The sequence below is a fragment of the Daphnia pulex genome, chromosome 8, assembly GCF_021134715.1.
Source record: "Daphnia pulex isolate KAP4 chromosome 8, ASM2113471v1".
In the NCBI taxonomy this organism is placed as follows: domain Eukaryota; kingdom Metazoa; phylum Arthropoda; class Branchiopoda; order Diplostraca; family Daphniidae; genus Daphnia; species Daphnia pulex.
The window spans coordinates 8,187,546-8,256,269 of NC_060024.1; the positions used below are offsets into that span (position 1 = coordinate 8,187,546).

The 68,724-nt window shown below is 41.0% G+C and overlaps 10 protein-coding genes and 1 non-coding gene across 15 annotated transcripts; 3 read left to right on the forward strand and 8 right to left on the reverse strand.

Annotated features, from left to right (window-relative positions):
* The first annotated feature begins 1,740 nt into the window (after positions 1-1,740).
* On the forward strand, positions 1,741-7,148 carry LOC124199597. Of its 4 annotated transcripts, none has more exons than XM_046595433.1 (5): positions 1,752-2,047; positions 2,809-3,361; positions 4,345-5,017; positions 5,950-6,343; positions 6,474-7,148. In XM_046595433.1, the coding sequence occupies exons 3-5, from the start codon at positions 4,408-4,410 to the stop codon at positions 6,667-6,669; spliced, it is 1,200 nt and encodes a 399-aa protein (XP_046451389.1). In that variant the 5' UTR covers positions 1,752-2,047; positions 2,809-3,361; positions 4,345-4,407; the 3' UTR covers positions 6,670-7,148. The 4 variants fall into 4 exon arrangements, with proteins under 4 accessions (XP_046451391.1, XP_046451389.1, XP_046451392.1 ...); XM_046595436.1 differs by having other exon boundaries at positions 2,809-3,350; positions 4,343-5,017; XM_046595434.1 differs by having other exon boundaries at positions 3,174-3,361.
* A 740-nt stretch (positions 7,149-7,888) lies between these two features.
* Positions 7,889-9,154, reverse strand: LOC124200027. The gene is made up of 4 exons (XM_046596109.1): positions 8,922-9,154; positions 8,718-8,852; positions 8,398-8,641; positions 7,889-8,310 (listed from the first exon to the last, which is right to left on the reverse strand). The coding sequence occupies exons 1-4, from the start codon at positions 9,108-9,110 to the stop codon at positions 8,213-8,215; spliced, it is 666 nt and encodes a 221-aa protein (XP_046452065.1). The 5' UTR covers positions 9,111-9,154; the 3' UTR covers positions 7,889-8,212.
* A 4,161-nt stretch (positions 9,155-13,315) lies between these two features.
* On the reverse strand, positions 13,316-17,126 carry LOC124200304. Of its 2 annotated transcripts, none has more exons than XM_046596498.1 (5): positions 16,914-17,126; positions 15,609-15,764; positions 14,990-15,133; positions 14,154-14,344; positions 13,316-14,060 (listed from the first exon to the last, which is right to left on the reverse strand). In XM_046596498.1, the coding sequence occupies exons 2-5, from the start codon at positions 15,759-15,761 to the stop codon at positions 13,889-13,891; spliced, it is 660 nt and encodes a 219-aa protein (XP_046452454.1). In that variant the 5' UTR covers positions 15,762-15,764; positions 16,914-17,126; the 3' UTR covers positions 13,316-13,888. The 2 variants fall into 2 exon arrangements, with proteins under 2 accessions (XP_046452454.1, XP_046452455.1); XM_046596499.1 differs by lacking the exon at positions 14,990-15,133 and adding an exon at positions 14,518-14,646 and having other exon boundaries at positions 16,914-17,124.
* A 2,539-nt stretch (positions 17,127-19,665) lies between these two features.
* On the forward strand, positions 19,666-19,738 carry Trnaf-gaa. Its single transcript has one exon. It is a non-coding gene; the product is annotated as a tRNA-Phe (tRNA).
* Positions 19,739-22,211: 2,473 nt separating this feature from the next.
* Positions 22,212-25,313, reverse strand: LOC124199543. Its single transcript, XM_046595375.1, has 3 exons — positions 25,038-25,313; positions 23,184-23,646; positions 22,212-23,052 (listed from the first exon to the last, which is right to left on the reverse strand). Exons 2-3 carry the CDS (start codon positions 23,603-23,605, stop codon positions 22,947-22,949), a joined length of 528 nt encoding a protein of 175 aa, XP_046451331.1. The 5' UTR covers positions 23,606-23,646; positions 25,038-25,313; the 3' UTR covers positions 22,212-22,946.
* A 2,568-nt stretch (positions 25,314-27,881) lies between these two features.
* Positions 27,882-29,455, reverse strand: LOC124199655. The gene is made up of 3 exons (XM_046595572.1): positions 29,016-29,455; positions 28,768-28,923; positions 27,882-28,649 (listed from the first exon to the last, which is right to left on the reverse strand). Exons 1-3 carry the CDS (start codon positions 29,285-29,287, stop codon positions 28,448-28,450), a joined length of 630 nt encoding a protein of 209 aa, XP_046451528.1. The 5' UTR covers positions 29,288-29,455; the 3' UTR covers positions 27,882-28,447.
* A 1,028-nt stretch (positions 29,456-30,483) lies between these two features.
* Positions 30,484-31,619, reverse strand: LOC124199483. Its single transcript, XM_046595308.1, has 4 exons — positions 31,343-31,619; positions 31,047-31,266; positions 30,840-30,962; positions 30,484-30,767 (listed from the first exon to the last, which is right to left on the reverse strand). Exons 1-4 carry the CDS (start codon positions 31,497-31,499, stop codon positions 30,662-30,664), a joined length of 606 nt encoding a protein of 201 aa, XP_046451264.1. The 5' UTR covers positions 31,500-31,619; the 3' UTR covers positions 30,484-30,661.
* Positions 31,620-32,746: 1,127 nt separating this feature from the next.
* LOC124199482 (nodal modulator 3-like) lies at positions 32,747-34,876 on the reverse strand. The gene is made up of 4 exons (XM_046595307.1): positions 34,661-34,876; positions 34,407-34,590; positions 33,707-33,881; positions 32,747-33,622 (listed from the first exon to the last, which is right to left on the reverse strand). The coding sequence occupies exons 2-4, from the start codon at positions 34,421-34,423 to the stop codon at positions 32,897-32,899; spliced, it is 918 nt and encodes a 305-aa protein (XP_046451263.1). The 5' UTR covers positions 34,424-34,590; positions 34,661-34,876; the 3' UTR covers positions 32,747-32,896.
* Positions 34,877-38,571: 3,695 nt separating this feature from the next.
* Positions 38,572-40,686, forward strand: LOC124199481 (UDP-glycosyltransferase UGT5-like). Its single transcript, XM_046595306.1, has 2 exons — positions 38,572-39,998; positions 40,055-40,686. The coding sequence occupies exons 1-2, from the start codon at positions 38,686-38,688 to the stop codon at positions 40,341-40,343; spliced, it is 1,602 nt and encodes a 533-aa protein (XP_046451262.1). The 5' UTR covers positions 38,572-38,685; the 3' UTR covers positions 40,344-40,686.
* A 3,627-nt stretch (positions 40,687-44,313) lies between these two features.
* Positions 44,314-46,391, reverse strand: LOC124200615. The gene is made up of 2 exons (XM_046596884.1): positions 45,462-46,391; positions 44,314-45,390 (listed from the first exon to the last, which is right to left on the reverse strand). Exons 1-2 carry the CDS (start codon positions 46,389-46,391, stop codon positions 44,314-44,316), a joined length of 2,007 nt encoding a protein of 668 aa, XP_046452840.1.
* Positions 46,392-46,411: 20 nt separating this feature from the next.
* LOC124199484 lies at positions 46,412-47,482 on the reverse strand. Its single transcript, XM_046595309.1, has 2 exons — positions 46,804-47,482; positions 46,412-46,737 (listed from the first exon to the last, which is right to left on the reverse strand). Exons 1-2 carry the CDS (start codon positions 46,998-47,000, stop codon positions 46,500-46,502), a joined length of 435 nt encoding a protein of 144 aa, XP_046451265.1. The 5' UTR covers positions 47,001-47,482; the 3' UTR covers positions 46,412-46,499.
* Between the last annotated feature and the right edge of the window lie 21,242 nt (positions 47,483-68,724).

Here is a 68,724-nt window from a genome sequence, read left to right on the forward strand (position 1 = left end):
CGATTCAACTGATGTTTCCAATTATTTGTCAAGATCGTCAAGTGTCGCGGTGTCTGTCCAAAAAATATTTTCCACTGTATATAAAATTGATAGTACCGGTACGTTCCAGACTGAAATGTTGAAGCTAAGCGCGTGTGTCCGTTTTAATAAGGAACACAGCATTCGGAGTGTGACAAAGCGCTATTTGGTTGGTTTTGTTTTCGGTTTTGTACTTTTGAAATCCCGACACACCGACCCATATTTGACGTGACCGTGTCTCTGTTTCCATCCGGGTGTGCGATCGTAAAAAAACAAAACAATGACGAGAGCGAAGGATTTTTCTTTTTTCAACGCCCTTCCGAAACTGTGTTCTCTCTATCTCTCGACTGCATCAGTTAAAATATTTACTAGCACATACACATTCAGTTGACTAGAAGCAAACAAACAACAGGAGGTGATGATGACGGAACAAAAGAGAACGGACGGAAGGCAAAGAAATAAAAAAAAAGGATTCAAAAGTATCCGGGAGAGCGCGATATCAGAGAAGGAAGACGCGCGCGGAGGATATGGGTGAGTTGTGCCGTTTTCTAGCATTCGTGGGCGGATTTTTATGCATTCAAATAATAATAATAATCAAATAGCGAATTAAATGTGTACCAAGAAACCCGGACGTCTTTTCCACCGAAATTTTTTGTTTGTTACACTTGTTCGCTTTGCTTTATTCTCTTGATTTCATTTAGGATTTCATTTTTTTTATGTCAAAGTAAAATGTTACAAAACAGGACCAAAAAGATTATAGGTTGAGGATTAGAAGAAGAAAAAAAAAACCAACCAAGTGAAAATTAAATTTAAATACTGTATTCGACAGTAGTCTAAATATATGGTTGGGCCTTGTGGTGATTGACTATTGGGCGGCGTTATAGACCTTTATGCTGCATACAACACACATGTGTATAGACATTACGGTGTCCGTATTGAAACTCTCGCTGAGTATATATATGTACAGCTATTGTCCAGATATGCAGACAGGAAGAAGTTCGTTCAACTTATTCGATATAGAAAAAGAAACTGGTTAGAATATACACAAACGGAGAGAGAGTATAATATATTATGATGAGAGGGAGAGAATGAGAAGAAGGAAACCACACACAGCACACGAATACCGAGAGTCCATCTAAAAATCTAAGAAAAACGCCAGCTGCTTTCCGGTGGTGGTATGGGTATATACGGTATTGCATGTATTATTATTTCAACCGGTTCGGATGAATCACGTCGTCGATGACAATTTTTTTTTGGCCTTGTGTCTTTAGGTTTTGTTATAGTCATAAATTTCGATCGGGAGGTATAAATTACGAGTATTTAGAGAGACATTGTGTAGTCAAGTTGAATAAAATATGGTGACAGATCCCCATTAGGATCGTTTAGAGAAGCTATTCAGTTTCCAAGTTATATTCAGCCATATAGAAGTTGACGACAGACGTGTAATAGGATCTTTGTGAGTCTCGCATACAGACGAAGAGAATCAAGAGATTCCAGCACCTGCTGTCGGATGACTTTACGAGAGTCTTTGAGGAAGGAATGATAAGAAAAAGATTTGCATGATTGCACATTATTATCGTTGTTTGATTATTTTCCCCATTCTCCCTTTTCAAATTCTTTCCCTTTGTTTTTTTGTTTTTAATTTCCAGTTTTTCTTTTATTTTCTGTTTTTTTTTTTCTTTCCTGGTTACACATGATGGAACGCTATTTTTGCATCACACAAGCGCGTCCAACCAGCTGGACTGGCAGTCTTTATCCAGCCGTCCAGCCAAACACTCGGCTCCCTTTCATATACAATCGCTTGTTGTGTTACCGTGTTGTCAACTTATCGTGATTGTATAACAAAATAAAATTCTCCTCTTACACAAGTTTTCGTACAACAATATTATTGTGGCCGGCGCAAATAGACAATTTAAACCGGAGAATAAACTCTCAACACAGGATTTGCAACATCAATCATATCGCCAACAAGTTGTATGTCATTACCCCCTCATTGGCAACCCATTCTCCGATAACAAAAAAGTGACAGGTACGTCAGTTTAAATATACAAATTCAACTTTGCTCTAAATAGAAATGATTTCTTGCTGTGTATAATACTCTATACGCGTGAGTCAAAATGTCCATTTAAGAACTTGAGATGACTGAGAAAGGAAAAAGAAAGAAAAAAAAAGAGTTCCGTTACGTCCATCAAAGTCTCTTACATACACACACACACAGTCGGCTGGTCTCCGTGCGATGCCACTTATTACATACCCACAGAGAGAGAGTGCACTTACCTTGCCGAGTATTTTTTTGTTTTTTTTTACCTTCCCTTATTGTCTTATATATTCTTCTTTTCTGTCAGCCTGTAACGATATTATGCATAGAGTCCTAACTATTTGACGAACAACAGCACCAAATTGTCGGGGCTTTATTTTTATGAAGTTTCTTTAGCGTATTCAGTTTGGCTAACAGGGCGAGACAGAGTGAGAGGTTATACAATATACATAACAATGGGGTATACGAACTCTTGCGACCCTAATATAAAACAGAACGTTCATCGATGCGTGTCAACGGTGGAGAAGGGCGTAACAGCCAAAATGTTTAACACAAGACTCGCGTATATAGTATATGGAACTCGACTGGAAAAAAGGGATTTGGCAGAGCAAAATAAAACAAAAAAAAATAACAAACAAATACGAAAAAGGAAGCGGAAAATGGCCCCAAGGGCTGGCCGTGTCGTAATAATAACACGAGAGCCTACAGCTCTGATGGGAGCCGTTTGTTTTTTTCTTTCTTTTTCTTTCAAGCTTCCAGAGCGCTCGGTGCGGAGCTATAGAAGGAGGAGGTTCCAGTTGGTTCGCCAGTGGCTCGGGCCGTGTCCTTGTGTCTTGTGCACTTGTTACCTCCAGCCCAACAGACTCTCTTGGCGGGATGGTGCGGCTGGTGTGTGCGTGGCTTAGAGGCACGAATGAAGGGGAAATAAGCAAAGGCTTCTCTCTCTCTCCAGTCGACAAGTGTCTTCCTACCGCTCAAGAGCGGACCTCACTTTTTTCGCTTACACATCCATCGCTCATTCTGAAATTCATCATACGCCGTGCTCTATCTCATTTCGGACTGTACATTTTGCTTTGTTTTTTTTTATCGTTTTTGACGTGATCATCTTCGCACACAGACATAGAAAAAAACAGAAAAAAACAGGTGCGTGAGAAGAGCCGCGCGTTCCGGACTCTCCCGTGGTGCGGTGGAAATGCTCCAGTGAACAATAACGCCACATCCGCTCAATCATCATTCGTCTATTTGAGACTGGCAATAGCGACTTGCTGTTTCACTGTCCATCCAGGGAGACGAGGGAGACGAGAGGTATGAACATAATAAGAAAAGAAAGAAGAAAAAAAAACTGAAATAAAAGCGCAAGCGTGAACACATATTCTCTGTTGTAGTACGTCTTTTCTGATTCGTAAATAATGTGACTTTTTTCTTTTTGTTTTCTTTCTTCTCTTTCGCCGGATCGGTTGCATATGTCACTAGCGGGACATAAAGTCGATACTTTGTTACGCTTGCCTCATCCCCGGTGGAGAGTGTGTATTGGTCCCTATCTTTCCCTAAGAAAGTAATTAATATTAACACTTTCGGTCGATCGTTCGAGAAAGAAATTACAAGAGAATAATTTGAAAAGGAAATTATTACAATTTTCGGGGTTGTTTTGCTTGCTTTAAGTCACATGAGGTGAGTGGGTTATTTGGCAGTCGATTTCGAAATGCTTCTTAACGGTTGGGTGAGCCTTGAAGCGTCGAAAATTCCTTGCAGCGTTTCAGACCATCAGACGATCCTCTCTCTCGTCCGTCTTGTTATTCCTTTTTCTCTGCTGGTCTATTCTTTTAGCTACAGCTCGCCAGTTGTATAATGCATAGTTTCTTCTTATTTCTTTTTCTTTTTGATATCACTGATGCATGACGCTCATATATACCGTATACATGCTGTACAGTGATGGGAGCCTCCACATGCTAAGACGCTCAGTCGCTTTTCTCGCTTGTAGAGCAACGGTACATTTTTATAGATCGGAGAAAAGACGACGCCATGTAGATTTTTTCTCTCACATGCATTGGCGACCGCGTTTAATACCGTGAGCCGATGAAATTATATACGTTGACTTATAGGACACACTGCGTGTAGTACTGTTGCTTTTTCTCATTTTTTTTTTCGCTTATACGTATTAACTCGAAACCGGTTTTACAACATTGATGACAAAAAACAAACAAACATGATAATGGTTAATGGCATTCCGACTATAATACTGTCGATCGTTTTATTCTATTAATTCTTATTTTTTTTCTATTTTTTAGAGTGCCAATCATTTATTGAACACATCACATTGATTGTTCCATGAGTGGACTCGGAATCGAGAAATGAGTCTGACATTTGATTATCGTCGACTTCCTTGGCTGTTGCTTTTGTTGCTGGTCAGCGAGGGAACGTCCGACTACCGGGACGGTTTCGAGTACCCGTTCATCACAACCCGCCATCCTGCGCCAGTTCGATCCTATTCAATGGCACCGGGGTGGCGGCAGTTTTATCCGGAGGATTACGACTTTAGCGACTACAGCCGTCACATCACTCGCTCGGATCCGGCATCTCGCAACAGCGCCGCCGAGCAAATTCCCAGTGGGCCTTATTTTGCCCAGGAGCTCAAGAGGTACTACCACAAGCCGGCCGAGGAGCCGCACAAGGTGTACCAGACGTCGTGGAACATGATCGATTCGGAAGGCAACGAATATTCCACCGTCTACAATCGACCCGCAATGACCGGCTACCATCGCCCATCGTCTTTAGCTTCTTCTTCTTCCGGCATTCTACTGCCCACCGATCAGTATCCGTTCGTTTTGGACGCCTGGCAACAGCAGCAGCAGCAGCAGCATCACGTCGAGCAGCAGCCAATAAAAGAGCGGCCGACACGCAAACCCATCAGCAAGAAACCTGTGCGCAAGAAGAACAAAGGAGTGCGGCCCATTCATCCAGGTATGACCACCACACATTATACAGCACTCGTCTATCCGCCGTGACATTTTGGCCAGACACCAAAGACTCGCGGCCGCCCAGCGTTTAATGCGGCAAATGTTGCGTGAAATTACGGTACCTCTGACAGGCCCTCGTATATACCAAGTCGAAAAAAAAAGGGTAGGCCCGGAATAGCTCTCTCTTTCTTATTTATTTTTATAGCGCTTATACTACATCCTAGTTATAAATACCTCTAGTCGGTGGCTATATAATTATTGCCCATATTGTTTCCGCTTGACCGTGAAAACCGCCATTCGTTTAGTCGAGCTGGACAATAAAGGCTACGCACATTTTGGTGGGGCCGAGTTCGATAGTTTAATTGTCGTTTCTAATTTTTTTTTAAAAGACTAGATTTCTACATGGCGTATGATATTAAGCGATATTAAGATCGCCATTTCACATCACGCTAATGACCTATCGCAAACCTAATGTGGAATTGAGGTTGGAACTCGGCAGACCACTAGACGCTCGTTTAGTCCAAGTTCAACCGCGTTCCATTTCCTTATTGCCGATTGAACCAGGATAACGACTTGGGAGTCGAGAAACCGGCAGGGTACAGCATAGCCAAACGTGTTATATACATTGAACACAATGAGATGTATAACCTTATTAGCTCAAATGAATTGGAAATAAGGAAATGTTGATTCCGATAGGAATGTTTGCTGTTCCAGTAACATTAACAGTATAGCTGTAACCATCGATAGATTGCTGGCTTCTTATACAAGGAAGATACGACGAGCCAATGGCGAAAACTGAAAACCCAGTTTCTGAGCTCACGTATTTTGTTACACAATCTCAACGTTATTTTTTTCCTGTTGACTTTGTCAGTCCAGTTATAGAATCCACTATAGCGATTAACGGATTATGTTTTTTTTCTCTCTCTCTCGATCAAGCCGGTTACCAACAGCTTGTAACCAAGATTCCGGATAAAAAACACCAGTTCGACATTGACAAAGTAGCCGACGGACTTGCACCCCAGTCGATCGCTTCTGCGTACCCGAACGGCGTCATGGGCACTTTGTCCCTTATGGCCGGTCTTGTTTGGTACCTGGTCAACAAATCGGCCACGCCCGTCATCAAAATGCGCCAGAATTCGCGGGGCTACTCCGACAGCTACAGCAACAACGAAGACGAAGAGTCGTTGACACAGACGGCCATCAACCAGCTGGCCGATTACTGGCTGGGCTCTCTCAAGCAAACCGATTGCCAGCAAAGGGCCGTTTGCGAACTCGTCTCCCAGTCCTCCTGGCTCTCTTCAGCCACACGATGGAGTCAATCCGCTTATCGGTTAGTATACAAACTTGAATTCAACTCGATTAGGTTCAATTCGTGACGGTAGAATATCTCCTGAATGACAAGAAAAATGGTTTGTTTGTTTGTTTTTTAATTGAATTTTCTCTTGGGGATGAATAAACAGGTCACCAATGGTGCAGAAGGCCATCGACTCGTTCATAGAAGAGGAAGAACTGGGCGTCCAGTTGGACGATGATGAGTCCAAGTTGGCCTTGCTCGTCCAAGCCGCTTCTCACGGCGAGCAGGGCGTCGACTGCGCCGCTTTCTACCCGCACTGCTCCCTGCCGTTTCACGAGGAATCGCGAGACCGTCGGCGCTAAATTTTTTTTTAGAGTCGTCGCGATTGTCATGATTTTTAAAATTTGATCAGTGCTGTATAGATTTGGCCACATTGTATAAGGTGTTGATTGATATGAAAAATACGAGTTCAAATAGCGTCACCGCACTCCGGAGTAAAAAAAAAAACAATTAAATCAATTGGCCGGAGTTGTCCGTCACGTTCGTCACTGCTTTTATTTGAATATAATAAATAAATAAATAAATAAATAGATTATAGTCTGTACAGAGTTTCTCTCGGTCTCTTTTTATTTAAATATAAACATGTATTGTCCCATTGATTTGTATATCCTCACCTTATGATTTGTCGCTATTGTTCACGATGCATTTTGCGATTGTTTGTTTGTCGTGTATTTTGCTGCCCGTATGTGTTAGTACTTATATAACCGAGGGCCAAAAGAATTGTTTCCTTTGTGTAGCAATTTGTAACGATCAAGTCGACAATAAAAGACATACAATTCAACATAGATGTAGGCTACAGTTACAGCTGGTGAATTCAAGCACACACAAAGACCCCGTTACCTTATCGCATCGTAAACATACAGTACGCGGCATACCACTTGCGATTTGGTGAGCTGACTCAGCACTCGGTCACCATATAGCTAGTCATTGCGATTTATTTCGAATAAAAGCTCGAGTGAACACTCAAAATTCTCGGAAACCAATTTGTTTTCCACCAACCAGGAATATTGCTCGTACATCTACCACACTTGACAACGAATCGAATTTGAATTTACGCAATAATTCACAAAGACTTAAAGCAGCATCATTATTGTACAGTCTTCTTTCTCTCTTTTCCAGATATTTTCCTTATGTTAACCGGCATAGAGATTTTATTTCTTGATGATAATATCAACTCGTATCTTTTAGGGGTTTTTCCCCGTCCCATTACACAACTTACGACATAGGCAGTATAAAAAAAAAGACATTTAGTATAGCCTTGTAGACTATAATAAAAGTTTGAAACATCTGATATGGACCGGTTTGTAGCTTTGTACACCATTCTTGTTCCGATGTTGACTTCCATTTCAAAAGGCGGTGGTCATGTGAATTTCAGGAGGATTTAAAGCTCACTTTCACAATCTCCGCAAACGTCGAGTTGACAAAAAGAAAATTTGAAAAGGTCACATCGTGTCTATCTATCTATAATATATGCGCGCGAAATTGATGTTGAGCAACAGATAACAGATAGACGAGAAACGCTTTTGGTTAAAAGTGGCACCGACATGATGTAGTATATTTTATATGTACAGGAATTTGATATGCATTGGAATATATTGAAACTAATATAAAGAAAGGTGGTCTACATAATTTGGCATCTTTATATTCCCCTTAAAGAATTGTATTTGAATTAAATCTGGAATAATTCGTAATAACTAGTTCAATTCGATCTTGAGAAAATTGAGCTCAAAATAAAATGTTCGAAATTTCACTAGCTGTTCAACGATCTAATTATTTCCAGTCAGGTAAATTCGGATAATTGTCGAGTCGGAATATCTGCAATTGATTTTCATTATTGGAGCGAAGTTAAACGATGGCGATGTCAGCACAATTGACGAACGTCTCCTGATAATCGCCACAGCCGACAGCACCACTACCATCCTCACAAATTCCCCAATTGTTGCCTAAAATTCGTTCACGGAACCAATGTCATCCTCAGTTGTAATATTAAACCACAAATATGTCAATAGGGTTATTGTGATATAACTTACCGGCTGTGTAACGCCACTGGAGAACGCAGTTGCTGCAAGTCAAACCCGCCGGCAATTGAACCTTCGGGTAGAAATACACACCTTGCGTTTGAATTGGGAATTTCGTGGATCCGTCTGAAAACGTCAGCAAATTCAGATCTAAACACTCTTGGGTCACAAGCTCTTGGGCGGACGTCTTCGGGCAGAGGCGGAATGTGAAGTAGCCGAAATGGTTGGCTGTCAACAGCACGGTCGTATTGATAACCTAGTAGTTCATCAGAAACGTGTTTAATTTTATTTAACCAACAAATTTTGAAAATGAATTGGTATTTGATTCTTACACTTCCTTGTTTGTAAGTTTTGCCGATAATTCCGGTACCGTAGAGGCCTCCTTCGTCGTTAGATCTCGGACGCGGCAAACTCCATTCGTCGCCGCATTCGCCACATCGCCCTTGATTGACTCCGTTAAATTGGACCTTCAGCAATTTTTCTTTTGTTAATTTAAAAATTGACGCCAAGAAATGTTGAACCGTTGTGTAAATTACCTCTAATCCTCCGCAGTTGAGACCCATGTCGTTGACGTTTGTCGGTGTAGAAAATCCGCCGCACTCCTTCCTCCACATGGAAGACCGGCCCGGAGGATCACAAATGTAGCCGTGGCCGCTGACGCTCGACAGTTCCGCAAGCATCACCAACACAGCGATAGAGCAGAAGTACATCATCTTCCGGAGCATATTTTGTTATTGGCACGCGTTCAGTGTTTCATTTCACATAGCCGACAATCATTTATATATACGCGGTTATACGCTCATTTTGCTTATCAAGTTGTGATTCCTGACGCGTTATCTCTCACTGTACAAAAATGACACGATAGATGCTGCTGTGTTTGAACAAGCATTCCATGTTCTGACGATAAGAAAATGTTGATTCAATAACCTATTACCCTTGACGCGGTGTCGTCTTCATTTGACTATCACTGGGGAAATTTTGAAAAAGAAAATGTGTGTTAGTATAAAGGTTGCGCTATCGGCAAGCATTGTCAACAGCGTACCCCACAGTTCAAATATCGATTACTTCAGTTCCAGACGTCATTTTTGTTGAATAAACAAATCGTAACATTCCTGGTTGTGTATACATTCCTCACATAACTGTTTTAATAATAAGGACTCATTATTCTTAATTACTTTTCTAGTTCTTTCAAATGTTACTCATACTCTATGCTGTGCTACACGAATGTATACTTAACCTACTTTCAAACGCAAGCGCGGTGTCATTATTTTTATTGGATGGCTGATTACGCGAAAGAGGCTCAATCATGCGGCAACTCTGTGTAAGTATAATTAACGTAAACAATTATTAACAAATCTCAACAACCGGATCTAAGGGTCAAATTACTGCAGTACAATCTTACACAACTTGTTTTTTTTTAATGAATGATGCAATCGTAAAAAGTAAGTGTGATGCGACATTGCGTATCAATTATTGTATAGCAGAATAATTAATAATCTAAAATGACCGTTTTAAAAAGAATATAAGTATGCTGGCTAACAGATAATGGCATATACCAACCAAATTTCGTTAAACGAAAACCTGTTTTTCTTCATTGAGTATATGTGTGTACATTGTTTGTGTAACATGACAACCAACATATAAAAAATGAGCCGTTAGATACGACTACAGGAGACTGGCGAATTATTTGTCAATGCGCTCGTGGTTTTTGCTTTGGTCGCTTTTAGTGTGGTGACAGTTGTGGCCGTAACAGTGTGTCTGCATGTCGTGATCATTAAAATCAATTAAAATGAACATACACATAGTATCTACTTTTTGGTGGCGCATTAATTCAAATCGGATCTTTTGGAAACAGGAAATTTGTATCGCTAAAATATTTATTGTGATAATATCGTTTCATGTAGCCTATACTTTTTTGTGTATTTGGCTGATGAGCCCGCTTAAAAAATGAACTATTCGATTAAACATGGGATTGGATTTCACTGGAATCAATAACAGAAACATGGAAAAAATATACTTTGCAGCAATAATCGAAAAATGTTTTTGAAAAATGTGTTACACATATACTCAGGAATGAGATCGATCCATCGGGTTAGGTTAGGTAAGTTAGGTTGGGGAGGTGCATGCATTGTTGTGATATGCTTGTATTCCCTATTTAACAGGAGAATTACGTTGAGGTTCTAGAGCAGGGAAGATAGCCAATCCTATGCTAGAGAACTCCCGGACCGGTTGTCGATCGCCCGAAGGGTTCGCCGTAGGGATTCCGCAACAGAACATATCACTGCATCATCAGTTGATGAAAGTCTCATATCCTAGAAATGTTAACATGGGGTGCTTTGGGACTAGCGCAACACACCTCCACCTGGTGGCGGAAGTTGTAAATTTGAATGCCTGCTTGGGGAGTCGAACTCATGGCTAGTGAGATGCCCGCCGCAGCTCTGCCACAGCAGGACACACTTTTGCCGACACACCCAAACGTCCTCTTTGTTAACTTCAATAAATAAATCATTTTGTTTTAAAAAATTCTAAAATTTATGACATCTAATTAAATACTCGGCGATACTTCAGAAATGAAGAAAAGTAAATTTCAGACTTGACAAGGACCGATTGTTTTCTGTACGGGGTTACATAATAGTTCCTCTCAACAACAGACGGGCGAAAAACAAATAGAAAAAAGGTGAATGTTGCGCCAAGGACGCGCTTATTTATTCTGGCCAATAATTTGTATCGCTTAATATTTATTGTGATATCGGTTTATTCTCGAGACAGGTAGTTACTTTTGTGTATTTGACCGAGGAGGTCAAATTTGAAAAAAATTTAATTTTGGCTTGGAATAAATAAACAAAAAATCCGTGATTAATGAGAATATAATTTGTAGAAAAAAAATTAACTGACACCTACTCTACGGGAATGTACGGTATGCATTGGTGAGTCACCGATATAGGTTCATTCTCGAGACGGTATACTTTTTTGTGTATTTAGCTGATGGGCCCGCAAAAAAAATGAACTATTCGATTAAATATATGACTGGAATAAATAACAAAAACATTGGAATAAGATAATAAATCAAATAATAAATAAATAATCACAAATTTTTTTTTTAAAGCTAAATTCTACTCAGGAATGGGACACATCGATTCATGTAACACATGCGTTGTTGTGATATATTTGTATTTCCTATTTAACAGGAGAATTACGTTGAGGTTCTAGAGCAGGGAAGATAGCCAATCCTATGCTAGAGAACTCCCGGACCGGTTCTCAAACGCCTTCAACGAAGGGTTCGCCGTAGGGAATTCGCAACATAACATACCACTTGCATAGTCATAGGTCGATGTAAGTCTCACTCCATGATATTTTTTTGGACTAACGTCACACCCTCTGGTGGCGGAACTTATAAATTTGAATGCTTTTTTGGGGAGTCGAACTCGTGGCTAGTGAGGTGCTCACCGCATACGCAGCAAGACACGCTTTTACCGACTCACCCAAACGTCCACATTATGTAATAATTAAACTAAGCTATAATTTTAAAAAATTCTAAAATTTATGACATCTAATTTAATACTCGGCGATATTTCAGAAGTGAAGTAAAGATAATTTCAGACTTGATAGGACTTGACGATATTTTTCTGTACGGGGTTATATAATAGTTCCTCACTTCCTCTCAACAACCGACGGACGGGAAAAAAAAAAAAAAAATAAAAAAGGTGAAGGCTGAACCAAGGATGGACTTATTTATTCAGGCTGACATGAAAATAAAGGAAAACTTATTTCTTTGTACAGAAGGGAACGAATAAATATAACGTAGATGAACATAGAGAACATAGGGAACATTTAATAACGAACAGAATTGAAATATTAACATGGTTTAAGTTTATTACTGGGGGGGAGAGGAACTTATTCCAAATTGGAATTTCGGAAACGGGAAATTTGTTTCGCTAAAATATTTATTGTGATATCGGTTCATTCTCGAGACCGTTTATTTTTTATGTATTTGGCTGACGTCGTTTAAAAAATAAAAATTGACTTTAAATTTTTCCTTGGTATAAATAGAAACAATTTTTTTGATTAATTTAAGGAATTATTTTAATACTCACGTAATTGGATCGATATCGGGAACGCCTGCATTGAAAGATATGCTGGTGTGACGGTATATAACACCGAGACACGTTACTAGGACGGGCTTCATACAGTTTGCAACATGGATGACGCCCTTCCCCCCCGCAGGGTAACGCAACAGAGCATATATTATCAATACATGACAATACGCCAATGCAAGTCTCATCCGCTGATTGGCTGACACAAATTATCCATTAATGCGAACTGCAACATGGTGCATGCACTCTGGCGGCGATGTGTGAAAGTGATTTTCCTTTTATGTGGAGTCGAACTCAGGTCTGTCCGTACACGAAGCGGCGCTTTATCCAACTCAGCCAACGCCCTTCACAGTTTATTATCAAAAAATAATAATTTCAAATCGAATTGTTTTCGCTGTGGTCAAGTGGCGTGCAGAGTTTTGTGAATAAACCGCAAGGACACTGCTGCGGCAAATATGTGCTGACAGTTTTTGTTTTCCTAGGCCATACACATAGCAAGTGAAAATAAATCTAAACAAAAACAAAAAGTTGCAACTTGCGGCTGGGATCCGTTATCGCCATCGCAATTGTATCAACCCCACACCGCATGCAGCGAGAGCTTGAATGCCGTTTTAAAAACGAACAATTTATGTCTTGCGCTAAACTGTGACTGAAAAGTAAACATAGCACTTTTCTGTCAAATGAGAAGAAGTTGAAATTGATAGTTTCCTGTCACGTTTAAGAAATTGACCCTATGGGAAATTATTGGCGGCAGTAAATAAATAACCTTCGTCTGATTTTCCTTTTAGAAATAAGGAATCTTGAAAATTTTCTTTGGATTTGTGGATCAATATTTATTAATGGTTAAGGCATAATTTTATTATTTTTATAAGTTATTAAGAGACACAACAAATAGCAATTAGCACACATAGGAGACAAGATCAAAATTCCCGTTTGCAATCAATACTGTACAGAGATCGTGGCCTTTCACAGTTTCTTATTGCTACACATACACCGGATGATAGTTTATCATATAAATTAAATAGCATAAGTTATTATTGAATTAATAATACTGACGACAAAGAGTCGATAATAAAATAAGAATGAGTCATCAGAACAAGTGTGAAAGCAAAATGAGTTAGAGAGTCGTCGAGACAAAGTGTCGAGTGACAATCACTCAAGTATCTTCCCAGTACCTGAATGAAGGGCAGTCACACTTGAACACGAATTACTTTAAAGTATAGCTGGAAATCTTTTTTTGAATATGTACAGCTGTTTTTGTTTTTTTTTATGTCGCGTCTACAATCGTTCATTTTATAAATAAAGGGGAAACACTGGAAGAAAAAGATTCAGTTATTAAATAATTAAAAACGGCGTCTATCTTGTTATCATTGGTAATTTGATTTGTTTTGTCTTGGAGCGGTTCGTTGTTATTCCGACGATTGGATGAATTTCTCTATGCTGCCCTTAGTCATGGAACATTGGTCGTAGGCAGCTTTGCAAACTTTTCCTCCCTTGCCCTCGTTCCAGGCCATCAGGTAAGTTTTCGCCCGTTTGTGGTTCTCCAAGCGTTCAGTTAGCGCTTTGTGAGCGTCAGCCGAGCTGCAATTCGATTCGGTCAGCGAAAAATTCAATCACACTCTTAGGAATCACAATCGTTATAGCTAGACACTAGAGGAATAGTCGTATAGATACCCGAAGAAAGAATCGACCGAGTGTCCGAAGCTCTTTTCCGGGAATGTGGCCGGCATCTTATGGCCAGCGCCGATCTCACAGATGATTCTCTGGCGGCAAGCTGGCTCGTAAACTTGGGCGCGCTCGAAGCTGCGATGCATGTTACTGAGCATCAACGACAACGATTCAGTCCCGTCGTCGTTCAACGATCGCTATACGTTTAACCCAAATTGTATCGCATTATTTCGGAACGGAATTGTAATAAAATTCGAATCATGATTTTGATCAGAAATGATATGAAACCAAATGCAAAATGAACTAACCGTCGTCGTTGGAGTGTTCATTCCTGTCAATTTCTAATCGATTTTAATAAAGAAAAAGGTACCTTGATTTTGTTATCAGAGAGTGTGGTAACGTGGGCCCAGAACATGGTGGCGGCCGCCACACCCAGTCCCAGAACGAGAAGACCCGACAAGTTTAGGGTGTAATTGAGCGACGACGTCGACGGTGACAGCTGATTTGACAGACATCATTCAAATTAAAGTGGATTGACATTGACAAAAAAAGGCGTTGTTTTTGCTTTCAACAATATAGAAGTCGGTCAGCGTCAGTCGTCAGTCGCGTCACACACACATACCAACCAAGAATTACGTCAGAGCAGACAGCGAGGATTGGCGCAATTTGATTGTGAGGCATATTCGTCCGGTATAGTAGATGCGTCAGAAAGTCATAAGTAGAGTAATAAACACTAACCTCAAGAATTCGGTGGTCATTGGTTAATTGGGCATGCGTGTAGTCCGAGTGAGAAAAATTATTTGCACATTTTATCTAGTCCGTTTTTGTTTTTTGTTTTTTACCTTGAGCAAGTGGCTACGGCCGCGTGATGTGCTGTCCAATAAGTTATGCGTGTAAGCCCAAATGCAGACGGCCGCCGATAAGGACATGCCCAACAAGACGATGCCGCTCAGGTTGAGCGTCGAGTTGGAAGTCGCTCCGGTCAGCTGATCACGCGTGCATTTTCGCCAAATAATGGCGACATTAATAAGGAGGTAACGTCAAATGACCCAAACCAAACAGTTAATTACCACTCGACCACCACACACAACCGGTGTACGGTATATGCCTTTTCGCTATTCGCTTGTGTTTGTTATTTCACAAATAATAACCACTGCTGTCGAGTCAACTATTATTATACCGGGACATCACACACTGGTGCTAGCTACATGCATACCTTATTAGACTCAGTTACCTGGTAATTGTTTTTTATCCTCAACCAGCAAGTAGACAAAATTAAATAAATAAAAATAAGCAAGTTAAGCTTTTGACGAATTTAAAGTCGTGTGAAAAAGGACGTCTTTCAACTGTTTCTTTTACGCCTAGATAAGTGGTGTCTTTTTGTCATCGTCGTGAAAGTATACTCACTTATTTGAAAATAAATTTTAAAACAAAAATAATGAGGGGGAATCATATTATTACCGAAATAACTCCGTAGCGAGCTTCCTCCTCCATGTTGCCATCGTCCGGGTAAGTAGGAAAAAGGTTTTCAGCATTGGCTCCGTTCACTAGGGCGGACAGGCCAAACAGCATGAGGGCTACCGTGACCATCGCAATTCTTTCACCTCGTGCCATGCTCTGCATTGTAGGAAAACCAAAGATATTCATTTCCTTTTTTATAGATTCATATTGTTTTTATAGTGTCGTGTGACAGAAATTTCCCTGGAAAAATAGTTAACACGAAGAAATAAAAAGTCGAAAAGTTCAAGAGAAACAATGGGCGCGGAATATAATCAAAGACGGAAGTGCACCTTCAATTCCTCAAATTCCGTTCTGAAGACGACGAGGATAAACCTGAATTAGCGCAGACGGACTTGTGCATGTCATTTCTTTTTCGTCGCTGTCAACCATCAGGAAACATCCTCAACAACCAAAGTAATTTCACTCGAGTACAATTATGCAATTATATGTATACGTTGACCGCAATGGCGCCAGATGTTTCTTTCGAATGCTATACCCGTCTATTTATTGTGCATATCTAATGACTTTTTTTTTTGGTACCTAGGCCTAACGGATTTTTCGTTTGTTCGTTCGCAGAAGAAATTTAGAGGTCCCCGCACTGGATAACAAAAAAAAAATAAAATGACGGACAGTTTTGATTTACACTGGCGGATTATTTGTTGCATCACGGCGCGATCTCAATCTGACCGCGTCGTTACATTGTTTTTCTTTCGTGACCGTATCACCCTGACAACAGCAGCTGCCCGCCAGTGTGCGGCTAGTTCACGCTCCGTGGAAGATACCTTCGTATTATAGCTGCATGGCAAAAACTATATGGCTCGATTGTTTATGATAATAGCCAGCTCAAACACAGTGGGGGTTTACGTCATTTCCATAGATTGTGCAAGTCGCTCTCTTTCAACAGGTCCAAAGATCAATGGCCGGGCGCACGATAATTTTTCTTTTTTTTTTTTTGAACAGTAGGCTACGTACGCAAGAAAAACTGGGGATAGGGTTTTCTCATAATACAGATTGGAATTTTGATTTTTTTTTAATTATTATTTTAATTTGATTGGCCGACGCAATAAAAAATATCTGCCGGTTTATTAACAACTAGAAACCGAATCGAATCTTTGAGAACCGAATTACAGTTATTTTCAGATATTGGCAATTTTTTAGGTTGGTTTTTCGATCCCCATCAGCCCTACCCCATCCGTAAAATTTCAGTTATTAGAGAAAGTTTCATATTTCACACATTCCGGGGAAAGAAATAACAGATTTCCATACCTTGAGTTAGAAAGGCGTATATAGAATCACCACACGGAGGTAGCTGACGATGTGTTGGACGAATGCTTCTTTGCGATGAAATTTGGGGATGGAATCGGCACAGAGACTATGATGCGGATGACTCGTACAATCGAATGACAAAGAAATGTAATGCATCCGGCTACTTTATATAGGTACGTGTGTCACATTTGTCGGATGTACTCGTCGCGCAATGTGTGATGCCATAAGGATATATAGCGAAGGACAAATCAAGTTTTTCCTCAAATAATAAAAACTCATAAATTATTGGCCAGGGAGCAGCTGTATGTGTGCTGCATCTATCTTCTTTGTGTGTGTGCTTGTGTGTGTGTGTTAACGGTAACTCATGCAAGAAGAACATAGATTAAAGTCAGTTGTTTCTGTGGTTTTAATTAAAAAGTCTAGCAGTTTCATCTACATACTGGATATGGCAAATTCATCTGAGCCAAACATGGAAACAGTAAAATTAGCTTTGCAGTCGTACCTTAATTAACCGATTCGGTCCAGCTAGTTAAAGGTTTATATGTAGGATAATAATTTGTGTTTGCCTGCTGATTATCCAATAAAATCTTAATAACGTTGTCTAATCTATCGGCCAAGACACAAAAGAAAAGCTAAAATAATTTAGGCATTTGCGCAAAGAAATCCGTCTTACTCGTCATAAAGTTTCATTTATATTTTTGTTATTAAATTTTTTTAAGCGGATACATTTGAATTTCTGTGTTAATTTGTGTGTGCTAAATTGTTATTCTCTTCCTCTTCGTGGATAAATGTGAATTCCGTTGGGGTATTATCAACTTTCCCACTTTTGTCCTTTACCCTTGTCAATAATAATCCCAATTTATCTAGGTTATCTGGTCGTCTTCCAACTCGACGTGAATCGAACAAAAGGCATTGGAATTTTTTTATTTTACTTAAAAAAACAAATTGGGAAAAACCCCTCATTTTCACAATAGAAGCGCTCTTTTTGTAGTGCTCTCTGAACGACAGTTTGTCTTTCTGTTGTCTACTCTATTTGACTTTTATCGTTCTCTTTTGTCATCGTTATAAATACCGGTGAACTATTGAAGTAGGCGCTTCTGGGTGATAATGAATTGATAATGTCAGACTCATCTTACTGTTCTGTGTCGTGAGTCGATCACTGTCATAACACCGTGGTCTATAGGTAACGGGCCCGTAAAGGAGGACGTTCATGCTTTAAAACAATGCAATTGTATTCCATTTTTGCAAGCCTGCTGGCAGCCATCGCTTCTGCATCTACTTTGTGTTTTTTTTTTTCTTTTGAACCAACTTCCTGCATTTTTTTTTACTCGGAGAAATAGAGTGCACATGTTGTTTCCTTGTTCAGAAGCTCGCGTAAATAACAAGGAAATCTATCGCAGGATCATTACGAAAGTCTAGCTGCGTTGTCATACCAATAACTGGTGGCAGGTGTACTGACACATGATTACATATCCAGCGGAAATTCTATGCTCCGTTCGATGCGGAAAGCGAGATCATTAATTACTGTCGCACTGATGAAATCTCTGCTAAGACGGGTACACATTTGTTGTATGTTGTATTGTTGCATATAATAATCACAAGGAAATCGGTCTGTGGAAAATATTCAGTTGGTTCCTCCTTAGAGATTAACACTATCTACCAAATTTTTACTCTAAGATTCGTTTATCGGGTGCTTAATAAACAGAGAATTGAACATATTGTGGATAGGAAAATCAGTTCAAAGTCTTTGGCAGTTTTCCAGAAAATAATTGTTTATACCATGTTGCACTGTTAAAAATGTATTTTTTTTTCGACATTATGTATATGTCTAAAATAGAGATATGGTAACGAAAAACGATAGCATATATCGTTTTTAAAATTTTCTGATATAAGTATTGCTAAAACTGTAATAATAAATTACGTAATAAGACATTTACGAGAAAGATATATTTAAAGGCCGAAAAATGATATAATATATTACAAAATGTGATACTTTTTTATGTCGAAATTAATCTGCGTATTAAAAACAATTTATTATAGTCAAATTTGTTATTAAAATGTACTATTTTCCGATATTTAAAAATGAAATCATATTCGTTAATATGAAATCTTTACTATTGATTTAAAAAAAACAGATATTGATACTTTTATTTAATGAAATAAAACATTTATTAAGTACCGTTTCACAACAATCAAACATTACTATAACTGGGACATAAATTCATAACCATATTATCTTATCGAGAATCGTGAGTAGTTTAATAACTTGCCCTATAGAGCTGCCCCCAAATCACCAGAACAGGTACACCAGAATCAAATTTGTTATTATAATTATCAAAGTAGCTCAGTGGTAGAGCAGTGTCCTGCCAAGCTAAGGATCAATGGTTCAAATCCAAACGTCACCTTCCTAAATTTCTGAATTAAAACAATTCGCGAAGACATTACTTTCCCATAACTGATCGCCGCTAACAATATATTCATTAGCCGGACAGTTCTTTAATACATATGCGTAATATAATTTTTTTTTGTATGGGTCACATGCATCTATATTAACGGTAACAGGGATTTTAAAATGTTAATAAGAGAGATAATTAAAATATCATTTTTCAATAATTATGTAATACATTTTTAGGCATAACTATCGTTTTTTGAAAACAGTTATTTAAAAATGTCTTTCTGGCGGAAATCGGTTTTAGAGATTAAAAATATCGAAAAACGATATTCTTTTTTAACAGTGTGGGAAATATCATGTGCCGAAATAGCTCAGTTGGGAGAGCGTTAGACTGAAGATCTAAAGGTCCCTGGTTCGATCCTGGGTTTCGGCATACGTTTTATTTTCATGTTACAACTTATTTTAATAAATTTATTCTACGTATTGTTCTACCTTTAATTTAATAAGGAGAAGTTAATCTAAGAGATATTCACTAGACTTCGTTTAATAAACTTAATTTCGTAATTTTTTACTCTATTTTTGTCTGCCGTTTAACCTTCCAAGCTCGCTAGTAGGAAGCCATAAAAATGAGCTACGACGAAAACAAAAATTGTAATCCAAAAATTACTTTAAGATAAATTTCATTCTAGTGTAAAGTATAGTTGTGTTGTAGTAGATCCAAACCAGTTAGTTGATATATATTCAACTATTCTTTGAATATGTTGGATGATATGTTTTGTTTAACAATAAATTATGAACGAACGTATGTCAACGATATTGCTGAAGTTTATGGATACTAATGCCGAAACGAATTTTTTTCTTTACATCGTAGCTAACAGTTTTGAGTAATGCAAATCTCAAACAGCTATTTTCAATGGATTGATAACATCCGCTCTTGATAACGTTACATTCACGCTAGCTGTTCACGTGGTGATGCGTTCACTTAAGAGATGGCGTCTGCTGCTCACATGTGTACCTCACTCTTTGCGCTGGCATTCGTATAACTTCTTACTTATTATCAAATAAAAACTGCATACACAGATCATGAAGCGAACATTCCGTTGCATCCTCTAAAAATAACCGCCGGCTATGAGTAGGATTTGATACGCAATCTTAAACGACGAGTTTACTTTCAATGCTGGAGGAATGATTTAGTCATTCTTCCAATTTTACGACCACCGGGCACCGGCTGCCAAGTTGCGCTAATGACGCATACCGTTCGTCTGTGGGGATTTCTTATGTTCTACTGCAGTGCGCGGTAGGGGGTATGCGATATCTTTCTCATCTGTACACATTGCATATAGGCCCATTCCATAACCAAGTGGATTTTAATGATGGAAAGGTAACAAAAAATCGCCGCTAACGAACACGATTACAATATAAAGTCGTGTAGACTGTCTGAGCTGAAGCCGTCAACCCCGTTGGCTCAACATGTTCACAATCTAACAGTCGGCATATCTGCAGCTTTCATGCAACTGTGACCTCATGAACGGATTCCGCTTCCCCAACAGTCCGTCCGTTCGGCTAATCAATTAGACACGACCAACGGGGGATGAAAATCGACGTCAAAATCTGTTGATCCTATTCCTCTTTATTCATGAGACAAATTGGCCGACGTAGCACGCTCACTTTCTACACACTCACGATCTTCTTTATTTACGTTTAATGACAAGTTTCTTTTTTTGCGAGAATTTAAAATGATATAACTGTGAATACAAATAGTTTGATGGATACACCAACTATTTGACCATTCGTCTCGGTGTTTATTAAGGGCGGCAAGGAGGGGTGTTTGAATAAATCAGCAGTCAAGCGATAGCTACAGACAATCTGTTAGACAATAGCACCCCGACGAAGGAACACAAAATAGGAAAAAAACGGTAACAACAGAGAAAAACGAATAAATTCGGGTCATGTAATTGGCGCTTGTATAAGCTCTTTTGTGTGGATGATGGTGATTATTTGGGGCCACCAGCCGCGTAACGAGAACGCGGAAACGATGAGTATACACCTTCTTTTTATTTTTTTAGAAAAATGATTTGCCACAATAGAACAACTCGAACCCGCACAAGTCTTCCGTATAAAAGCATTGTGTTGAACACCGGCGCTCGCCATCTATAGGCTCGTCTATGCCAATGCGGAAAACATGAATTGGGCACTTTTTTAACCTCGTTCTCTTGGATTTCCTTGTCTTCCTACATTTTTTTTTTTTAAATTACAATTAAGCAGAAATAAGGAAGCGACATAACGGATGTCAGATCCTCTCCGATGAATAAGAATGACGACTCCGTCCGTCAGCCGACATGGCTCTAAGTATTTTATTGACCTTTCGTAGACGCGGATGTACGGACGCGGAATTCCCAATTTGTCGAACTCGACACGGCTGAGCGACACTCCATTATTTCGTTAGCCCACATTTTTCGGATTAAAGCGGTTGTTATATATTATCAAATTCATTTCGTTATAACCGGAATGAAATAAATATAGTTGTTTTATGGGATATAATAATCTGTTGTATTGCATCAGTTTCATCTTCAAATGTACATCAAAAAGAATCATCTCATCTTGATTAAAATATACTGTATAGAATTTTCCTCGTTTCTTTCAAAATTCAATTTTAGTTCTTATTATATTAGTTCTCGTGGTAGTTGTCAATTTGTCATCTAGGAAATTAGCTGTGATTATTGGGGTCGTCCGCTAACTGTTAGATTCCATAGAAACGCAGTCAAAAAGAATGAAGAGAGAACGATCAAATAAAATCGTGTCTAGGAAGAAAGCTCGTTTTGCATATGAAATGGAATTTCGTTAGTGTATGCGTTAAGCGTCAGTTAATAAATCGTCGCGTTAAAAATTGTCCGGTCAGTCCCGTGTGTCGTCTTGTCGTTCGTGTATTAGGCGTTAGCGTTATTATCATTTCGTCGTGAAGAGAATGGCCTTTTGAGCGAGTCGACAGTGTTTGTTTGTGGAATGATGTTGTCAGGTCACAAAGTATGGTAGAGAAGAATGCAGGCAAAGAAAAACCCAAGGAAAAAAGAAAAACAGAAAGATCGGTCGATCAACAAAAATCCGTCAGAATGAGTCTGGAAAAGAACAAGAAGGTCTAACTGTTGGTCGTCTCGTCTGTCGAAAGGAACTAACAATCATGAAAGGGAAATGTATGGGAGATGTTATCATTCATTCTTCCTTGTCCTCTTTCTGGGGGGCGAAAATGCAAACAGAAAGAGAAAGAAGATGAACAAAATAACTCGGGGGGTGAAAATAAAACACATTGGAGTGATACAAGAGAGATAGGAGAATAAGAAGAGGGAAACCAAAAAGTGTGTCGCATAAATTTGTCTCGACACGCAAACAAAATATTCCTTATACTGGAAAAAAAAATAGAAACCGTCGAATAAGTTAAAACGAAGAATTCAAATAGATAAACAATCAGTCAACATTGAAATAGGATAGTGTCGAAATCTTGATTAGATTTGCACAAATTGGGGAAATAAAAAAAAAGGAAAATGAACTAAAACAAAAAGGAAATCTGTTGAAATGTATGTCAGTTGGTGTATAGTATAAGTTCATTTTTTATCCAGCAGAGAGATCGTATAACTCTGTTTCATTCATTCGTGATGCTCTTCCTCGCTTCGGCTGCTTCCGGCGCCCATCTCGTACTTTTGGTAGCTCTTGGACAGAGCTTCCATGACGGGTCCCATCCAGCTCAACGACCTGTCATTTTCCGCCCAAGTCCAGCAAAAAAAAATCAAGATGTACGTCATTTAGACATTTCAAAATGGGCACCACACCCTGCCAGTAGTCAACGACGTCACTGCACGCAAGAGAAATGATCAATTTATTACCGTTTGCTGTATGACGATCCGCCGTAAGAGGAACCATAAGACGGTGGTGGCGAACTGTCATAAGTGGTTCCCGTGTAACCTTGCTGATCCGTGTAAGCGTAGCCGTACTCCGGCTCCTGGCTACCAATGCCGATGAGACCCAGCAAGGGGAGAAGGATGGCGGCCAACACCAGGGCCGTCAAAGCGGCCAGCAAAGTGTACTGGAGGGATGTGGCGTTGAAGGTGAACGACAGCGATCCGTCCGAATTCAAATTGACGAAGGCGAAACGCGCCGTCGGCTGGACATCTTTGGTGGAAACATCTTCGAAATCTTCGTCCAGTCCGTTGTCGTCGTCCAAGCTGCTGGCCGTAGCTCTGGCGCTGACTGAGAGCAACAGCATCCAACAGCACAACATCATGGCTACGCTCCATTTGTGCATCATTTTGTTGATCCGGCTATTTGTTCTCCTGGCCCAGTGTTCAGCTTCCGTTTCCGCAGTGACAATGAAAATAAGAAAAAGAAAATAACCGAAAAAAATTCGACTCTTTAAAAAATCATTGACCCGTATTGTTGTTGTTGTTGGTGCTCGGCTGTTTTCTGGGTCACGAGTCAAAAGAATGAAAATTTGTGGCCAACAAGATCAGGGAGGATATGGATCTCTTATAGCCCCGGCTCGTTGGGAATTCCATATTCACCGGCTGTATTTATTTCTAAGACGGAAGACGAACAACAAGAGGGAGGCGACGGGGGCTGGCTTTCAAGAAACGGATACGCCCTTATGATCTATCGGCTGCTGTGCTAAGTATTTCAGCCCGCGCTCTGCTGCGACGGTGACTGTAGGTCACCTCCTCTATAGACAGGTACGCACCGTACATACACAAATCCCTTCAAAACTGTAAAAAAAAAAAACACTGACTGAACCGGAAGAATCTGCTCCGGGTTTCTTTTCATCCGCTCTGAGAAAGGAAAACAAATAACAACCCACAGCCGAATGCCCTTTTTGTTTTCTTAGTCCTTTGAATTATCCCGGAAATCTTTTTTTATTTTGTTTGTTGATTCATTTGGAAAAATTATTAAATTCCAAGACGGTGAACAACACACAAGAGCCGGAATTTTTTTTCTTTCTCTCCGTGTGTGTTTTACTCGGAGTTAAATCGTTAAGTTATGGCACGAAACTGCTGTGTTTGTGTCTATGTTTGACAATGGTCATCCGATTTAAGTAGTGGGGTCCCACGAGTCCGTGCTGTTCATGCGCAAGTCTATATCTTGTTAGTTTTAATTTTTGAAAGGGCGTAAAAGGTTCACCAGAAAACAAAAAAACAAAACAACAAATGCCGGTGAAAAAATGAAACAACAGCTGGGCGGGTGTTTCGGAAGCTTCCGCTGGCGAACATACCGAAAGAAAATTCAACAACAGATTCCATCCGGTTACGAGAGCTAAGGGTTGAACATGTGGTCATGACAGTTGGCCATATACTTAGACATTTTGCGCCCGACTCGTAAGGTAACAGTTAGATCAACGACTCGCGAGTTTGCCTTATTTAATTTATTTATTTCGGGAGAAAACAAAATTTACGGGGTAGGCCAAACACACACGCTGGTTTGGCAATAGGAAAATGAAATGAATTTGCAATGACTTTCAAAACAAAGAAGATGGGCAGAAACTGCAGAGTGTGCATATCTGGCAGTATTCTAAACTAGAAATGACGGCACCTCACCGATTACAAATGAATATTCTATTCTCAGAAGAGTCAAGTCACTCGGCAGAATTTCGAACGAACCAAAAGTCAAGTGAAAACTAATGCCTATGTGCTATGTGAAATATTATTCACGCAAGAATTTTGAACTAACAAACAAATAATAAATAGACTTACCGAATTTGGAAAGATGGCGCGTAGATTGATGAGAGACTCAAAAGGTGAACCCGAGGAAAAACAAATCAAACTAGATGATGAGTGCCCGCAGTGTTCTTCTACGACGTGTTGAAACAAGAGAAAATTGACGACGGCTCGGCGCTGAATAATGATTCAAACAAAAATACAACGACTCAAGTTTTTTGTTTTCTGTTTTCGTTATTTTTTCCTTTGCCTTTCGTCAGCGTCGATATATCAGAACTGCGATGGAGGAACCGAGACGAGAGTTTGATGCTGGGGCCGGCCCCTAGCCGAGCTTTTTAAAGGGCAAGACACGGCAGGTCGACCGACCGTGGTCACGTGACGAGTCTCAGCCAATCAGCGGTTTCCTTCTGGGAGCTGCGATTCCCGCAAAAATAAAATAAAATAAAAATACAACGAAGCTTGTGAAGCAGATGCTTCTTCTTTCAGGTATAGCATATAGTCTATATGCAGCTGATGACGATGGCTGTCAGCGGCGTGAAATCCTTGTTGTCCGGAGCTCAAAAGTTCTGGAGCGCAGCGCGACGACGCTGCACACGGCCCCGTAATGAGACGAGAATCGCTTTTCTCCTCTTTTCTTGTTCATCTTCTTCTTTTTTTTTTCTTCTTCTTCTTGTCTTCACTGTGCACATTGTGTTTCGTTCATTTGCATTACATCGCCAGCCATTCCAAAACACCGGTAAAGTCCCACCTTAACTGGGTTGAACGCTCCTTCGTCTAGCTAGTCCTTTTTTTTTTGGCTGGCCCGTAATTCTTCCTTCAATCAATGTAGGCTTGTTTCTATTATGAACGATTATTTGAAAAACAAAAACAAAAAAAGCAATGGTTCCGACAGAAGCGCTTTGAAAAGAACGTAATCATTGATATTCTTCCAACTCTTCTGAAAAGAGCCAGTATATGCATGTAATAATAATAACCTAAATTATGTTTTAAATGACAATCATTATTTCTTTTTCTTCAAAATTAATTGTTCTTCTTATTTAAATAATTACTAGCTGCATAAAAACCAATGGTTATTCAGACAAAGGGCTAAGTGTTGAACTGAACTGTTACTTTTATTTTTAGATAAGACTATAGAAAAACGGTTAGTTTGCTGTACTGGAACTTCTTGTGAGAGAGAGAGAGAGAAAATAATTTTAACAAATTCTCCGCTCATGCAAATATAGCAGCCAACAACTGTAACAGTATACGGTGACGAGAAACGTGAAACCATAACGATACGTTCGATTGCCGCCGTGCCGGGAGAGCTCGGTCACTGGGTAAAGCTCGCTGTCGTCGTCGTCCCTTTTGAAGAAACTCAGTCAGTTGTCTCATCATCATCAAGTGGCCTGTAGTGACCGAGATTCTTATTTTCACGTTTTCTTCTTCTTCTTCTTCTTCTTTTCTTGTACTATTCTCATTTACCGAATGATGAACGAAAGCACCAAGAGGCCGTTAAAAAAAAAAAGAAAAATACTGAGAAACATACCGTCACCGTCTGCCGTGCTGCTGATGGCCTGCCAGCCAAACTGGCAAACCGTCAGAAAAACAAAAAATGCCGCTACAACTAAATGAACAAGAACGAGTTCGTAAAGTTGAAAACAATTTCCTTTTTTTTCTGTCATTATATTTCTCTTAACCGGTGTAGCTTGTGCGATGATTGACGTCATCCGATGTCACGTCTTTGGTTGATTTGGTACTTCATTTACCATAGCGATTGAAATTAAACAACAAATCAATTAATGCGACTTGAATATTGTGTAATAAAACAAATTTGACAAACTGCAGTTACGTCGTCGTGGCGAAATTGAATTAAAATCACTGAAACGTTTCAGTGATTTTAATTCAATTTAAAAAAAAGAAAGAAAAAAGAGGAAAGCGGGTGAGAGTTCAGTCCCGCCCAGTAGCAGAAAATATTCTAAAGGGGCGCTGGCTAACGGTAGATTCTATATCTTCTCTGTGTTCTCTCCCGTTCACGACAACAAATCTGTGTCAATCTAATGGCGGCGTCCCGGAGGAGAAAAATTCTGACGAAATACTGAGACCAAGGAATGTTGGCTATTGTTGGTGTACATTACGTATAGGTTACATTACACACTATGGCGGGTGTCTGTTATTACCCTAACAATATGTTAATGCTTTCCCCCTTTTCTTATATGAATTCGGCTGCCTCCGAAAGGATAGGGATCATTCCCTTTGCTTTTTGTGCCTTGCGGGCCCTGCGTTGAATCACGAGACCGTGTTATGTGGCGATGGCACGCATGTGCCACCAGCAATAAGTCCCAAAGCTTCGGACCTCGTACCGAAAGAAAGGGAAGGAGGGGGCGTCTATTTTTGTTTTGTTGCTTTCGAGAATTTTTTACATACCGGTGAAGCAATAAAGTTCCCGGACTCGACAGATATTGATTGTAATAGGTTATACTATCGCACCATTCACACCTCTATCCTGCCGGAGGTCCACCACGGGTCTGTATACAGAATTCAACGTTCAATGCAGTCCTAACAAACTGGCCAGAGTTTGAAATTGATAGGACTTTGGCTTCATTTGCCACAAAACGGTAATCAATTGTGGAAAGAGTTCAAAGTCAGTTTTTATTTTTCTTCAAAGGGGTCATCACAGGGCCGGTCGTTATGTAGCTGCTTTTATACCCGACGACAGTTCCATCATATGGAAATAGAAAGGAACGCCCCATTTCCGTGTAAGCGCATATAAGAACATATAGGCGTGATTCCTAAAGAGAAAAAAATGAAGATTCACCTTTCTGATTTGATTTATGAAAATTTCTTTTCTTTCACATTCCGCTTAGTATATAGGATTCAATTGTAGGATAAAACGAGTGATTATTCTAAGCAATTTCGTTTCCTTTTTTTGTTTCTTTACTTTCATTGTTATCGACTTGCAACCGCGTTCGATTTGGAAATAGTGAAATACAGTCTGTGTGTTGTGGGGTATACGAAAGTGCATGTATCTTTTGCCAAATTTACTCTTGTACTTTTTCAGACGGACCAAAATAAGCCCGGGAGTTTTTACCGTTACGAATGACATCTTTAACGGACCAAGGAAAACTGCCGAAGTCACAGCACGCATGTAGACTAACAAATTTAGAAATAAAACGTTACCACTTTACAGATGTTTCAATCAATTATTCCATTCATCATCATTTATTACGGAATGTTTGAATATGGATTCCAATACAAGACGGTATAGTGAATAAATGGTAACCCATATTACAGTACATAGCCTTTGCGACCCGGCCAAGTTGATCGCCCTTTTTGATTGATGTAACATATGACCCACCGCTAGGCCGTCTTTTCTTTTTTGTCATTATTCTTCCACCAGTTTCCTGTCTTGAATGCACTTCCGTCTTACACCACTGACACACAGACGCCCAACAATTGATAATCAGTCGTCAAACAAAGTTAAAGTATCGGTCGTTGGTCGATTGAAAGTGTCGCCTCTGTTGCTCGAGAATCCGACGGACTGGTCTGGTCATCATTAGAAGTTGTCCAACCGATTGCGGACATTCAGTTTGATAGCGGGCTTGACAGCTCTCCCCTCCCAGTCCGTAAATGATGTCATCTTTGTAGCGCGCCACTCCGCGGATGTTTCTACTGCACAAATCAGCAAGCAGAGGGAGAAAAGAGATCGTCAACAATCAAATTTGATAACTATTATCGATTAATTTACAAAATTAATCTCAAATTTGCTCATCTTTCGGCAGAGAGTGACCTGATGACACGGACGACGGTCTGGAGCCAAGCCGGTGCATAAGGGACGAAACTGTGAACGTGACACAAAATCTTCCGGCGACAAGGATCTCCCAGGTCGTTCATGAATTCGAAAGCTTCTTCAACGTCCAGCGGATCGAGTAATCGATGCCACCAACTAAAAAACAAAAATCAAATTAAGCAATTATTTCTCAACTGAGTGACTGTGCTGTGAGGATTTGGTCTCACTCGACTGGAAAAATATGCCACCTAGAATTGTGATCGTCGTCGGAAGAGCGGGCCGACCACGCCGAAGTGAATTTGGGCACAAAGAGGCCGGCCACTAGGATGCCAGTGAAGGCGACGACCAGAACGAGGCTGAGCGGCCCTGCCACACTGTTCTGCAACGTGTTGGCCAAGTTGACTGGCGTGGAAAACTGGAAACCGACATCGACCGGCTGGTAGGACTCATGACGCTCTTTGGTGGCCGCACCACCAGTCGCCAACAAAACGCTTACACACATGATCCATCGGAGCGCCATTTTTTGAAAGATGCGACTCACCACTGAAGGAGAATGACACAAATGCGGAATCAAACCGAAATGACCGAGCTTGGTGTTATTAGGGCCAGTGTAATCGATCGCGGTCAAGGATCGCGGTTGCTTTCTCTCGGGGTTATAATAGTTCCTCTCAACAACCAGACGGGCGAAAAACAAATAAAAAAGGTGAATGTTGCGCCAAGGACGGGCTTATTTATTCTGGCTAATTATCATGAAAATAAAGGAAGACTTTTTTCTTGTACAGAAAGGGATGAATAAACATAACGTAGATTCAAAACAGGTTAATGGATTATTACATTTTTGTCCCACGCCCGGGATCCCGGAAATAATTTCATTAAATGAGGCTGGCCATCAAAGTTCAACATATCTATTTGCCAATTTCAAAAATTAATAGATATGTTCAATTTTGTCTAGGAAGACAGGAATTATGGCTGTGTTATTATTTTAACAGTTTAAGCGGTTTAAGTTTATTATGGGGGGGGGGGGAGGGCGACTTATTTCCAATTGAATCTTTTGAAAATGGGCAATTTGTATCGCTTAATTATTTATTGTGATACGGTTTATTCTCGAGACCGGTACGGTAGGTAGTACTTTTGTGTATTTGACCGAGGCCAAATGGCATTTTGAAATTTTTTTTTAAATTTTGGCTTGGACAATAAATAATAATAATAACCAAAAAATCCGTGATTAATGATATAATTTGTAGAAAAAAACTCACCGAATGGGATCGATCGATGTCGGGAATGTACGGTATGCATTGGTGTGATATACTTGTACTCGGTATGTGATAACTGAATACGTCGCGGTTCTATAGCAGGGAAGATAGCCAGTCTTGTACTAAAGAACTCCCATAGGGATTCCCCAACATAGCATATCAATGCATGGTATTATTCGCCGAAGAAAGTCTCATATAAGCGCGTGAGAGAACCAATGATATTATTACATTAGTATGGGCTAGCTCCACACACCACCTGGTGGCAGGTGGCGAAAGTTAATATTTTGCTCGCTCGGGGAATCGAACTCGGGTCCCCAGACGCCAAGTTGTCATAGGCGACGCCTTATTCGAATCACCCGTACACCCTATATGTAATAATTACATTTTTAATCTAGTCTAAACAATTCTAAAATGTTAGATCTAATTAAATATAACAACAGACGGGCGAAAAAAAAAAGCTAAATACGCCAAGGACGGGTTTATTTTATTCTGGCTAATTACATGAATATAAAGGAGAACTTCATTCTTTGTACAGAAAGGGATGAATTAATAAATATAACGTAGATTCAAAATGGGAATAATAAATTATTGGAACGAACAGGATTCACATTTTCGTTCCGCCCGGGATTCCGGAAAGAATTTCATTGGATGAGGCTGGCCAGCAATTTTGTCACGGTGCATTGGTAATAAATCTGGCTACAGCTGCCCGCTTCGCGACTTTGCGGTTCCAGGCGCAACATCCTTCGTCTGTTTTTTGTTAAAAAAGAAAAACAAATTTAATTAAATGTTACGTCACAACATGAAGATAGCAGCAGTTACATCCATCGTGGGATCCACTTGTAGAATTTAGTCGTCGAAAAGTAGCTTCTCATTTCGCACAGGCCTCGTTGATAGCAAATATCACCAACCTTACTGGTAGCCTTATCGTGAATGGTTCTTAATCTGTTGATGGAAATCAATTAATTTTTTTTTTAAACCAACTCGAAAAATTTCTGAGATCTAAATTCTTAGGATGGTGATTTATACTTTTGAAATATGTCATTCACATCAATTTTTGAAACCTGGAGGGCTCTTTGGACGTCGTGCTCCTTAAATTCAGCTTCCGCCTCGTCTCTGGAATTTAAATAACTCACGCCGAACGTGTAGTAGAAGACGGAGAGGACCATCCAGAAGGAATAAGCGAACCAAAAGGCCGAGATGCCTCCAAAGGCTCCTTTGTAGATGTTGATCAGGAATTCTTGCGCTTCTATTTAAATCGGTAAAAGCAAGAAAAGAATACTCTGTATAGGCTTTTTAAATTCGTGTCAACTTATTCAACTTACTGTCGATGTTAGTTTTGAACTGATTGAAATTTGAAATTGCCACGGTCGGGTCAAACGTCGGTTGATCGGCCGCTATAAGTGTCGCCCGAACGGACGACGATGCCAGGAACATGAAAACTGTCACAACGAACAACGCGATCTGCATATTCGTCGTCATTTCTTTACAAATTGGAAAAAGAATATCGCAGGACTAAATGGATAACCAAGCACCAAACACCAGCAGCGATCGAGAGGGTCAGACGTCAACTAATGTCCATCGAATGGGAAAACGGACTCATCATGAAGATGTCGCGATCCTCCCTGTACGTGATCAACCTACCGAATGGCTAAAAACGATGGACAGAACACTTCCGGACATTTCTGTTCATCTCCTAATTTCCAGATTCGACAGGACTCTATCGTCACAGTTTGAAAAAAAAAAAAAAAAAAACGCGATCCGTTATTGTTATAGACACAAGTCGTTAATTCCGCTCACATACGAGGTAAGGTCAGCGCCGTGCTTGTCGTAGCGCAGGTGGTGAAATCATTATCAACTTTATTGGTTTACAGAGCTATAACCGACGTCAGTCACAGAAATGAACACAACAAATAACCTAACGGAGGTTGTCGACTAGACAAACCACTATAAGCAAGCCTATATTTAAGTCTAATCTAGTCTCAACAATGTTCCCGATTTTTCATTTTTCAGTTCTTTGATGTGTACTATGTGTTTGGACAACACCTTTCGTTTTATTATCAGTCCGTTACGGATGTTCATATTCACTATCGTTTTTCCGTCTCGCCTTCGAGTCTGGTTTGGTCAATCTAAGAATATTCTCCCACGCTCTTTATCGCTAATCTCGAAATGCGGTTCCTCAATTAGGAATGAAAGCGACGGGCAAGGTGGGTGTAGCATTAACATACCGGTATAATACTGCTGTCAATTTCCACGTTGGCTGATGGGCTCATTCCCTTTTGGTCTGTACGACTTTTTCCGTCAACATCCCGTTGACCGTATAGTAACACTGTCTTACGCTTATACAAATCTGCTGTACTATTGTGACCGACTTATCTCGACTCGGTTGGCCAACCGTTCAGGTCCGATGGAAAACGCGTGGCTTCTGTAAAGGTGTAACGACAACTCGCGGAAGTACCTGGAACAATAGAAAGACTTGGATAAGAGAAGAAGAAGCCGTTAAAATGCAGATTGAGTGCGATCATTTTCACGGTGCAAATTGGAAATCGGAGTTCTTGCATAAACATAAAAAATAAAAGAACAAGAGCTGGACGTTCCATTTAACAAGGCCCAGAAAACGGTTTTGAGTTTGATGATCTCTTCTGGAAAATAAACGCAACGTAACGCTGGACCAGGACAACAGAACCTAACATGTCATCTGGGTACAGAGAACAAACGTCTGTGTTTAAGTCAAAGATTTGAATTTATTGGCCTACTAGCACGAACAACAACAACAAAAAAGAAGGGAAAAAAATTCTAACAAAAAATCTGTTGTGCTTTGAATGAACATTCTTTCACACATCACATATTGATTGTGCGATCTGACAACTCGATGTATTCTACTGAGCTCTTCTCGGTTTGACTCTTTTCTTCACAACAGAGTTGCCCTCGTCCATGAGAGCGAGCTCCTGCTCGCTAAAGACGGGATTGTTGGGATGACCCGACGAAGATGGCACTCCAGAAATACCGGAACCAAAGGCAAATCCACCTCGGCTGGGTTTCAGGGCGTTATTCACCATGGCCAAAGCTCGATTGAGAAGCGGGCCGAGTGATTCGCGATAGTAGACGGCCAGGCCAACAAGCAAAGCCACCAGGACGCCTCGGATGGACACTTGAGTTGTTTCGGAGGCATCGACCGTCTTCCTCCTCGGATGGAAGCGGAGAGAAAGGTGCTGAACGGAAGTATTTGCAGTAAACGAGAGCTCAGGGATTTGGTAGTCGTAATTGTGACGGCCTAAATTGGATTCCAGCTGGATGAAGTATTTACGACCATCCATGGGCAAGACGGGCAAAATGACGAGAGGCGAGTTGTCCAGCTTGAGACTTTGCAGAACCACTCCTGGTTGATCTTCACGAAACAAATTCAACTTGATCGTCCTTAAATGCTCCGGTTCGAGTACGTCCACCGTGATCATGACATCCGCCTGGTTGACGGCCTTGATAACGGAAAAGCGCAGACCGGACAAATCGTTGTTTTCTACTTTAATGCTTGTGCTCAGAGGCAATGTGCGTTCCACGTTTTTGTTGAAACCGTTGCCAGTCTTCATCCGTACGGTATACTCGCACTGCATAAAAGAGCAAAAGAATTTTAAAATTAAAATTAATTGATATGGTTCAAGACAAGAATACTTATAACAAAATGGACTTACACCAGGCAGCAGACCGCGGATACGGAACTGTCCATTTGCTTCGGTCGTCGCATCTTCCTGATACTCGGCGCAATGAGACGGACCCGTTCCAACTGCTTCCACACTCACGGAGCCTTCCGGTTCTCCATTGAGAGCTGTCACGGATCCAAAACAGCTGAAAGCTACCCTCTCTCCACTATGAATAAAGAAGAAAGAATTAATTAAGAAAATAGTAGCGTATAATCCCGATATAAAATGAGAAGAAAATGTAGAGAAGGAAGGGTTGAGAGCGACCCGACCGTCTCATAAATATGCGTTGCTTCTTTACCCCAGAACGCTCTTCTCTCGTCGAGCCCTAAAATACTAATTGTACTTCCCCTCCTCCCCCCCACGACGTACTACTACGTCATTAATCAACGGCAATTTGAGGGTTTTGCATTTTCGAAAATGTGGTAGACAAGGTGCCCATTGTCTAATGAATTGCGATACTGAACCTGTTTCCCTGACACTTCTTGAAAGAGCTGTGGATAATATCAATTAGTCTAAGCAGATCTATCTCTGGGCTGGACTTATACTCAAGATTCACCCTATTAGAGTTCTATGATGATGATGATTGCAAGGCTTATTAAGATTAACAATGCAGATGCAGATGTTTCAACAACACAGCTATTATTCTTTCATCTAGAAGCTATTGGGGGATACTGAGGGAAAAAAAACTCACCATTCCAAAAACAACATGACCCATTTGAAGACTCTTGTTGGCTTCCACCATAATCTCGACTACATCCTGTAGTTGATCCAAGGCTTCTTGGATTGATGTATATAATAAACGAGTGAGCCTACAATACAATGTAGAAGCTGTGAATCTTGTGATCCAGAGAGTTTCTTCAGCTCTTGTTGAGTGCCTAAAATTCAAAATACATTTTATTTATTTGTTGATGCATTTAACGGCGAACGACCTGCAATGATTCCAACCATTTGTTGAAGAGCGGTTTCCAGCATTTTGCTCGCTTCAGCGTGAGTGCTTAATGCATTTTCAGTATGTGTGGGTTCTGCAAGGAGAATGGAAACAAGAGAACCGAAAGAAAACATATGAAATTAGGAACACATATTTCTGGCTTGTTGTGACGGACTGACGGAGCCAGAATAACCAACACAAAACCATGACAAAACACACGTTAAATCCTTGTTGTGTCGTCTGCTGTTGTCATTCATTTCCAACATAGACAGAAAAGAATTTTTAATACTGGCAACACCGCAACAGGAACACTTTCGCGGGTAATTTAAACAAATTAGGTTACTACTTACTAGTTGAGAAAATTTAACAGGAATTTAACGAGAAATAATTCATTTGAACCATTATACATTTTGTGTTGATCGATTGGTGTAATAAAAGTATGCTTTTATTACGTAATAAGTAAGTAAGTTAATAAGTAAGCAATTCCATTTTTGTATAGAAAATTTAATAAAAAAACAACTCAACAGGCGAGAGGGTTATAATATTGACGATTACGTGATCAGAAATACCGTTAATATTTAGTAATTCAAATCCCTTGTTTTCGCACCATTTCATAAAGAGAGAACAAAAACTGGATTACAACACTGTTTTCTCTTATAAATTAAAATGAATCTGTGGATAAAAACGAATGCTACACAATTTTGGAACCTTTAGTCAAAAACGACCATCGACGTTTAATCAACACTTGCAAGTATTTCAATCTTAGAGCACAAAGCTATATGACACGTCACACGTGTTCTGTGAAATGGGAAATCATCAGATTGAAAATATTTTGACTTTGATTTTAATATCGTTCATTTTCCTTGAAGGGTCGGCTTACAACATTTTGTTCTTGACGCCCATCTCGTCACATAGCCACAGCAATTTCATCAAACCGGTGGTGAGAGAATTAGTGGATCGAGGCCACTTTGTCATGCTGGAATGGAATGAAGCCAGAGCTGAACGGTAACAACACGGCCTTTAATTTCCGTCCCTTGTATTCACCACAAATGTAAATAATCAGCATCGACCAACAGGTTGAATTCCAAAATTGACACAAGCCCTTTGACCTTTTCTTCGATTATTATCCGAGAATGTTGAAAGTCTACTGTAAGGCCATGGACCCCGTTTTCCACCAGCTCATGAACGTTTCCAATGAACATTATACGACCTAATTATCGTCGAAGGCATTTCCAACGAATGTGTCCTGCCGCTGGTCGCCATGTTCGACGTGACGTTCATCTAAATGAACGGCGTTGCCCCAATCCCCTGGCTGCTTAACGCCATCGAATCGCCACTGGCCTCCGACCATTTCTCGGTTCAAGGTTTCGGATTCACTGACGAGATTAATTTCTGGCAACGAACACTCAATTCCCTAGACAGTCTGGGTTGCGTCTATTACCGTCATTGCTTTATTACACCCGTGGTGGATCGGATGGTTCAAAAAATGTTGAGCAAAAACTTGCCCGTCATTGCTGAGGAGATTGAACGTCATTATATGAGTTTATTGATTGTCAACACTCATTCCAGCAGCAATTATCAGTTACCATTGTCACCGGCCATCACTCAAGCCGGCGGATTGCACTGCGTCCTATGGCAATTGAAATGTCCCGGCAGAAACACTTGATTCACAGCCGCCGCGATCTCAGTTACTCGATGATAGGATGTACCCTTGATGATTCCGGGAACTTGATCAACGGTCGCAAACTTGATCGACGATTTCTGCCGGGCATTGACACTCGCAGATGGGAAACTATCCTCCCAAAATCCCCCCTGGTGGCAAGTTCCAATTTTTTTTTTCTTTTTATGGATTTCTTTGCGCTCTCCTCACACCTCTCCTCTCCAGCAAACTTTGGTTTTTCCAGCGTAGTCTGTTCGATGTTTTGCTGTTTGTCGCATTTTCTGGTCTTTTTTTGTTCTTTGTGGTCTTACGACTTTTTCGTCGCGTGTGCTCTTATATTGGTATCCGGCTAAATAAGATTAGTGACCCGAAAAACAAGAAGAATTAAGCTTTCTCTCTGCTGCGCTGTAAATGGAACATACCAATTGTATTATGTGAGGATTCCAATTCTGTTTTCATGTAGTATGTAGAAAATTCGCTCGTCGGTAATAAAACAGCCACTTTCTTATCAACCAACATATTTGTTTAGCCTACTGTCATTTTCTGCGCAGGATCAAAAGTATAATAGCTTATTGTTTTAATGTGAGTTGACGGATGACTTGTATTACCACAACGCTAATATACCCAGTCTCTTTTATTAATCTTTCATTTATATGTTTGCGTGAAATGGAATTAGAAAACAATAAGAGAAAGAAGAAATGGTTTCAAACAGGATACACCAGTTTCAATCCTGTTCCAAAATTACTAACTTCTTATTACATATCGTTTCTTTATTCAATATACTGCCAAAGAGAAGGTATTTTGAATATGGCGTCAACTAGTTTCATCACACCATTCGACTTATTATTCATTGACTGGGCACAAACGCACAATGTTGCACGCGCGGGCAAAATGAACCGCTTGCTGGCGTTTCACCAAGTGAATTGTTTCCATATACAACCCAACATCATCAGGAGTTCATCGGATAATACGTCTGAACGATACAAGCCGAGAATACAGTATATCGAGATGTATTTGAAAGTATTGATGGTGATCGAACTCGGAATATTTTGGTGGGATATATACAGTTGCCTTTAATCACTCGGCCATAGCAGCAGTGCAGCACGTTTAATCTATTCCCGAAAATTTACACCAATTTCTTGACGGATAACTTTCCCTTAGAAAGTAAATTTGCTAGCACCTTATATATACCTAATGAGGAACAGTCGGGGAACAGTAGAAGCACTTGCTCATTAATTTTACTCGCCAGTTTCGCCAATCAAGACTTTCTATATCTTTTGATTTGCTTTATACTATGAAATAGAGAAAAACAATTAAGTTTGCTGTTGGGATGAACGATAACTCGTATAAATGGAAAAAGTTAAACCAACAATGATTTCTCTTGATTTTATGGCCTATTTCCTTATTGTATAAGGCTGCAAGTGAAGACTTTTCTGTTTTTACGTATTCAAAAAACCTTCACGCGATTGCCATTTTTGTTTAAATTATTGACGCGAAGCCCTTAACAGAAATATATTCTTCAAATGAGAGATAAAATAACTTCACATAGAGAATACAGTGGACCATGATATCTACACATTCTTAAACACAAATTAAACTGGTCTTCAACATCACAGACTATATAAGCCTTTTAAAAAGTTTGGTATTTTAGTGATTTTGTGCAGCACCGCCCGATGGCCGATAGTGTGGGAATGCTTGATGTTAGTGCAATTTCTCGGTTGCTCTCGACTTGACTTCTTCCCTAAAAGAATTTTGAAATGTTTTTGTGATGCAAGTCATTCCACCCAGCCTGACAGCAGAGTTGGACATTTGTTGAACAACCGGTTCTAATACACTAACTTTTGTTTTGCTTAACAGGTTTCTGCTGCTTGTTTTCAAGCTCACCACCTCCTTTTGAGGGCATTGTACCAATCAAAAATAGCAGCAGAGAAATCGCACAAAGCAGAAAATTGAGTTTCACTGCCCCAGAAAATGACGAAGAAACCTACACTCCATTCCTTGATACAAAACTCGTTCATTGGTGTTGCGGACCAGACAATTGGAAAATTAGAAATGTCTAATGTTACATGATTTTTATCTTGCGGAGTCTAGTACGTATATAGGTAGGTTATTGCCAAAAGTCGTCAAACGACATTTTATACTTTTTTTAAATTTTCAATCAATAACTGGAGCTGCAGCTGCATATTCGACTTATAGCCTTGTAAAAACCTGTTTTTCACTTTTTCCGATGTAGACTAGCCCATATATAAATGAACAGTTGCTTGGTTGTTTTTATTTCGTTGCTTTAAAGCAGCAAACGGACGTCACTATCTTTAGTCTGATTTTATAAACTTTTCAAATCAATTCGATTTACATACTGTGCTGCTTAAATTCGAAACGAGAATGAGATATGTGGCAAAGATTAGTTTGACGATTTGGTACCTACTGGTAGGTCTATTAGTGATCCCTGAATTGTCGGCTTACAACCTCTTGTTCTTGTCGCCCATTACGACTCCCAGTCACAGCAATTTCTTCAAGCCGGTGGTGAAGGCGATGGTCGATCGCGGCCACTTTGTCACCTATTACAGCGGATTAAACCACAACAACCAGCAAATGGCGACTAATAACCAAACGATCAATTTCCGTCCATTGAGCAGCTCGCCAGCGCTGTACAAGATCAGCACCGATCACCAAGTGGATTTCAACTTTCGAGACAAACCGCTTCTATTTCTGTCGCAACTCCCTCAGAAGATGGAGAACTATTGCACCGCAATCTACAACGATCCGGTTTTCCAGCAATTAATCAACACGGCCGAAAAATTCGATATCATCGTCATCGAGGGCTACTTGAACGATTGCGTCCTGCCACTGGTCGCTATGTTCGACGTGCCGTTCATCTACATGAGCGGCGTTGCCCCAGTGCCGTGGCTGCTCAACGCCTTCGGATCTCCATTGGCCACCGATCACGTTCCCAATGTCGTTCACAGCTTTACCGACGAGATGAATTTCTGGCAACGAACAATCAATTCTGTTTCCACTATCAGTGGGGTTTACCTTCGTCATTGGTTAATTATGCCCGTGGTGGATCGGATGGCTCAGAAAATGTTGGGAAAAAACCTGCCTGCCATTGAAGAGATTGAACGTCATTATATGAGTTTATTGATTGTCAACACTCATTCCAGCATCAATTATCAGTTGCCATTGTCACCGGCCATCATCCAAGCCGGCGGATTGCACTGCGTCCCCCCTAAACCCTTGCCGAAAGATTTGGAGTCGTTTGTCGACGGTTCCGGTGATGCTGGATTCATCATCGTCAGTTTTGGATCAGTTCTGAAAGGCGTCGACATGCCGAACAACTTCCGCCGCATATTTTTGTCCACATTCGCTCGGTTACCACAAAGGATTCTGTGGAAATGGGAAGATCAACCCGGGGAAAACGATTCCATTCCATCCAACGTCAAATTGCTTCCGTGGATGCCTCAACAGGATTTACTGGGCCATCCGAAAATCCGTTTGTTCATCACCCACGGCGGATTGTTTAGTAACCAAGAGGCCGTCTACCACGGCGTCCCATTCATCGTTATGCCCATCTTTGCCGACCAGCCCATCAACGCCCAAAAGGCTCACGACGACGGTTACGCCATTCGTGTTGATATGGACAGTATGTCGGAAGAGATTCTTTTCGACGCCATCCAGCGAATCCTTACAGATCCCAAGTAAATTTCAAATTTCTGTAAATGATAAAATCCAAATTAACAAATTTGTGTCATAGATATGCCGAGAAAATGAAGCAAGTATCGGCCCTTGCTCGGGATCAAATGGAAAGTCCATTGGACCGGGCCGTCTACTGGATCGAGTACGTCATCCGGCATCAGGGCGCACCTCACCTTCGTATAGCTTCGCGCAAACTTTCCCTTTTCCAGCGCTATCTCTATGATGTTTTACTCTTTGTCTTGTTTTCGGCGCTTTCGTTTTTATTTCTAGTCTTTTACCTCTGCCGGAACATCATCTGTTCAAATGGCCGGGTGAAAATTAATGGCCAAAAAAAAAAGAAGAATTGATTTCTGCGTCTACGTTCTGCGTACCTTGCACCACTGTTTATTCTCCAACTGGCTGGCCCTGCATTTTGGCGACCCAATCTTTTTTTTTTTTCATTTGTAGAAATTTACTAAAACGCCTTGAAAAATGTGCCGCTATTACTACTTGATTTATTAGAAATTCTAATTGTTTCTATTCACAAATTAAATATGGTACAATGGTATAAAGATCATACCAAAGTAGCATTTTTATTTTAGTCATACTGGGCTGGAAATTTCCACCAAACGTCATTTTCTGGTGGCGACTATGATGAAAGGCAATTCTAAAGAAGGAAAATTTAAATGAAAATAAATATATAAACTGGTAGAGTTAAAAATTTTATTTCTACAATAAGTAATGAATGGGGTCGAAACCCTTACTGCGGATTTCGTGAGAGAGATTGACGCCAGTGATTTCGTGAAAACAAACAAAAGCTACACGATGATAAGAAGAAACTGTTCAGCAGGACCTAATATGGTCATATCTCCTTTATAATTCTCTAACTTAAAAATCTACAAATGCGTTGGAGTTCAAAAAATTAATACGGTAGGCCTAATAATAAAATTGAACAAATTTGAATGTTTATCTGAAAAATGTCGGTGTACCTCGTCTGCATTTGGAATAATTTTTTGAAGGCAATGAAGATGTACAATAGTAAAGAAATTTCCATCGCATCGATTTATGATCTAAAATTTCGGCAATGGGGAATTTGATCTGCTTATTAAGAAATATATTGACTGCTAGTCTGCGTTCGCTGTCTAATAGAGCAGGAGTCAATTGTTTATTGAAATTTTCTCCACCCTTTTTTTGTAATAGAAGTAATATTGATGGTTGGTTCCATGCAGAAAAGCTCCTCAATTTGTTCGCAAAGTGACTGGAGGTTTTTCCCGAATGGTTGCATTGATTTGTTTCCAAATAGAAGCATCTAATAAGTATAGAAGTTAAAAAAGGTTTACAGTGTGAAATAATTAAATGTGAGTTTATAACCTTCAACTCGAGTGACTTTCGTCCAATTAAGAGTTTTCATTTTAGCATTAATTTTCAGCGGCTTATTAATTCGAAGAACAGTTTGTAGTGGACGCAACAGCAGAAGAAAACAGTCCGAACAGAGGTAAAACAGGCGGAATTATCGTTCCTGCTCATAAAAGTAAAATGACATAAATAATAAAAAAAAAACATTAACTTTACTTAAATTCTTGAAAATGAATTTGTACCTAGGCCACCGTGAGGAGGAGGACCAGGTGGAGAAGGTAGGCCACATATCTAATCGCAGGATGAGGCGGGGCTGTTATTGCTGCAGAAAATGGTAAGGGTGGTGGTATGATGGTTGCGGAGGGAAAGAAGCGAAAGTGATGCAAGAGATAGCTTGTAATGGCTCATTGGTTATCAATGGGAGTTGTGGGGGTGGTGGAGGTTGATTAGAAAAACTGCTTGGAATTCCAAGAAGAACGGGACAAGGAGGCATCGGCGGGAGTGGCGGTGATGGTGAACTAAGGGCATAATCACCGGATGAGGCGGAGGGGATGGGATAAAAGTTACAGGATGAGCAGGAATGCACAAGGAATAACTTCAGATCTCAAACTTCCAACAGTCTTTTAAATGTCTTTTAAATAATGTCTAAAAGAAGTCTTTTAAATATTCCGTGTCACGTTTTTCTTGGGTAAACTTTAAAATTCGCTTGCAAAAGCCGCAAAATCTGCAATAAAGCCTCTGAAATTAGAAGCCAGGCCAAAAAACCTCGTAATATTTGTTTGTTTTTAATTAACTAGAGCTCGAGCTTTATTGGGATGTGGGTGGATGCCATTTCCGTAATTCGCGTAACTTTAAAACTCCTACTAATTTTACGGCGTCGAACCTGGCCCTGGAATCCTCTCAGTGGCGGCAACCATTTGAGTGGTTCATTCTGGCCGCACGCAAAGCCAAAAAAGATGAAGTGTGTTTGCTATAGGTGTGCTGCTGTCTCTGCTCGGTTGGGACATAATAAAAATCTATGAGACTATAACATTCACTGACCCTCTGGACGCAATGAAGATTTCTCCAGTCCTTGATAAATTCACTGAATATTTTGAACCACTTAAAATTAAGTATTTAGCCGTTTTTGTTTCCACAAGCGGCAGCAGCAGCCAAGCATGTCATTTGACTCATAGCTTGTCGAGTTACGAAGCATTGTTAAAACGTGCAATTATGGATTGGAGGCATCCATTGGGACATGGTGGCCAAGGAAGCGAAGTAATGCAAGAAAAACGCTCAAAATTGTAATGAAGAAAAATGAAGTAAACCACCATTAGCAAAACTTCAAGGGAAATAGTTCGAGACCCCGTGAAAAAAGTTGTCTTTTTCTTCCTAGGAAGGTTCGAACAGATTTTTTAAAATCATGGGGTGGTGGTTGTTATGGAAAGCCACGTCTGGCTCGGCACCGTGGGGGCGTTTATACGGACCTCCAAATTTGGCGTGATTTCCGATTTTGTCTGCTTGATTCCTTTAAATAAAATATGGTTAAAACATTTACAGAATGTTATGATGATATTAAAAATACTCGGCCAGATCGATACAGTAAGGCCCTTCAATTGACCAGATACGGATTTATGTAATTAAATTGGGCCATAATGTCGTCTCACAAAGCAGCAGCTTCTGCTGCACTATGGAAAGATCCCAACTGATGAGACGGAGAATCTACCAAATGATACATGAAATAACAACAAAATCACAAGACTCTCAAAGACCACTAACTAAAATTAACTTAACTTAATTAAAATTAAATTAAAATCAACCATTTAACCTTATCCACACATTAATTTAAAAATACACAAGCAAAAAATACCAAAAAACACCAACCAAAAAAATAAACCCACATCCAAAAAAACATTCGACACAACACAAAAATTTTTCCAAACCATCCACACGCACCAATTTTTCTCTCTACAAACAAACAATGGCTTCTCCTTCTGTCTCACAGGACGGGTCAATGGAAGACGACGACAATCGTATTGAATGGGTTGAACGGGACTTTTAAAAAGTACGGTCAATTCGAGGAGAATCGTTTACATTTGCCCAGCCCCGCCTCATTTCCTTTACACGAAAGACAGACAAGGAAGATTTGTTTGCTGCACAATAGCAAACTTTCTTTGCCCTTTCAAACCAATCCATCTTTACACCGCCCCCGAAATCGACCAATGCATTGCCAAACCAGACCACGAAGACGAACAACACTCACACAACACACGCGGAAACTCCAAAAAATGCAACTCGGACGGACCAACTTCGGCTGAAATTGGATTACTCTATGTCAAATGGGCTATCCGAGAGGAAGCCGCCTGGAATTAAAAAAAACGCACGACCTACACAAACCGGACACGGTTGGTAGAGGCTGCCCTCAAGAAACTGAAATCCAAAGGTGTCCCCTCCCCTGAAATCATCCAAACAACCATCAAATCTTTCACAATCGACTCCGTCCAGAAGTCCGTAGAATCAGCATCTAAAAGAGCTTCGTTGGAACAATCACCCTTACCAAACGCAAGCGCAGACATATGGGATCTAGACCTGTGGAAATCTGGATGGACAGTAGTCGCCGACTCATCTGAATCAGAACAAGACACCGAGCCCGAACCTGCACCATCAACTGTTATGTCTTTGTTCAATCGCTAAGGGCGATCGTAATTGTATTCAGGGTAAGCACACAAATCGTGCGACTGCTTCCAGCCTCTAAGCCAAGCCAACTGCCTTCACCGGCAAGTAGCCCCTGGCGGTTGCAAGCGACGTTGCCACGTACACAACAACCCGTCCCAAGCGGTGAAGACGGACAACGAGCGGCGAACCGCTTAACACAAACAAAAATAAGGGAATAAACGAATGCCGGGGCAGAGGTGGGGAAAACGGAACACACACAAAAATAAGGGCATCTAACACATAATCTGGGCCACAAAGTAAAGGAGACTGACAAAGATGGGCCCATTGTTAGAATCCGTCACACTCAAAATGGACTTTGTTTCTTCGTGCGCGCGTGCCGCGTCGTACAGGTGGTCTTGGATGTTGATCGCTGGCGGCCGGAACAGTTGCTACATCGGAAGGAGTGGGGGAGTCGTTCACGCCCGTTAGGCCGCAGCTCGACTCGTGGTCACCATCGCCGCTCGCCCCGCCGGAAGGAGTTGCACCGCTGTCCGGAATCGCCGACATGGGGCGGATGAAACGTCGATTGCGCCATAGGACGCTGCCGCTCGCGAATTTGATGCGGTATGACCGGTACCGACCGATGGCCACGATGAACCCAACTTTGTCCCACAGTTTGGACTTCGGATCTCGGACGCGTACGGCTGTGCCAACAGAAAGTGGCCCCAATGGCCGGGCATGTTCGTCGTAGCGGAATTTAATGACGGCGTCGAGTTCCGCTTGGCGATCCATTGCTTCCATAACTTTCTGCCACTGGGTCGCGAAGGAGGATCGATGCGCTAGGACGATGGATCGCAGTTGGTGGCCGAACACCATCTCTGCCGGGGAGAGTCCATTTTCTCTGGGGGTGTTCCGGAACTCCAGCATCCCCTGGGCGAAAGCTTCCGACGTCACGTCGCCGGTTGGCGCAATTTTGGCTACGAGATCCTTCATGGCCGCCACCGCCGCCTCGGCATGCCCGTTGCTTTGGGAGTAGCCCGGGGTCGAATTGCCCCAAACGACTCCCCAGTTGCGTAACTTGGACTGGAAAGCATGTGCCTCAAATTGAGGGCCGTTGTCGGACCAAAGTATTGCCGGGACGCCGAGATTGGTGAAAGACTCCACGATGGCCTGAGAAACCTCGCGGGCGGACGGATCATGGAACCATCGATGAACAACGGGCCAGCCCGATAAGCGATCCACGTACACCAAAACGTGAAGCTGACCGAACTGGAAAAGGTCCGTGGAGACGTCCTCGAACACCCGCGTAGGCAGGGGGTCGTGCAAGAGGGGCTCCTGTTGGTGATGGGGCCGCCGCTCCTGGCATGGTTGGCAGCTCTCCACTAAGAAGGTTATTTCGTTGGAGATTCCAGGCCAATAGACCGTCTGCCGGGCCCGCCATCCCATCCCGTCATCCGCACAATCCCCTGGTGGGCCGCATGGAGCTTCCCTAATACCTTGCACCGGGCGGATAGTGGAACGATGATCCGGCGGCCGAAAAGGACGATTCCGTTATCGACTGATAAGGCTTCTCGGATGGCCCAATACTGGCGCACCGACTTTGACGTTTTGTCTCGAGGAGTGAGGAAACCAGACGAAATGGCCGTCACAAGGTCTCTGTAGTCGGCGTCAGCCGCGGCCGCCGCTCTCAGTTGGTCCAGCATGGGGTCCGGCAGGTGGTCGGGTTCAGTGCCGGGATCTGGCTCCGCGGTGTCGTCGGTGTTGCGTTGCAAGACCTGGATCTGACCCAGAACAACGTGTCGGGCAAAGGACGAGGCGTCCGTGTTGGCAGCTTCGTCGTCTGGGCCCAGATCGTGGACGGGAGCTCGAGATAAGGCGTCTGGAATGGCGTGATCGCGGCCTCTGCGCCACTCTGTTGTGAAGATGAAAGGGGAAAGGCGCTCTTTCAAACGCTGCAGTTTTGGATTTTCGACGGCATCTAGCGTATATTTGTCGAGGATGGTGACGAGGGCTTGATGATCAACGACAAGGCGGAAGTGAGGTAGGCCCAGCAGATACAAGCGGCATTTACTCATCGCCCACTCGACCGCCGCCAATTCTAACTCCACTATGGCGTATCTTGACTCAGTGTCGGTACACCAACGGGAGTTGGCATCCACCAGCTTCCAAATTGATCCGTGGCGCTGGAGTAGAGCGTAACCCATCCCCTGCTTGCGGGAAGCATCCACTTGGAGGGACGTTTCCAGATCTGGGTCAAAATGGGCCAAGATAGGCGGCGCTGTGAGTGCGGCTTTGACTGCCGCGAACGCGCTGTCATGGTCTTCGGTCCAAATGAATGCGTTGCGGGCGCTCAGCAGAGGACGTAGAGGGCCCTTGGCAGCGGCCACCTCCGTGGAAAATCCGGCCAGCTGCTCGACGAGCCCCATAAACGATCGGAGTTCGGTGATATTGGTCGGACGCGGGAAGTCCGAGATGGCTCGCACTTTATCGGGGTCTACAGCAACACCTCCCTGTTGGATTTGGAAGCCCACCCATTAAACTTGCGGTTGGGCAAACTGGAATTTCTTGATGTTGAACGTAATGCCAGCGTCCCGGGCCGCCGATAGGACAGCACAGACGCCCATCACATGTTCTGGAAATGATGAATCGTACCGAAGGAGGTCGTCCACGACGCGGACGGTCTTGCCGACACCTTGGAACGCTAAGTCCGCCCTTCTGTTGTATTCGTCGCTGGAGCTGCTCAACCCCATAGAGGCTCGCAGGAACTTGTACCTGCCCCACGGGGTCATAAACACTGTTAAATGCTGCGATGAAGGGTGTAGTGGAATTTGAAAATACCCGCTGGCCGCGTCAAACGTTGAAAAATAGGTGGCGTCGCCGCTGATCTCGGCCACTGCGTCTCTCGGAGTCCGGGTAGGATGAGTGGGCCGCCGCACGTGACGATTCAGCTTGGTGTGATCTACACAAATACGTAAAGATCCGTCAGATTTGCGCGTGATGACCAGGGGGGCCGCCCAGTCAGACGCTTCGGTCATGGGGATGATGATACCTTTTTCCACGAGGCCGTCCAGCAATTTCTTTACTTCCGGTCGGTCTGCGAACGGGATTGGGCGAGCGCCGTTGACATTTTACGGTTCCGCATCGTCCTTCAACTCGATGACCATCTCCGGCCCTTTCATTTCGGTTAGTATACCGGACTGGTCGAACACATCGGCATAGCCCCGGGCGATGGCGTCTCCAATCCGCAGGATCTCATCTGGGGACGGAGATAATGGGAGAGGGCCGTCATACACGAAAGATGGTGGGGTTGCTCCGATAGAGCTGACAGACGTACCCTTTTGTGAATGTCTCCATGGACGAGGGTAATCCTCGTGCAGGATGCCCAAAGCGACACAGTCAAACCACGACAGAAGGACGCCATCCACCTCCGGGCAAAACGTGAAGGTGATCGCTGCCGTTATCCCCTCATAACACACTGTAATCTCCTTCTCACCGACAGCCAAGAGGGGGGTAGACTTATCTGCCATTGCAAGGTCAAACGCCGCGGATGCGAGGTCTGTTTCTGATACGCCCAACGCACGCATCACATCGAGGCCCGCCACTGTAACTTCAGCCCCACCGTCGGGGGTCACGTTATGCACGGTGGTGATGACCTCCCCGGCCGAATCACAGCACTGTAGAGAGATGGTTGGAGCAGGACGACGGCGTTTTGCACAGACGTTGCCGATGACTACGCGCTGCATATGAGAACGCGCCCGACTGCTGCCGGCATCGCCCCGACTATGGGCGCCGCTACTGGAGGTGCCACCGTTGCCGTGACCGCCGCTGCTGCCACCATCCGCTCCGGCCCCTTCCGTTTTCTCCAGCTTGCGATTCTTCGGACAACACGGAGAAAAGTGATTCGTGCCACCGCATCGGTGACATTGCTTACCGGTCGCTGGGCAGGGGTCATTAGCGCGGTGCGCGGATCGTCCGCAGGAACCGCATCTATGGTTGTCGGATGCCATATCGGGACGTTGACTCTTCGACTGGAGCTGTGCGACTGACGGCGGGTGATTCAGCGATTTCTCACTGGCCTTAGCTGACTCGTCACTGCGGCAGATGTTAATGGCCTGCTGACCGGTCGGATATGGGCTGAGTGCCAGCAGCTTCCTCCGCGTCTCCGTGTCTCGTATGCCGGCCATGATGCGGATAGCCATCCGAGAGTCCAAGCACGCGGCACACATGTCAGCTGCGTCCGCAAGCGTCCGGAGGCGGATGTAGAAGTCGTCGAAGGATTCGGACGTGTGCTGTCGGCATTCATCAAACGCCACGCGGTCCAACGCGATGTTTCGCTTAGATCGAACGTGATCCGTGATGCGGTCGATGACGTCAGAGGGCGATAAGGGCGACGTGGGAAGGATGCCCAAAGCCACCTCCACTACCTGCTGCATGGCTGGATCCAGCGCCATCCGGAATGCCGCCATCTGCTCATTCACCGGGTAGGCGTTCAATTGGTTCAAGTGGCAAAAATCGTTCCACCGATTCCGCCAGGAGTGGAGCTGGGCCAGAGACGCGTCTCCGTGCAGTTTCTCCAAACAAGAGGTATCGATGCGACGGCGTTGGGAAGCCCCGCCACCACCAGCGCCACCGCCGCCTGCGCCGCCGCCTGGGCCACCTCCGCCAGCGCCGCCGCCTGGGCCACCTCCGCCAGCGCCACCGCCGCCTGCGCCACCTCCGCCTGCGCCTCCTCCACCAGCGCCACCGCCGCCAAAGAGCAATAGCTGAAGTTGTTGCGCGATGCCGGTCAATTGTAATTCGACTGCGTCAATGCGATTGGCCGCTGCCACTGCCGCATCCATAGCGTCATTTGCCGACGCCATGTTGCCGACCACCACAGGAGGACCCGCGAGTGATGAAACTGGATGCTGCTTGGTGCGTTTCCGCCTCCGCTGCACCGGGAGAGGAATGTGCGGTGGGACCGGGCCAGATGAACGTAAGTTACGAGGACACGTCGACATAAACACACGTCGAGTATGAAAAGACAGAGGCTACACAGCTCTGTGGAGAAAGATGGCGGCACACAATATCGAGATGGTTGCTGGAGCGCGCTGCCATCGTCACCACAGATAAGAAATAAAAAGCACGTGAGCGATAAGAGCACGTCGACATACACACACGTCGAGTGTTAAAGGGCAGGGGCGACAACCGCGACACAGCTGTGTGGATAAAGATGGCCGCCCACGATATCAAGTTGGTCGCTGGGGCACACTCACTGCCGCAGTCACCATAGATAAAAATAAAAAAATCGAGCTGCCGAGGAGATAACTAGCAAGCGTAAATGCGTACGCGGTGCTCACCCGAAAACGTTTGGCCGAGAAGAAATGGTGGGGGAAAGCGTGGGACGCCGTAATGGCCGCCAACAGCGTGGGGCCCGTACACACCGGCTGTAACAACGATAGTTTCCCCGCACACAAGCACACAAAAGTTACACTGAAGGTTCGAGAAGACGTGAAATCACGAAAGCAAAGCCAACTGCGCCATGTTATGTCTTTGTTCGATCGCTAAGGGCGATCGTAATTGTATTCAGGGTAAGCACACAAATCGTGCGACTGCTTCCAGCCTCTAAGCCAAGCCAACTGCCTTCACCGGCAAGTAGCCCCTGGCGGTTGCAAGCGACGTTGCCACGTACACAACATCAACTAGCCAGGAAAGAGAAAGATCAAGGTCCCCAAGAGCCAGAAGAACAGTTGAGGAAATATTTAGTGAACCAGTAACCCCCCTTGGATGTCTGATGGCTTTGTTGTGGATGTAAGCATTAATTGGTTTGAATAGTTTTCGTGATGCAACTGATGATGAAAATCCAAAGGGAGGAAAAGGAAAGTAAAATATGTGGTGGTGCCTTCTGCATTCCGGATGGATGCCCCCCAAATATTTCGCATGCGATGGGTGGATCTTTTCCGAATTTGACAATTGCTTAATTCGATCATCTGCAACAGACATATTTGTTTTGTCAATAATTGGACCATCAAGCCACTTTATGAAAACAAGTTTTTTGTCAAACCACGCACGAACGCAAAAAGACAAGATTTGGACAAGTGATGCTTCTTGATTTACCACATGTGCATATTCGATCAAAGGAGAAAAACTTTATCTACCGACCAACCTCGTCACCGATTTTGAATCCAACAACGAAGATAAGCAGCCGGCAGCAGATTCTTTCTCTTATTTCTCGTCCCTAACAAGTAACACCCCACCTTTACTTAAACTCTTCGTTTCCTACGTACGTATTTTGAGAATCAACAATTGTGGCAGAAGAAGAAGAGGTTGATTGGAGGAAAGGAAATACTTTGCATTTTTACGATTAAAGAAGATAAGAGGAACTTAGCGAAGGCACATTGTTTCGGCGGTGCAAAAGGTATTTAAAATATGAAAGTAGCTACTAAAAAATAGTTTACTTGAAAATGGAAAATGCGTTGTGGCAGAAAGAGCTTCAACAAATGAAGAAAGAAAAAGAAAATTTTTGTTGGATTTGTTTATTGTTTCAAGTCTATAGAGATCACTTTCATTGCAGGCTATATAAACTTAAAATATTTTCTTCTTAAATTAATCATGCATTAAAACAAACAGATTTTTCGAATCATGATGACTTTCGACGTGATGGGTTGTCATTGTCAATGTTAATAATGCTACCCCATAACAGCCTTCTTGGCTCGGCTAGCACCAAGGAAGTGGTAGACCAAAACTGCCTTATAGTGGGCGTGGCGTGGGTTCCAGTATATTACCTTGGCATATTAGCTTTGAGTAAGCCCTCTAGCGAATGACACACAAACAACAGAAATTAACATTGCACAAAGACATATATAAGGATCAAATATGAATACGTAGTGGAAAATATTGAAGAAGCGAAAATTCAAGTTTCAGAGATCGGTGTAGAGATGGCTCACTCTGTGTTAAGTTCAGCAGTCGATGTTTTATCCCTTCCTATTCCTAGCAGATGAATTTGACTTCGTCTATCGGCGAGCTCCAGAAACCTTGCTTTGCGTGATGGTTTTATTCTAACGTAACAGACGAAGTTCCATATAAAGCGAAGTTTCAGCAGCTTACCGAAAAGAACATTGCAGTCGAGGGGTAGGTGGAGGGGCAAATGTCGACTAATGAAATTTACTTTTCATCGTCATTTTCATCGTCTGCTAGGCAGCTCGTCACTTTTGAACGTCCTAGACTCTTAGGGGTAGGGGTAGGAAAGTTTGGATGATATGTGGACGTGGGGAAATGGTGGAAGTAAAAAAATGAGGAAGAACTAGTTGAAGTCCTTAAAGTGAAGTAAAGGAAGATCAAGTGTCGCTTTTAGGGGTGATTTTTTTCAGATTTCTAACGTTTCTCTGATCTTCATTCATAAAATAGTATTCTTTCAAAAACGCTTTATGAAGCACTTCATTCGACACTTAAGCCATACACCGTACTCAACGGTCCAAACTGATCGCAGACGCTCCAAGATGTTGTGGAAGTAAACAGCTCTTCAGAGATTCTGTTGTGTTTGTTTCTCTCTCGTTCCTTTCTCTCTCATACTTATCTCCCCACGGGGAGACACACACAAGTGTCTCCCACTGGCGTGCAAAAGAAGAGGATGCAGATAAAACAAAGCGTTTTATTACACCGATTGAAATATTTTTGTTTTACTTGGAGAACCGACACACTAAGAATTAAAAGGTCTTTAACAAAAGGTCTGTCAACACTCCGGTAATTTCTGATTGTATAGCGGAATCCATTCTGCTCAGTTTCATTCTGCGCAAAGGGTGATTTTAAAGATTATGCATCATTTCAATACCGATGCCACAAATGTTGCGTCAACTACACGATTGTAAAAGCGGCTAAACGTCGTTTGGCTGGCCCAATGGCCAGCCTTAATACCGCATCTATAGAAAGTCCCCGCCCGACGGCCAATGATGATGCCAAGCTTCGATTCGAATGTGCGCTGAACACTGCCGTATTGATCTCTGCCTAACTCAGAAAGTTTTTAATCTGACGGCCTCCTGTACTGCCCTTTACTGATCCAAAGGGTGCGATCATACTAATAAAAAGCATCCCTTCATTATTTGAAAGCCGGTTGGTACCGGTACAGTCCACGTAAGACCGTAAAGTTGTTACTGGACACGTGTCCGAGTCCGGGCAGGCGGGAAGTGTAAATGATTGCACTGGGTCGTTTCGCTGCGCTTTCCGAAGTTTCGATAGGGCAAATTGAACCCAATTTTCTGAAAATTTGACTGATAGAAATGGAATGGAGACCAGTTCCGACACTCTAAGAGGAGTTGCTAAGGCTAACAAGGTAGCTAATTTCCCTACCAACACGGATATTGGGAGTGCACTGTTGTTGCCCAAGGAGACCATAAAGTTAAGAACGCGATTAGGGTCCCACGTTACATTGTACTTGTGCTTGGGAGGGTTAAGGTTGTAGCATCCTTTCAAAAATCCCAGCATGGGCCTGTGAATATTTATTAAACTGTACGATTTGCCGGTCATTTGCAATTGGGCCAGATAATCCGAAATTAAATTTACATCGCTAGAAAGGGGATTTCTATCCAGCAACAAATACCAATCACACCAACAGTCCTATGCTGATTCGTACACCACGTTGGTGTTGGCGCGCCCCCCTTCCAAGAGAAGCTCGATAGCTGGCTCTGAAAACCCTTGCAGACTGTAAGATCTCATAAGAGTCTCCGGGCGGCCAGCTTGAGCGCCCCTGATTGGAGTAACGGGTGAGACGTGCCTTGTGCTGAAGTTGCAAGGCTTGCCGCTGGTACTATTAGGTGAGGGATATTGCATGCACGTTCCAGTAGTACCGGAAACCCCAATTGGTCTCTCCAAATGTGGAAAATTAAAACGATTGTCGCTTGTTTTCGACTAAGCTTTTCAAAACATCTTAAAATAACGGAAGTTATTACTACAATTTTTACTACTTATTACTACGCGTATCCTTTAAATCGATTCCAGCTAACTGAAAACGCGTTGATGGCCATTGCTCCGGGCTGTGCCTTCCATGATACCAAACTTTGTAATTGGGCGTTCCACGGTGCGGCAAATAAATCCGTGTAAATACCCCAATTTTCTCGGATCTCGGAAAACACGGAAGGGTCCAGCCTGCGTCTGCTTCCGCCCAGGATTCTCGATCAGCAACAACATTTAACAAGATACACACAGATAACAAGATACTCCCACTGGCGAGGTGATCAAATTGACTTTTGATTTGAGCCTGAAAGGCGCCTCCGTTCAAGTCGTCCACGGCAGTCGCAGTCCAGTCGTCTACTTCATCAAGCCGGGCTGGTCCGTCAGCAAAAAAATTGGACAGGCCGAAGAAGTCGTCTCCATGCAACCGGACAGAAGTGTGGTCATTCTGACTCCTTTCGGCCACCTGACGGCGACCGAGACCAGTCCGTACGGATCCGTTTTGGGCGAATCCGACTCTTTTCTTGCCGAAACTTTCCCCGTTCCGGCCAATCAGAAAGAGGAGATTGGCGGCGAGTTGGTCAGCCGGCTCGAATAGCGATACTTTGTTCGACGCCGGTGCCGTAATATACAAATATACCGATGACTAATATACCGTTGACTTGTTCGGTGCCGTAATATACAAGGTATACTTACTTCAGTTTTTCCATGTACCAGAATATGTTCTTTATTCTGACATTGATTAAACAGGTAAAGAAAACTGAGAAAAAACAATGTTTACAAGAAAAAGAGTAGCTGGCCATTGAAAGAGCTCAAAAGATTTCTACTTGTTAGCTGCTTTCTCGTCTGCTAACAAGACGTGGATTTTGATGTAATCTAGGTTTACTCTTTAAAGATTGTTTTTCAAAAGAAGGTACAATAAGTGTTATTAACCAAGCATTAACCATTAATACACTTTAAAGTTCAGTCCAAAGTATCTATTTCTAATTTATGTGTCCTGTCCATCATCATTGCTCTTTTTTTTTGTTTTCATTTTATCTTGAATGTTCTTTCTTGTTCTTTCTTTTTTTCAAAAGAAAAAAATTGTGTATTTCACATTGAATTTCAAAGATTATTTTAAAAAAATTGGACAAATCAAAATTCATTCATCAGTAATGGTTATTGGAATTAATTTGCCATTAACCAACGTTTTCTTGGTGTTCAGAATGATTTCCAAATTACCGTCGGAATAAAATGCATTGAGTTTTTTCAAATTGTCATCAGTAACCAGGTTTTCCGGTAAAGGAAAATCTATTTTTTTGAATGAGGTCTCAGTGTACGGTGTTTTGCAGATATGTGTTCTTTTAACTGTTTGAACCTTTTTGATATAGTACACTTCAACGTTTCCAGAACTATTAACACTGATTGTGATTTTAGCTGATGATACATTTGGGAGTATTTGGTGGAAGTGGTCTTCTAATTTTCTTTTTTCCCCCTTTGTTGACTGGATGCTGCGTTGGATGAATTGGCAAATTTTTCTCTTTCAAATTCTAAAAAAATAAATTCTAAGGTAAGAAAATAAGAAATACTAGAAACGATCTTCTTAATGAAAAGTGATCGGAACGCAGTGCTTCCATATGCCGGTTAATTATCCGATGACCGGATATTTTTGAGAAATTTTCGACCGAGCGGATAAACAGACAATTTCGGATAATTGGCAATTTAACGTAAAAATGAGCGAATTTAATCATACTGATAGTAATAATAATTTTTAAAAATGTAATTACCCATTAACTTTCCCTTTTCTGCATTTGACTTCAAAATGGAATCCACGTGGGGAACGGTAAGCCTATCAATATTCACGCGTTCCATTTCGTGAATCGCTTTACTAGAACTTCGTGCCTGACTTTCCTATAGAAATGTAAGTTAAATATAAACGAAATAACTAAAAGCGGAATTTGAAATAAAAATTTACCTTATCCCAAAACTAAGTAGACAAAGTCCGCAACAATTCCTGTGTGATGGATATATCTAAGGCATTTATATATCTACACAGCCTCTACTGAAATGTTGCACACTTCGCAACAGGCCGCTTAAGTTTTAGCCGTAACTGTGAGAGCGCTTGATCTGGTGCCACCGCATTTGTTTACACTGAGAGGGGGCAAAAACGGACTTAATTAATTATGAACCCCAATGCCTGTAGTAGCTCCACCACTTGCTTAGTATCTGCTAATAGCCCCTCTCTTGAGCCGTTCAGGATAAAAATATCATCCAGATAAATTATTATCCGGATGCCTCGCTTACAAAGAAAGGCAATTACTACCAACAAGATTTTAGTAAAGACTCTTGGAGCCGAAGAAAGTCCGAACGGCATACATTTAAATTCAAATATGCGCTTTTTCCATCATAAACGTAAAAATTGTTGATGGGAATGGAGGATCACAACTGTAAAGTAGGCATCCTGCAGGTGTACTTTTGGAAATCCAGGCTCTCTCCCTGAAAAAAAACGAACCGATTAGAGGATTTCCATTTGAAAATGCTGATATTTGATAAAACGGTTGAGGGGGTTTAAATTAACTATTGGTCTAAATTTCCCTACCTGTTTTTTCCAAATGCAAAAAAACGCTTGTTTGTAAAGGAGTTTGTTTACTTCTTTGTCGCAGATGAACGCCATTTCTTCTGACATAGTAATTTCGGTTGGGAGAAATTTTTGAGCTGGCTCGTCTGTGAATTCTAACCGCAAGCCTTCGCTGACTGTTTATAGGACCCAAATATCGTCTGTTATCGACGCCCAATGGGAACCAAAGGTTTTTTTATCTCGAGGCGAAGCACATACTTCCCCCATTAAGACTAGAATTCAACATGCGTGCTGGCTTACTGGGTGATTGAGAGCGGGGTTTAGGGTCATCTTGAACAGAGGCCAAAGGATCAGGATTTTAATAAACGTACCTTCGTCCTTCTTGTAGCCATGCGTTTTGGCGTTGACCTCTGCCTCTACCGCCACTTCTTCCACGGCCACCTCCCCCGCCTCTTCTTCCACGGCCACCTCTCCCGCCTTGGCTGCCTTGAATGCCGTCCTAGCGAGGGGTCTGCTGAAAGGGTTCACTACCCTGGGAGAAACGGAACCGCCTTGGATTATGGGTCTTGGGTGTGATGGCTACTCTGTCTGCTGTCGCTACTCTAGCTGCTTGAGCTAGTGTGTTATCTTGACTAGCGTCCGTCAGCATTGCCTGACGGTATATCTCTGTTAAGAGGAAGAAAAACGCCACCTTTCTACTTTCAAACGCATTAGGATCAAGCAATAAATATTCTGAAGCCGGTTCAGCGCTATTATGGCGTTGAGACGCTTCCGCATAATGTAAAATAATGCAGGGCTCCACTGCTAAAGCACGGCCTGAACCGATATTTTGGCTGCGTCACTGCCTGGAAAAGAACTTAACTGGGAGTAGAGATCAATCAGTGGTGGCGCGATGTACATTTTTTAGTTGCGCTTTAGTCAAGGAATCTTCCGTCATATTAATTGTTTTAAGGATACTTTTGTCTGGTCTCAACTGTGCACGCCGGCCGATCCACCCGCCAAGTTTGGTTGGCTTGATCGCAAAGTCCTTGTCTATAAACTCCATCGGGAATTCTTTCGAAATTGCCTTGGAGGACTCCCGTTTGTCATCCAGCCTGACATCTCATCGGAGATAGCTTTCGAGGCGGACAATGACTGCGAGACCGAACTACCTGGCAAACTTAAGCTTTGTACTAGCGGTGTCGGTAATGTCTCATCAGCCGATTCTACTACTTCATCTACCGTTCTCGAGCTAGCTGAGTGATGGGCGAGGACGCCATGGACGACCGTCTTTCTTCAGGTTCGGCGTCTGCTACATCTACGATACTCACGCGTGTTCTAGGTGTAGTTTCCTTAGCCCTCACGACACGAGGCGTTACTGGGTCGAGCGTGTAGGCGTCTAAATTAACACCTTTTGTCTGTTTAGGGCCCGTTGGTATTATCGAAACGCATACTGTTTTTGTCACAAGAAAACCCACCTGAATAGAAGCGACGGCCTTCTTCGGCATCGTAGTAAAAACTGTCTTCACCGAAATGAAAATAGAAACCTTCGACATCATAGTACAGTCCATCTTCTCTTTACAAATAGAAACGTTCTTCGTCGCAACGGTACTCACGTGGTTCGTCTCGATTGTCGCGCATCTTTTGCCATGGCTGCCTCCGATCGTTCACTTCGTCGTACCAGTACTGTCTTTCCTTGTCGAAGTACTTGATGCATCAAAGCGTGCTAATAGAGTGCTCTGCTTGTGCGTACTTTTTGTTGAAATACAGCAAGCTTTTCCAACAGCGAGAATAAAATTGTTCAACCCTAAGTTTCTGAGTGGGCAAACAATTTCATTCGTTACCTGCGATTACCAAATACGCATATTCAAATTTAAACGTTCACACTTTTAAAAAATAATCTGCAATTTCTAAAACTAGTTGAGCTCCTAATTCTTGTTCAAGATTTCGAGAGAGCGCATTTAATCAAAGACGGAAGATGACTTCTTTAAAATACAGCCATCAACAGTGCAATGTATCAACATACAATCGACAGCAAAAAAACAGCCGACGTGAATACAAAGGCTGACAAATGACTAAACTGATCCATCGGTGAACCCAGCAGTCTGTAAAACTGAAACGAACTAAAACAAAAAAGTTTTTAATTGGGTGTAGGTGGAACGTCAACTTCCAAATTATGTAGTGTATAAAATGGTGATGGGCGTGGGGAGGAGATAATCACACCCTTTTGGGCTACACATATTCTTCCGTCACACCAAGTGGTGCCAAGCTACCTGTTGCTCCGTAACGTTGCATTCCTGCCAGTGTTAATGAGACTTAAGCCATCTATGTATTGGTGTAACAAAAACAAAAACTCACTATGTAATGTTACGAAAAATAAAGCCATCTATGTAGTGTTACGAAAAATAACAAAAATAAGGTAATTATTATTGCTAATTGGTTTACGGCTCTCATCCGTTGTAGTACTGACTCAATAAGCCACTTGTGCCGTTTTTCGGCGACGGATTTGTTGTATTTTTGAAATATTATTGCAATTAGCATTTTATTGCATTAGAACTTGTTATACTACACAGAAAAAAGGATAGCATATTAAAGAATAGACATTAGATGAAGACATTCAACAGTTAACCATAAAACACAAGTGAGAAAAAATGAGATCGATATGATGCAAAAATGTCATCAACAACAAAGATGTTTTACACATAGCAATTACTCGTTAATCACAAATCCAAATTCTGCTTCAAAACAAGAGCTTAGTAGTAAAAAATTTATTGATATGTGTTAAAGGTAAACAAAATTTGTTTAAATTCTATTACTATATCAAGTACGTTGAAGAAATGAAGCCATTTTTTACGTACGACGACGAGAGACAAAATTCTCCCTTTTTTTCTTGAATGTGTGGGGGGGAAGATTTATTGCAAATTTACAAAACAAAGGGCTCCAAGCTTTGACTAAACAAGATGAAATAAATGAGCGTATTAACATACATCAAATTTTTCTTTATTTTCTATTTTCATCTCCTCCTGTGTCGGTTGCTATTAAGAACGCCGTTAAGATAAAGTGAAATGTAGGTCATCCATCAGAGGTAGTGTTGTCTTTTTCAAACTGATCCCGACTTTTTTGCACTTGAATATAAGGAGATAGAAGGGGCACCTTCAAAATTTCCTCAAGATGTGATCGAATTTCAATATAAGTAGCGATAAACTAGTCGTTCGCAGCCGTATCTCTTTCAAATAGCTTAAAACAGAAGAAAAAAAAAACAATTCTCGAAAAGTTTGATTTTTTTTAAATATGAGACATATACAGAAAACGATAAATTCTCTCTTTCCATTACATCGAGAATATTATTAAGCTTTGGAAGCAAAATTAAAAAAAACTTATAATTTACTTAAAAAATTCATGATATGCACACACAGGTGGAAAGGAGTTACTTAAAGAGTACTTATTTCGCCACAGCGCTTTAATCCAAAATATACTTTTAAGTGAATATTGTAAAGAAAACCTGATGAAAAAAACAAAACTTTGTTATAGTTTGGTAAGAGCAGCATCTCCAATCGTGAATAAGGAACATTCCCGCACCCAATGAAGAACGTAAAAAAAACTTTTTTTACATTTGCGAAAGTTTACAAATTCGCCATCTTCTTTACAGCTTAGTTCCCTGATGACCTTATTCAAGGCAGTAAAACTAAGGCAGTAAAAACATGATGAAAAAGCAAAACGTGGGTTGCTTGGTAAGTTCAATGTAATGGTAACATAAAAAAGTTACCAGGAGCAGCATCTCCAGTCCATTCCAGAAGTTTCCTAAGTAATGTTTTCATGGAACTTCCATTTGTTAGAGCTAATAACAAAATGTATTGAAGTGTTTCGAATAATTTTTCAAACTGAATCCCTTGCTGCACGCGCGAGTTTCCTGATAGGGCGTTATTTTAAGTAATTTTTTTAAAATGTTTATTCATGCATTGTCTGTTGTCGTTTCTTGTTAGTTATTTCTTTGTCTTGTTTTTTGAATGGTGTGTATTGTGAGAAGTCCCTTCATCGTCGGGGTAATTTTGGCGTTTGATATGGTTTGCCTCGTAGTAATACTATCCCATTAAAAGATTCAAAGTGGACCTATTATGTCATCGTGCATTTTTGGGATGTGAATTGATACCGATTATTTTCTCTAAATTAAAAATGATAAAAATTTCAATTAATTTATTCAAGATTTTTAATAATAGTTGGTAAAAATCTTTACCTTCACTAACGTAAATTGCAGTGCCGTCATCTTGTATTATGGAATAAAAATGGCTTTTCAAATCACATTTTCCAATGTTTTCATGCCAAATATGTTTTCTCGCGCAATAATAATCCCAATCGATAATCACTCCATTTCCCAACCTGTAACCTTGAGGCTCTCTATCTAAGAAAACGACCATTCCAACAGCGTTTTCATTGAACATATGGCCCCGCATCTTGGGAATGATTGGTTTCTGAAATTAATAAAAGTTAATTTTTTTTAAGTTTCTGTTTACTTTAGAGATAAATTTTATAAATAGTTTCGACTGATTTTAATTGGTGGAGGTTGATTCGTTCGAACTTTCACGCTACCCAAATATTTTGGAGAAAGCTCTTTAAGCAGTTTCAAATGAGTACCAGCCAACGACATGTTTCAGCAGCAAAAACAGGCAAAAGACTAATCAGACAAAAACCTAGCAGATGAAGACGATAAAGTTAAATGACGGTCATAAATCGTAATCATCAACGTTCTCCTACCGCAGAATTTTTTGGAATTTGGCCATCAGTTACATCGGAAAAACATTTGCAGATTGTTCCATCGTAAACCTAGGACAGTTAGGGGAAGAAAGTCCCAGCTGGGAAATCAGATTACTCATCATCTTCTATCATTACCCTACAAAAAACCATAAGCAAGAAAAACGTAGATTGAAAAGTTTGATCAAAGTTTAACTTTATTGAATGAAATGCACATGGAGCTATTTTGGTGTATGATTTGTGCAATCTACAGTCCTTCTCTTAAATGGATACATGGTTTTAGGAACTGGAAACATTCGCTAGAAAACAATTCATGTTAAAATGCTAATTGGCAAAAAATAGACAAGATGTTTTAGTGTCTTTCAGTGAACATTGTTTCACACTTATTGTTTTCCCAGGAACGAAGAGAAGTGAGCAGGAAAAAAGGGCTCAAGTTTGCCAAAAATCATTCAATGATATTCTTTGAAGCAAGCGCAAAAACTAAAGATGGAGTCCAAATGGCCTTTGAAGAACTTGTCCAAAAGGTACAAAAATAACTTTTACCAAAAGATTCTTATCTGTGTCAATTTCTTATCACGTTTTATGCTCCCCAGATTATTCAAACACCCGGTTTATGGGAAGTCAATGCACCCTCGCAAAGAGGATGTCCCTCTCCTACAGAACAGAAGGCGGACAACCTTGATCATGTTTGGGTTACTGCAGTTTGGTATGAAGAGAGAGTTCTCATTGTGTAAATTTCTTCGGGGTAGACCACAGAGAGTTGTCGAGAATTTCCGCCATTAAGAACCCGTTTTCCTTCATTTTCCTTTTTTTTCCTGTCCAATATACAAAACCTAGTGATTATTAAAAACTTCATTTAATAAAGTTTAAATTTTTTCAAAATTTTACGACCAAAATGGAAAGTTGCCAAAGTGTATAGGATAAGCATATAGAAATTGTCAGAAGTAATCAGATGCAAATTTCGGACTTGCTGTCCGGTGATTTCATTTGGCAGGGTTGGATTGGTTGGGTCGTTTTTTTCTCATGTCGTCGTCTTTCTGCATTCCAACGGCAGCAGTTTGGTCGTTTTCTCCAGCAGATTTTAGTGCTCTTAACCTCATAAAACATTGCTGAAAACGTATAATAACCAAATTTCAATAATGTCTGATGTCTCCAGTAGCACTAAAGCTCAGAAAAAAATTTATTCTGATGACAAACTGCCAACATATAGCAGTATAGGCTATTTAATCCACCTTGAAATAGAGCAGTCCACCTGATCAGCTGGTGGCTGCACGAAAAATTGCTCAGCAAGTAAATTTCCAAAAAATGTGGTCGTCGTGTTAAACTCTGATGTCGTGGCTCTCCATGCTCTCACTCCAGGTAAATATAAAACTACGACTACAAATGCAATGAATATGGGAGCTTAAATAGAAGAGTCCAACCTGGTCCAAATTAGTTAGATGTTTGTGCAGATTTTAGGCCTGAGATAGCCATCGTAACAACAAGTGGGCAAGTTCTACTTGTGGTTCTTAAGAAGCAAGCATGGTATCATCACTAGGGCAATGATTTGTGTTACCTTTATTTCTCTGGATATTTTAATGATGCACAACTATCATCTTAAATGCCACGTGGAAACCTTTAAATTCTCCTTCTATAACAAATTAAGATTTATCCACCGTCTAATTTTCAACTTTTCTTGACTTGATGTTTCTGCAAATATTTTTTCGTAACCCATTTTTAGTTAGACAAACAGCATCCCGTTTCATTGAAGAAACTTCCAGGATGTCGATCGAGTTACTGTATCTCTTCTTCCTCTTTCTTCAAATGTCGTCGTGTAATATGCCCATGCGAATGTGAGGGTATTCACGAGGACCCCTTGTTCCCTATCCTGCTTGGCGTATTTAACTCTTCAGTGGATGGATGGAGCACCTGTGGATATGCCTGGCCGTATTTCCCATCCTGAAAGTTAGGAAAACTGTCACTGTATTCTTCTTTTTTCCATATTTGGCTATGAAAATGAACACGAGATCCAGTCCCTATTGGTCTGTAAAAAAGGGGGCAATTAAAAATGCAGAACAATGTTTCATAATTCCCTTTGCCATCTTTTCTCGAGATCGGAACTGAGAAACGCCAAGTGAAATCTGGCACATTCCGTTTCCGATTTCATCAGAATTACGCACCGTCAGTCGGAATCTACTGTTTTCTACGAGTGTATATGTTTATGTAGTATATGCAGTATATATTTATTCTAAAACTGGTATTCAGAAATTTTTCAAGGAAACCAAATGCTGTATTTTATCGGCAGATTGCTAATACTGGTACAGTATCTTACAAGAAAACCTGACACTTTTCTCTCGTGAAAACGTGGAAAAATCTGTCAGCTTTAGACGTAATGTCATATTACTTCCAATGCTTCTAGTGTCTTTTCTTTTCCTCTCCAATTCACCAGAAAATCGGGATGATATGAGGAAAGTTTTGATTGATTGGCATTTGGAGATATCCAAATTGTACGTAGATGGGATGCATTATTGTTGTGATATAGACGACAGAAAAAAAGAAAAAAATATTCTTTGAAAAACCGCCACTCGCCCATCAGCTACGGTATATCGGTCACATTATATTATAAAATTTGAATAGGTCAATAGGTCCGGGACAAAAAAAAAAGAACAGTATTAGTGAAATTTTTTGTGTATTAATTTCCGAAAAAAGAAGAACCGGAGTTCTTCAACGCTTACAACTTATTTTTGTCATCTTCTCGGTCATAAATCTTGAAAAAGAGTTTGAAATTCTGCCATGAAGCATTACTGTGTATATACTAATTTTTGGCCAAAATGGGCCTTCACATACTCAACATGTTTTGATGATTTTGATAACATTGAATAAAAAACTCAAATGGTCTGCCAACAAAAAAGTAAAACAATAAATAAAATTAAAAATCAATGAAGTGACCAGTACCTGAACTGTTTTTGGTATATCTTTGCACGGTATTCCAAATTCAAGCAATCTTTTATTCGCAGATATACAAGATAAAGATCCGTCGCAATTGAGACATTTGTTCAACAATAAACGGAATTCGTTGTTAGGGTATCTTCTTCGTCTTCAAAAGGTTGAAATGCTGCATGGCTATGAATGTTGACTCGTTCACTATGACATTTGAGTTTACTTTTGACGTGATATTTTCCGCATGTGACTGATAACTTGTTCCACAGAGAAGAATTCCGTCATTTTGTCATTGCTAGAATATGAAGTAAAGTGTTACGTTGATTATTTTCAATTTAAGGGTTTGCAACTAATTCCATTAAAGCTTTTTTTCAAATGATCTTCTTGGTTACGTTTGCAGGGGAAATTTTGTAAACATGTTTAAAAGAAGATAAGTTTGGACAGTGGTCTACCTTCGTTCGTAATTATGTATGTTTTTTAGGCAGTTGTTAAATGTTGGTATTTGTGATTATTTCCTTTTATAAATTTCAATTTGAACGCTGGAAATATATCAAACGAAATAGAAGTTATGGTAGAAACTGGAAACGATTTAGATTAGTACACATCATATGTGCTAATACAAATCTTTATCATGTGTGCCACATGATAAAGGTTATGGATCTAGGAAACAATTTCATAATAATTGCAAATTCAGAGATGAAGGAAAGACGAAAATCAAGTAGCAACTACCATTTTTGCTGCATAATTGCCTGTTACAGGGGAAACCAGACCCATCTTGCAGATTCCTGGTTTTTACCTCATATCCCCCATTACCTCAAGTGAAAAAGACACATTTTTTTTCAAAAACACGCCAGATTTTAGATTGTTTTAGAACGTTTTATTCCACAGTGATTCACAATTGAAATGTATCTTGCACGATTCGATGGGGGCCATGTACTGCATGGCCTTCATAGAACAAGTACTTCAAACATAAACTCTGAAGCGTACAAGAAACAGTGAAACACATAAAGTGTGACTTCAGCTGACATCGAAGATGCACATGAAGAAGTTGAGTCCTCCTTACACACCGATTCAGAATCGGAAGCATCATCATCTGTTTCTGGTCCAAACACTCCAAAAGCAAGAGAGCCGAAGAAGAGGAGCCATATTTGGCAATATTTTCTATGTGAAGGATCGGAAAAAGCTATCCAAACATTTTTCTGGTCAAAATAGAAGAAAAAGATAAAGAAGATAAATATTGCAAAAATGATGTCAACCAAGAAAGAAAAACAACAAATATGAGACTTCTCCTAGAGAACCACCACATAGAACAATTAAAAACTGCAAGATTATGAAAATACAGCAGCTGAAAATTAAAGTAAGAAACCTTCAGGAATATCGCGACCTTCAGGATTCGTCGACTTCTTTAACAAACCATGTAATTCAACTAAACCACGTTTCAAAAACCCATATCCTAAAAAACATTTTATCCTACAAAACGTTTAAAGAGGATCTTACTCGCCTGGCAGGATTCACCTCCTTTCCACTTAGCATGGTAGATAGCTAGTAGTCATCATGCATTGCTGTTTCATGCAAAAATTCGCATTACCTTTCCAAGCCGAAACACCCTCAAAATATTAGTTGTGGATTATTCAATAAAAGTGAAGAAAAATGTCATCACATCGTTAAAAGCAGCGAAGAATTTTTTCGTCACAATGAAAATTTAGAGCCAGCCAGGACTCGACAAATTTTATCTTGGTGTTGTAGGGGGAGAGGGTGGATTGAAACAGGACAGCGAGAGGAAAAATAGTTTAAATCATTAAAAAAACAGCTTTTTCTTCGCTAAAAATTTTGCAACCATTTAGTGTTTCCTACTCAAACCATCAGAAAATTTTATACTTGAAACATACTGAAATGTTTGTTATTCATTTTTCTATCGTTTGTCATAAAAATTTCAATTTTTTGAACAAAATTTCGTATCGAAACAGCATTTTTAAAAAAGGGCCATTGTGTTGCGTGGGTTGGGACAGCTGAAATGTCCGACATGGGACAGCAGTGGGCGGGGTTTATGGAGGTTGATTTTCGTCCTTCACTATTTCTTGGCATCCTTATCAATCGATTACCGATTAGAGTAATCGATTACCCGAAACCAATAAGCCCCCTCAATGTTTCCCCTATCTTAGATAAGCAGTTTATTTTGCTATAGAAAACTTTTTTTCAAATTGTAGTATTCAGATGAAACCTTTTTAAACTTAAAGAATTCATGAATGCGGATAGTTTTTCATTTTTTAAATATTTTTCCTGGTGTTTTAATAGGCTGAACCGAGGCTGTCCCACATCAACCACCCAGGAGGCCAGTGTCCCAATTCACCCAATGTCATAAGCTCCTCCCTCAATTTTTTAAAAACTTTGAAAATCGGTACACGGTAAACTGTTGCTTTTAAAACTACCAAAAAATTACTGGGAGTGGGAAAAAGCACAGAAAACATAAAAACAGAAAATAAATCAAATCAGTTGATTTAATTGGTAGTTACACCCTAAAAACAAAACGCGTCTCAAATTACTCCACTCTCCCCTAGCTGTATTCTTCAATCCAAAATCATCAAGAATCAAAGTAGCTGATGCATCAACCTGTAGAGATTTTCCTCATCCATATACTGGATTGCGTATTAGGCAGCTTTTTGAACAAATTTTCATCGAATATGATTTAGATGTGAAGAAAGTTATTCGTTTCACAACTGATAATGGAGCTAACGTTGTTAATGCTTTACAGCCATATAAAGTTGTTCAATACGTGAAACTTTTATAACCTCTTTCAGACCTCCAGAGATTTGGCGGAACACTTATAAACATCTAAACTAAGACTTGTTTCTGTTGCAATAAGCTCTGTTTAAAATCTAAAAATTCTTTTCTTTACTTTCGCTTGACCTTGACAGTGTTGAATCACTGTATTTAGCTCTTCAAAGGGTACAGAAAAATTACCACTTTGACCTCCGCCCTCCGGTCCCCTTAGAGGGTAAGGGCCGCTCCAAAAAACTTTTTCAGCTCTTGCAGATTGAGGGCATATCTAGGCCGAGCTCTCCTACGCCTAGTGAAACGGAGGCCCATGAGGACACCCGTGGATAAGCCCTTCGTTCTCGAGATCGTCGTGATGTTCCTGAACCATTTTTTTTTTCGTTCACTGGAATTCCAAGAGGATCCTAGTTTTGCAGCTTCTGGAGTTTTTCACGGTTTTGACGATGATTCTTCTCGATCTCAATTCATTACGTGACAGGCATAGTCGCGGACGTTCTCCTTCTTGTTAGTACAGAGATTGCTATTATTCTCCGTCTTCGATTTTTGCGTCGCCTGTTGGTAGATGTCGTTTCTCCGGGGTCGTCCAAGTATTAAGTAATGTAAATTTTTGCGTTTTTTATCTAGCGGGAAACTTTGTCCGCCGAGTCCGGATCTTCGGATAAAAAAACTCCATCCAGGTTTTTTTTCATTTAACCAATCTGCATTTTTTCTCCGATTTTATCGCTATCAATTATAGCTATCATCTCCCGTTGACGAATTGTTTCGATTCTGACGGCTTTGGTTCGAATGTTTACGCTTGGCTTGCTGACATTTACAAATTCCCGCTTGTCTGATTTGTGTATGAATATAGAAATATGATCCTTCAACATGACTTTTGAGGCAAAATATAGGCCACATACTTTGCAAAATTGATCCGAGATTTGGGATTGAATGGTAGGACAGTAATATGTTAAATTTCGAATGGTAAGCGTCGATCTGGGTAGAATATCGTCTAGTTTTAAACTGACGAATAAAGATGGAAATCTATGATTTGGCTGGCCCGTCCATTAAAAAATTTAACTAAAGTCAATCAACCCTTCCAGTGAGAACCTTACCATCAGTATAGCTTTGACACCTTGAAGGAAATGCTCTTAACTTCACCTATTCTTTTCCATCCCAATTATCAACTTCCCTTCGAGATCCAAACAGACACTAGTGGATATGGCGTGGGCGCCATTTTGGTTCAACATCAGAAGGGGGGAGAACGGGTGATATCCTACGTAGTCGGTTTCTGAGTTCAGCCAAGTTAAACGAGTTACTCAGTTTCAGAGAAAGAATGCTTGGCTTTGGGTCGGGCGGTCGACACATTTAAAACTTACATTTGGTGAAATAAAGTACGGGTTCTTACTGACTATCATGCTCTTTGCTGTCTGTTAAAAAAGGAACTTAGCTGGTCGTTTGCCCTGTTGGAATCTTCAATTACAAGATCTAGATTTGTAAATTGTGAATCGTAGTGGAAAACTTCATCATGATGCCGATGCATTATCGCGCCAACCGATAGATCCCTCTGAGAAGGATATCACCACTAGGCAGGGACAACCAACGAACACCTACCCCTTTACCCGTCAATTTCTAATAAAAATATCACCGAAATTAAATATTTATAATTTAATAGATTCTAGCTCATTTTTGAAGCTCGATTTATTAAAGTAACAAGAAAAATGGTAGCCGACATACCGACAATACCTCGTCACACATGAAAAATGAATTACTGAGTGTTTCAGTGGGAAAATGTTAAAAATTCTAAGTAAACTATACGTGTTTGGGTTCTACATATGTAAACAATCCCCATATGCCCTGTACAAAACATTTAATTAATATGACTTCCACTACTTCAATAGTGGAAAACTTACATGCTACGGATTACCTGAATGATGTAGTATTTTTCAGTTTTTTCTCTTGGTCGAAGTTGTAATCCAGTTAAGAGAAAAAACACTTTAAAATAATACTTCCATAAGAGACAGTGTTAAAAAAGGGTGTGGTTTTCTCAATATGGCGGATTGCAGCGTTGTCGGACTACAAGAATCCTGCTATCCGCATTGTGCAAGAGGTCTATACTGAAGGCGATATTCAACACTGAAAATTTTCCGTCTAATACAATGTTGCCAGGTTTGATTAATTGTGTTACATTTGAATAAACGTATGTGTAACACGAACTGACATATATGTATTGGCTTTTCTATTACGACCCTTTATGTTTAAATTGGAGATCTCAGTCTACTAAGTTAAGTTTGATACGGTACAGGTTTTTCTGTGCAAATTGATCTGTACAAAATGGAAAGTTTAACTGCAAGTGCTTTAAAAAATAAAACTAAAGATAGCCTTATCTCAGGATTCACTATATACAAAAGGAACATCAAAAATCAAATCGAGGTAGTAATATAATTTCAATAGATATGATTTCAAAATATTTTAGCTATCAATTCGATTATAGAGTTTGAAACAAGAAAACGTACGCCTTCAAGCATTAGTTGTAGGCAATAACAACTATGAAACTGAAATTGAGTTCTACAGTTAAATATAATTTTGTTTTTTTTATATAAATGTTACAGTAACTTATTATATACAGAGTTTGAAAGAGGAAAATTTGAGACTTCAACAATGTATAATTGAAAAAAATGGTAAAATAGAAAGCTTGGAATTGAATATGCGTGTTTTAGAATCACAAATTATTGCTGCTGAAGTAATAACAGCCGACCCTGTAGAAAACATGGTACAATAATTTGAATTCAATTATAATACATTTTCTTATATTATTCTATTTGTTAAGAGTACGGAAGATGTGGAAGATAAAAATACTTCAACAGAAAGTGTAA

Bases quoted from the DNA above. Each gene is read 5' to 3' on its own strand.
- LOC124199597 (XM_046595435.1), top strand. From the start codon at position 4,408: ATGAGTCTGACATTTGATTATCGTCGACTTCCTTGGCTGTTGCTTTTG. The intron at 5,018-5,949 runs GTATGACCACCA...CTCTCGATCAAG, and splicing joins AGTGCGGCCCATTCATCCAG to CCGGTTACCAACAGCTTGTA. The intron at 6,344-6,473 runs GTTAGTATACAA...ATGAATAAACAG, and splicing joins TGGAGTCAATCCGCTTATCG to GTCACCAATGGTGCAGAAGG.
- LOC124200027 (XM_046596109.1), bottom strand. From the start codon at position 9,110: ATGCTCCGGAAGATGATGTACTTCTGCTCTATCGCTGTGTTGGTGATG. The intron at 8,642-8,717 runs GTAAGAATCAAA...ATGAACTACTAG, and splicing joins AAACTTACAAACAAGGAAGT to GTTATCAATACGACCGTGCT. The intron at 8,311-8,397 runs GTAAGTTATATC...AACGAATTTTAG, and splicing joins CCAGTGGCGTTACACAGCCG to GCAACAATTGGGGAATTTGT.
- LOC124200304 (XM_046596498.1), bottom strand. From the start codon at position 15,761: ATGGCACGAGGTGAAAGAATTGCGATGGTCACGGTAGCCCTCATGCTG. The intron at 15,134-15,608 runs GTAATAATATGA...ACGCGTGATCAG, and splicing joins CTCGCTACGGAGTTATTTCG to CTGACCGGAGCGACTTCCAA. The intron at 14,345-14,989 runs GTAAAAAACAAA...TTAAACGTATAG, and splicing joins GCCGTAGCCACTTGCTCAAG to CGATCGTTGAACGACGACGG.
- LOC124199543 (XM_046595375.1), bottom strand. From the start codon at position 23,605: ATGATGCACAAATGGAGCGTAGCCATGATGTTGTGCTGTTGGATGCTG. The intron at 23,053-23,183 runs GTAATAAATTGA...GGAAAATGACAG, and splicing joins GGATCGTCATACAGCAAACG to GTCGTTGAGCTGGATGGGAC.
- LOC124199655 (XM_046595572.1), bottom strand. From the start codon at position 29,287: ATGGCGCTCCGATGGATCATGTGTGTAAGCGTTTTGTTGGCGACTGGT. The intron at 28,924-29,015 runs GTGGCATATTTT...TTTGTTTTTTAG, and splicing joins GACGACGATCACAATTCTAG to TTGGTGGCATCGATTACTCG. The intron at 28,650-28,767 runs GTCACTCTCTGC...TGATTTGTGCAG, and splicing joins ACCGTCGTCCGTGTCATCAG to TAGAAACATCCGCGGAGTGG.
- LOC124199483 (XM_046595308.1), bottom strand. From the start codon at position 31,499: ATGACGACGAATATGCAGATCGCGTTGTTCGTTGTGACAGTTTTCATG. The intron at 31,267-31,342 runs GTAAGTTGAATA...CGATTTAAATAG, and splicing joins GTTCAAAACTAACATCGACA to AAGCGCAAGAATTCCTGATC. The intron at 30,963-31,046 runs GTATAAATCACC...TTCCATCAACAG, and splicing joins GTGAATGACATATTTCAAAA to ATTAAGAACCATTCACGATA.
- LOC124199482 (XM_046595307.1), bottom strand. The intron at 33,623-33,706 runs GTAAGTCCATTT...TCTTTTATGCAG, and splicing joins TCCGCGGTCTGCTGCCTGGT to TGCGAGTATACCGTACGGAT.
- LOC124199481 (XM_046595306.1), top strand. From the start codon at position 38,686: ATGAGATATGTGGCAAAGATTAGTTTGACGATTTGGTACCTACTGGTA. The intron at 39,999-40,054 runs GTAAATTTCAAA...TTTGTGTCATAG, and splicing joins CGAATCCTTACAGATCCCAA to ATATGCCGAGAAAATGAAGC.
- LOC124200615 (XM_046596884.1), bottom strand. From the start codon at position 46,391: ATGGGGCTCGTCGAGCAGCTGGCCGGATTTTCCACGGAGGTGGCCGCT. The intron at 45,391-45,461 runs GTATTAGGGAAG...CGGGCCCGGCAG, and splicing joins CACTATCCGCCCGGTGCAAG to ACGGTCTATTGGCCTGGAAT.
- LOC124199484 (XM_046595309.1), bottom strand. From the start codon at position 47,000: ATGACCGAAGCGTCTGACTGGGCGGCCCCCCTGGTCATCACGCGCAAA. The intron at 46,738-46,803 runs GTATTTTCAAAT...CCCGTGGGGCAG, and splicing joins ACGTTTGACGCGGCCAGCGG to GTACAAGTTCCTGCGAGCCT.